The 72089-nt window shown below is 41.0% G+C and overlaps 3 protein-coding genes across 3 annotated transcripts; 2 read left to right on the top strand and 1 right to left on the bottom strand.

Moving 5' to 3' along the window:
• Positions 1-4353: 4353 nt before the first annotated feature.
• znf346 (zinc finger protein 346) lies at positions 4354-17364 on the bottom strand. Its single transcript, XM_071536552.1, has 7 exons — positions 17295-17364; positions 14038-14141; positions 12948-13043; positions 11052-11199; positions 10163-10405; positions 9749-9848; positions 4354-8638 (listed from the first exon to the last, which is right to left on the bottom strand). The coding sequence occupies exons 1-7, from the start codon at positions 17350-17352 to the stop codon at positions 8392-8394; spliced, it is 996 nt and encodes a 331-aa protein (XP_071392653.1). The 5' UTR covers positions 17353-17364; the 3' UTR covers positions 4354-8391.
• Positions 17365-20267: 2903 nt separating this feature from the next.
• Positions 20268-41734, top strand: uimc1 (ubiquitin interaction motif containing 1). Its single transcript, XM_071536554.1, has 22 exons — positions 20268-20646; positions 22763-22876; positions 24043-24124; positions 24942-25060; positions 25487-25673; positions 26632-26798; positions 27341-28216; positions 29037-29100; positions 29284-29390; positions 30349-30470; positions 31307-31634; positions 32528-32632; positions 33693-33748; positions 33940-34130; positions 34361-34428; positions 35364-35475; positions 35852-36175; positions 37161-37242; positions 37352-37463; positions 37759-37807; positions 38799-38838; positions 41506-41734. The coding sequence occupies exons 2-22, from the start codon at positions 22772-22774 to the stop codon at positions 41732-41734; spliced, it is 3525 nt and encodes a 1174-aa protein (XP_071392655.1). The 5' UTR covers positions 20268-20646; positions 22763-22771.
• A 4909-nt stretch (positions 41735-46643) lies between these two features.
• On the top strand, positions 46644-71844 carry LOC139658423 (hexokinase-2-like; the record flags this gene model as incomplete). The annotated part of the gene is made up of 9 exons (XM_071536553.1): positions 46644-46747; positions 49588-49716; positions 60768-60930; positions 62273-62421; positions 62904-63023; positions 65155-65250; positions 65512-65611; positions 68671-68854; positions 71689-71844. Coding segments are annotated over exons 2-9 (1085 nt in total), but the record flags the coding sequence as incomplete, so codon positions are not given.
• Positions 71845-72089: the final 245 nt, after the last annotated feature.

Raw genomic sequence — 72089 nt, 5'->3', positions numbered from 1 at the left:
GTCCTTGAGGGGGTTCCAGGGGGTCCCCAGAAAACTGATGAATTGTTAAGATTTACCATTATTTCATTTACGAGAAGTTAACGCAATTAGAGAATGTAGAAGAATGACTGTTTTGATCATAGTTTCTCTGTCATCTCTCTGCCTACAATACAGATAGTCATGGGATTCTGAACAAAATCATAAGAATACAAATATTCTCCTTAAATCCTTAAGCTTAAAACAGTCGTCTCTTGCTGCTCTTTGGGGCCACCGATGAGCGAAGATGCCCAGTGCAGAGGTAAGAAAAATCAGCTTGACCTGTAATACAAGCTTGTCTGTAATTAAACTGCCAAAATGAAAGATGAGATGATGTCCATAGTCGTCCATCGCTGCTGCCTGCATCGATTTGTGAAATTGGGGCCGAAATATCTTCCAGTTCAAAACAGTTTCTAAAGCTGTTTTAATATGAATTTTTTACCCTGCTATAATAAAAAAAATATATATATATCAGATTGTGAGGATATTGCACATCACCGTCCATGAAATACCGCAACACTTTCTCATGGCAGTTTGTGAAATAGTCAGGAAAATTTAATCTATTGATTTGTGTACATGGACACGATTTTGCAATTTTTTTTTGTGAAATGAACACGACCTAAAAAACTTGCCTCCACCACGACCTGAATTACGTTCCTCCACCACGAATTTGAAGTTTTGGCAAATAAAAATACTTGTGTTACGGTTATGGTTAGGCAACTAAAACAACTTGGTTAAGGTTAGAGAAATGGTTTGGTCATGGTTAAATAAGAAAAATGATCATTATAAAACAATCGTTATGTGGCTTCCAGTTGAAATGTACTTTGAACACGCTGGGAATTGAACCCCGGTCGTCAAAGACAAACGTATTCACCCATCCTCCACCCCGACCACAACACCCTGACTGGCCACCGTTTTATTTCACTGTCACACTACTTCCTGAGTCCCGACTGACAGAAAAAAAAAAAAAAACGTGTTGCAGGCACGAAAGATACTTCCAATTGAAATACATTCGTTTGAAAGTCGTGCCGAGTGTCACGAAAAAAATGGAAAAATCATGTCCATGTACACGAATCAATAGATTAAATTTCGTGACTATTTCACGAACTGCCGTGAGACCGGGTTGAATACCAACATCGAATTTTGGTGTTTTTGATTGCGATGACTCCAAAACCCATTCGAAACTTACTGTGCACATTTAAATACACAATGCGTATTTCTCAGTCTGAAAACAAGGTTCTTTTTCTCAAATTCACAACAAGGTTTTTGATCCGACAGCAGTGTTTATGAACCTTGGCGCCTCCGACCTCCACCCCTCCTCCTCCTCCTCCTCCTCCTCCACCTCCACCCCCCTCAAGTAAATAAATGTTATCAATGAAAGTGCTGAGACACCCGCGCTACCACACACACACACACACTAGAAGTTACGTTTATGAATGGAACTTTTACTTTGGTTCACAAACCCGCACACACACACACATTTTCGGAATACAACATGTATGTATTCATGCGCCCACCTAAATGCATATATACGTTCACACACACACACACACAGATTTTATGAAAGGAACTTCTATTTATGCCAAACGCGGCTCATTGACCTCCACAATGTCCTGAGCGGAGGCAGGAGACAGATAAAGAGCCAACAAGCTGTCTTTGTGTCCGACTCATAACTTTCCCTCCTGTCTGCTCAGTCTGCGCTCCACACACACACACACACACACACACAAAATAACGCTTTCAGTCTTCATAGAAACGAGTGTTCAAAATGAGTCCATGAGCATTAATTCTGGGGTTCAGGCTGAAAGATTTAGGGCCTCCAGGCGTCGAGGGGGCGGTGTGTAAAACTGAAACCTGCAGCCAGGAAGAGACGGTCTGCAGAGATCAGAACAGTCCGCCTGTGTTCTGTATGAATTCATCTTTGTTTTCAGCTGTGGATAAACACTCACAGCTCTTCTTATATCTATTTTCTTTAAATATGGTTTGTTCCCAAGAGAGACGCTGCTGTATACGGCACAGGGGCCAGTTGCACAGAACACCTTAAGTTTTCTCCTTAAGTATGACACTTAAGGCTTAATTTCTCCTTAGCTGAGGGACTTATTTACGGGTGTTGCACAGATTCCTTAGTTAAGGAGAAACGTTAAGGCATTTACTGCATTGAAAGAGATTTTACAGCAGGTAAAATTCTAGTTTCCATGGAGAGCATTTGTTTGCTTGCACTTGAGCTTGTGATACCCGTTATCGCCTCACAAAGTTGGCCTATAGGTAGTATAAAAATATGGCAGAAGAAAAGGAGACAAGAACACCAAATTGGTCAGAGGAGGAAAAGATTATACTTCTGGAGGAATACAATAAAAGAAAGCACATTACTAAAAATTAAATTTGATCCGCAAATAAACAAAACAATGAATGTGGGAGGAAATTGCAATGAAAATTTATTCAAGAAGAGGTCCATAAAAAATATGACAACTTCTTCATTTATCGCCATAAACTCGGCCATGTTGCGGTTAAGATAGAGTCAGAGGTACCTTAAGTTTTTTTCCTTACTTTGGATGCTAAGGTCTTTTGTGCAACGGTTTAACTAACTTTAAGGGACTCCTTAAGTATAAGACCAAGATAAGGAGAAAACCTTAAATACTTAAGTGAACATTTTAAGGAAACCTTAAGGAGAAGACTTAAGGGTGTTTTGTGCACCGATTTTATTTTAAGGAAACTTTAACTCGGACTTTAAGGAAAATCTTAACCGAAGGTGTTTTGTGCAACCGGCCCCAGGTTTTTAAGTGATTGTTCGTAATCACTGTAATTATAAGCCATTAGGTGAAAGGCTCCACCCACATTAAACTACCAATCGAAGACATTTTCATATAAATAAAAGCCTGCTTTGCTACTCTTTATTGCAAAGTGATTTAACCTATTCCCAGTTCATGAAATCTTTTCTATTATGTGTTCTAAACAGCCGGTGTCTGGTAGCTCTTTCCTTCCTGCCGCACAGGAAGTGATGCATTTTACATTTCTGGTTTGTTTGTAATAAACAGAAGAAGAAGAAAAACTGAGTAGTGTGAGCATGAGCAGTGATAGCCACCATGTGCTGAACAGACAGAGAAAAGAGAAAAACTCAAACTGCATCAACAGAAAATCCAAGCTCCGCCCACACTGTTTGATTGACAGGTGACCTGTGGGAAGTGCAGTGCAGAAACACCACAGTGAGGCTGAGGGACAAAGATGGAGACAAAAAAAACAAACAACTGATTTTGCTGAGTACCACTTTAACTAAAATAATAACCAAATTGAAATTCACTAATACCTCACCCATAAATCAGTGTCAACTTGAATAAACCTGATTCAGAGTTATGAATTTTGGGGATCTGTGCCCTTCGCTCGGTGCTGACAGGTCATATGAGGGAAAAGCCTGAGAGCCTGAACCCCCTCAACAAGCCTTTATCCTGACTTGGGACAAAAACTCTACTGCTTATCCAAAACTAACAAGGAGTAAGTGCCCCACCATGTGGACTGGCTGAACACTTTCCACCTGCAGGCAAAACCAAACTGAGGCTTCTCCTGATTCAAAAATGAGACACACTGTTTCAAACTGCTTTTACAAAAGGATCGAGAACACAGAAGTAAAACAATACATGTTGCTTTGTTGAAGATAGTTGATAAATTCAGTCCTTGATTCAGAAATTGATAATTTCACAGAGATAGAATGGTGATTGAATGGTGAATGTTTTTTTGTTTTTTTTACCATGCCAATACAATTTGGGAAAAGAATAATTAAGAAATCAGTACCTCAAGAGTGTCTGTTAAAGCAGTGGTTCTCAACCTTTTTCATATCAAGGACCCCTAATTTAGTCTGCATTAGGGCCACGGACCCCCATTTGATGAGATTTTCTCTCTTGGACCCAAACCTGAGAATATTTTTTATTGTCAGATATGATTTTGTCCAGAATTTCATGACTATCTGTATTGTAGGTAGAGAGGTAACAGAGAAACTATGATCAAAACAGTCATTCTTCTACATTCTATAATTGTTGAATGAAATGTAAATGAAATAATGAAGTTTAAGAATTCATCAATTTGCTGGGGACCCCCTGGAATGCCCTCAAGGGCCCCCTGGTGGTCCCCGGACCCCACGTCGAGAACCACTGTGTTAAAGGAGGGGAAGGCAGGTCTTTTTCACACCTGATTTTTCCAGATAATCCACATTTCACATGCCTCTAAACCCATGGAAAAAATGTTTGCTCTCATGATACAGCAAGGCACCGAGCGTCTGTTATACGTCTGTCGTAAAGTAAAGGAGAGATGGACAATCAAACAGACTCTCTTAAAACATTTCTTTACTAGATGCACATCTTCGCAGCACTTTTTTTTCCAAGTATACATAACTTGTATTGAAAATAAATCTTATCACACAACAGCTAACACACCAACAATGAGGTTTGAAAACAAAAGGCCATTTTGTCGTTTTGACACCATGTACTATACAGTATGTATAAGCCCTCTTTGTATGAATTACATCCAAAATAATTTAAATTTTACTTTAGCCAAGAGGTTAATGCAGACATTCAATACTAAAATATTCAACTGGTCATCTTGTATGAAAGAAAGCACAAATGGACCAAAAAAAAAAAAAAGTTTTGTTAATATTCTAATTTGACATCACTTTTGAAAATCCCTCAGGTAAATGTTGTTCTCTCCTATTGACAGTAATTATACAGTAGAGCTAGCATGTTTCGCTGTTAGTAAGAAAAGCTTATACGACAACATGGTGGCAGCTGCTCTGCTTCGGAAACATTCAGTACCTTCTTTATTTAACAAAGCCCACATTTAGGACAACTCAGAGGGAAAGTACCTTAAAGTCTTTCAACCTTCAATAAATGCAATAAAAAAGAGAAAAAAAAACAGAACGATACAAAAAACAAGCACAGCTTATTATATTTTCCTTTTTCAACCGACTGCTGCAGGACATCCACTGCTGTTGAAATGTTAGGATGGTAATAATAATATTCATCATCATCATTATCATCATCATCATCCCCCTTCTCACTCCCAGACCTGCAGGGGTTTTTCATGACCTTGTAGTGTAAGTTCCTATTTTGGTGAAAAATGGGTCATGTGACATAGTAGAGGTGTTTTGTGATTGGGATAGCTTATCTTAAGTTAAGATGCGAACCAGCCGTTATCTGAGCATGATCAATGACGCACTATTTTCAACCAGGGTGGGAAATTAGTGGCTGGAGAATAGTGGAATCCATCAGTCACCCTCACCTAGTTTCCTTCAACCCAACTTCAGTTTCTGGACTCTAGTCTTGGCGGATCAGACGGCTCTCATGATTTTCACATCCCTGTCAGAGCATAGTGAACTTTAACGGTTTAACACTGTATTTAAAGCCATTTTGAAAACATGGAATTTCGCCCAGCCTCACGACCTGGACAAGTTCTTAACTGATGCACGAGGTTGTATTTTGACCATTTTAGACAGTTCTCAGATTTGTTATGAATCAAAAAAGCCACCATCTGAAAAAAGTGACAACTACTACAAAATGCTTACATGGATTGACACTGATTGACAGCATAAAATGTAAACATATTATGGTCTTTATTCTTTTAAAGGGAAACTAAACACAGACGACTTTCAAGTTGGACTGACATCTACTGATCTTGGTTACCTGTTTTGTCATGGATCAGCCAATACCAACCAAGATCAGTCAATAGCAGACTGCAATTGCAATAGCATGCTTTTAACCAGTAGATGTCAGTCCAACCTGAGAAGTAGTCTCTGTGTTTGGTTTACCTTTAAAGGATCGTACCCAACTTAAGTCTTCAGTGGTCACAATGATCACCCTTCAACAGAGTGGATCATCTGTCATTTACAGATATTGAATGATGAACTTCAGATAAAGATTTCCATTTTAAAAATACGATTTGTAGTGTTTTGGAAAACGACTCTCCATTTTCCTCCTTTCTTGGCCCAAAAAAAAACCCAAAATGCAAAGGCAAATAAAACGACTTCTTCCCATCCACTGCTTACGAACATATGCCAGCATGAATGAGGAATCAGAATAAGTCTCATCTAAATCTGTTGAGTATTATCATATATTACAGTGGAAAGCTTAATAAACCATACAAGGATATGCAAATAAAAACAGGAATTCTGGGCCACCTGAAAAGCAGCATCAGGTCTGGTCTCCTATGGTCTACAAATCTAAAGAATTCACCATCTGGCACTCACTGACTTCCATTTCAATTGGAAATAATCAAAACTATTCACAAACTTGCTCTCCAAGCTTCCTCTCTGCAAAATTGTTGAATGATTAATCCTAAGAGAACTTGATGCACTTGTCTCCCCATGTAGGTTTCCCTATAGATATACCACACCAAAAAACGCCTTTCCAAGACATTTGAAATAAAAACCTTAAATAAAATGTGTATTTGTATACTTTATTATCCCTGTGGGGAAATTTGTCCTCTGCATTTGACCCATCCGATACACACACTAGGAGCAGTGGGGGACCAACTCCAGTTCTTTTTGCCAGTGCCTCGGAGTATTAACCCTAACATACATGTATTTGAATAACAGGATAAAGGAGAGAAAAGTAAAAATATAAAACTGAGCATCGTCAAATTCATCTTATAATAATGGAATAAATAGTCACGCAACGATACTGAATATCTGAATTCCTATGACTTATTTTCCTTGTCTGAACAGAACTGATAAAACTGGCTACGGTCTCAGAGTAAAGTCGCACCTGCCGTTTCAATGTGATTTTTATCATCTGGATGGGCAAATATTGGGTTTTACTTCCTTTAACAATGATCCGATCCTCAAAACCCAGATTTGGAAATGGTCAGTCTTGCATCGTGATCATAATTCTACTTAGTGTGACTCTGTGACTCAATCCAGATACAGTGCCCAAGTGAAAGCAGGACAAGGTATTGCAGACAGATTTAAATAAATACATCCATGGGAGACGCATAGCAGCTATTTTCAGGCCAAGCGAGGAGCATCCCAGGGAATTCTTCACAGCGGATGCACAGCGATGTGATCTCAAAATGGCATTGAACTGACCAAAAATCAAGACGACCAGGGATGGCCGACTGAAAACACAAACCTGTTAAATTATATGGAGGCCAGTTTCATTCTGTCTCATCCAGACCAGGGCGTTAGCGGCAGTGGAATCGATTCTGATGTGTCGCCCTTCTGTGGCAAGACTAATCGATCGCGCCTCAACTGGTTCAAAAACACCGATATGTGTTCTTCTCCAACAGCTAGCTTATTTTCTCATTTTATGAAGAAAGACGACTGATCTCTCAAACTTCCACCATAGTTCAGAGAGATCTAGACAGTAGAGATGCACAGATACAACTTCATCTCAGCCGACACGATTCTGAGTACCGGTGCCGATCTGAATCGTTACATTTACTGAACAATAAAACCTCTTGATTTATGGCAAAAATGCAAAAAAGTTGCTTTGCTTCTATGTTACATGTGGCTCCTGGTATCAGATGTTAGTCTTCAATGGGGGGATTCAATACAATACCCTGACGACATTACTGGATCAATACCAGAATAAAGTAATTAGTGTCAGTATCAGTGCATCCCTGCTACAGAGAGACGTCTGACCTGTGATATTAATCCAAACTATTCAAAGGGCATTTTCAGTAAAGCACACTGACTTGTGAAAGGCAAGTTCGATCCGTGCTGAAATTTACCATAAAACAAAACTAGCTATATTAGCAATGTTTTATAAAAACAGAAGCGGGTTCCTATGTCAACTCTTATGGTAACAAGGGAGTTAGTTAGCGATGTTTTTTGCTTTCTCCCATTTTTTTTTTACTCTTATGTATGTACATTGATGTGAAGAAAACTTTTCAGTCAGTAGGTATGCGTTGGCAACAGCTGTATAAAAGCCGTAATACCCTTGAGGACATTCTTTAGAAGCAGTGATGCAGACAGTAGCCGCATCACCGCTCCATCCACAATCCACAAGGGTATTATTGCTTACAATCATTTCAGCCATCCCTAAATCCCAGCTCCAACATTTCAGGATAACAAAAGGTTACAGATATTTAAACTGTTTTACCCGGGGGGGGCCCCAAACTGATAAAATATCGTACCATGTTGGGACTCGGGCTCAACGAACCATGCTAGTTTTCTTGCATTGCGGGAAACCTTCCAGAAAACAGGCCTGCACCTCATTTTGGGTCCCAATCTATAGTTTAGATGACGCTGGTCCAGGGGAAAACCTATTCTGAGCAGATGGACTGATAGGAACTGAAGGTCTATGGAGGTTGATGGTTGGTTGAATTTGTTAAAGGGGCTAGTTGTGTCATTCCAAGTCCTGACTGAAACCACTGTAGTCCCCTCCCGGTCCAGCCTCAGGTATACTGGTACTCCTCTGAGTACTCGGTGTCCCCAGCAGCGTACTGGTTGTCTCCAGCTTCATACTGGTTGTCTCCGGCTTCGTACTGGTTTTCCCCGGCTTCGTACTGGTTTTCCCCGGCTTCGTACTGGTTTTCCCCGCCATCGTACTGGTTGTCCTCTGCAGGGTACTGGTTCTCCCCACCGAACGTGTTTTCTGCTGCATGCTGGTTCTCTGTGGTGCTCATGCCTGATTTCTTTACTCTACAAAGACAAAGTTTTTTTTCCAGATTATTTTAAGCCGTTTCTGCTTTAGTAGATGGTATAGAGTGGGAAGACACAAACATGGGAGGGGAAGTAGGGGGTGAATGGCATGCGGACTCAAACGCATACAATGTGCTCATACAAAGCATGTTTGGAGCAGTTTATCCAAACTCTGGAGCATTTATACCTTAAATTTGGTTCGTTTGAGCAGATGAGAACGACACCGTTCAAACTCTGGTGGCACAGAGCTGAAAATGAGAGTGTTTGTCCTCTTCCAAGAGAATTGTGGTGTCGTTTGTTAGGAGTGAGAGCGTAATCCGAATTAACTACAGGAAACAACCCCAAAATGCACGGGTTTATGGGTGTAAGGACGATGCTGACATGTTTCCTCATGCTTGGAAAGCCTAGCATAACAAAATGAAGTCTGGAATGATGCTCATAGTCAGCATTTCTTCATACATTCTTAACTGGTATGAACACTAGAGAAGGTAAATTACGGCAAAGAGCGCAGACAAGTCCATCATGCACATCATGTCCATCATTACAGGGACTGGAATTATATTTATGTCCATTTGCACTGGAAGAACTACGCATTCTTCCTGTTTTTTTAACATAAAGCAATCTCCCTTTGTGCTGTAAAGCAATTCAGCAGGGTTTCCTCCAAATCTGACCTGGTCACTATAGACAGTGAAGGCAACGAAACGCTGAGGGCAACGAGCCTCCGAAGGCAACGAGCCACCGAAGGCAACGAGACGCAGAAGGCAACGAGACGCAGAAGGCAACGAGACGCAGAAGGCAACAAGCCAGAGGCAACGAGACGCCGGAGGCAAAGAGACGCCGGTGGCAACGAGACGCAGAAGGCAACGAGACGCAGAAGGCAACAAGCTGGAGGCAACGAGACGCTGGTGGCAACGAGACGCTGGTGGCAACGAGACGCTGGTGGCAACGAGACGCTGGTGGCAACAAGACAACGAGTCGCGCTCCCTCTGGTGTAGCTTCTCAGTTAGAGTCATGCTCTACTCAACGAGCTACAGAGGAAAACATCCCTTGTCAATGTGTTGGAAAAAAACAAAGAAAATAAGACTGATGAAGTGTGATATTTGTACATACTGGTTCTTATGTTTGGCACCGCTGATGTGGGCCTGGTACTGCTCCACCGAGTTGAGTTCAATGTTACAGAGGGTGCATGGGTAGCCCTTTACTGTGGAAGCTGTAGACACACAGAAAAGGGGAGGAGTTAGTGTTACCAATCTAATGGTCTCTCATTCTGAATACATCCACAGAGCTATTAAAGAGAATTTGGCCCAGCTGCAATATGGCCACCCTGCTTCAGCCCCTATTGCAGAATATAAATAACAATGACAATTTATGCATCTAAAAATACCTGAATTCCTGGAAAAACATCAGAAGTCTCTCTCTCTCTCTCTCTCTCTCTCTCTCTCTAAAAATGTAAAACACATAACGCCCGCACCTGGACAAAAATGACCAATGACAGCACGGACTAGACTGGTGTTTGGGTCTGACCTGGTGCTGTGGAAGGTCCGTAAGTCTCCATCAGTTTGAGCTTAGTCATCTGTTTTTTATGCTTCTTGCCCACATAGTGCTGCTGGGCCATGAGCGGGTTGTTGAAGGAGGCCTGGCAGATGGAGCAGAAGCGGTCCGGGTCGTCGTTGCCGCTCGACACGGCGCCGCTCGACACGGCCACGCTCGACTCGTCTGCGGGTTTCTTCTTCAGCTGGGCTGGCGGTGCTGCTGTCTGGGAGGCTGCTGGTGAACAGGAGATACAAGCAGAGCCTCAAAATGAACACCATAGTGCAGCTATAACATCAAATCAAAAAAGGATGGCTATCGATTAGTCACCGGGAAGTTCCAGATTCGATCTCCCACAACCCAGAGTGTCCACCCATAGTATCACCAATTAGAGGTCTTCACAGGTCCAAAATGACAGACCCGAACCCTAATGGCCCCGGAAAATTCGTTCCGAGACCCGATAATTTTTAAAAATATATATATATCTACCGACCCGTTTTTGGCCGAGATATTACAGACCTGACCTGGTGCATGTCATTTCTGAAACTATAGTGTGGTAGAATGTGTTACTCATTCCTGACGAAGATCTCTGTGATATCTAAACATCGCCTTGCCATCAAAATTATTGGGAGCTATCAGTGCAGTGTGCGGATTCTACCTCTTTCTCTCTGCTAAAATCTTTTTTTGATCCACCACCAAGTTTTTTGGATGTGCGCACTTTTTTCTACTTTATTTCTGAAACTATACACAAGGTTTTCAACAGGTGTGATGGGAGCTTGAGATGTGAAATTTACTCAACACATAAAAAGGCCATCTCAGTTTTCAATTCAAGTACAAACAAAAACAAAAAAGATAACCAAGATATTATCGAGAAAGCCCTTACCTGGGGTTTGGGGGCCGACGGTTTTCAGCCTCAGGTTCTTGGCGTGAACTTTGCCCTGGTAATGAGACTCGGCCACCACAGCAGAGGAGAAGGTCATGTTACACACATGGCACACCTTGAACCGGTCTGTGTCTCCATTGTTGCAGTCCTGTTGAGAGAGACACACACACATATATATATATATATATATATATATAATGCGTATACATTTAAGGCTGCAATATGCACCTTTTTTCACATAAAAATAACAATAAATTCACAGGATATATTATACATTATAAGTCTGTCTGTCTGTGACCCTGTGTTTACATGCCTAAAATCCCCGTTTGCCTGGATTTTGGCTTTTCAAAGATGTTCAGGACGTTCTGGGTTGTGGCTATCAGGGTGAGGCTAGCGGCCACAGAGCAGGGAAGTAACAGCAACGACAACAATTGCGAAAAGCAGTAAGAAAAGACAGAATGGTAAAGCTAAACCTGCATAAGACGAGAACTGCTCAAAAACACTGAGAAACATCAGCATGTTTGTCCACTGTGGCGCCTTCTGAAGGAGATGAATGGGCTCAGAAGTGACTCAGAGCTGCTTGAAGACTGCCAGACAGGGGGGATAGTGGCCAGGTTTCTACATTTTCTAGTAGTAGCAAGCTAGTAGTGCTAGATTATCCCACAGAGTTCATGAGACAGGTCATCAAGATGAGCGACAGGTTTTGGGGTGTGAACTTGCCCAAATAAGGGGAAAGGAGGGAAGGACTTGCAATACACTTTGCTACTTCTAGGCAAAAAGTTGCATATTGTAGCTTTAACATCAGCTCCAACATGGTGGTTAGTGACTGGAAGGTTCTTTAACCCTCTAGACCCCAGTAGAATTCTAGAATGTTGCTGCAGTTCACTGGGAATTCTCACTTAAATCAGCATTTTCTTGCTCATTCCAAACAAACAGCAATATCTCAAAAATAAAGAGAAATTGACAATCACAGGTTTTTCCATTTAAAAAAAACACAACTTTCCCTTTAATTTGGTACCAAATACATGGCAAGGCGATTCAGGGCATCTCCTTACTTCAGTGTCAACATTCACAGTATGACAAGAAAACAGATCCTTCCTATCTTGGCTAACGATAAGCTTTCAAAATCCATACAAAACCTCCAGCGCTTCAGCCCACACAGTAATAAAATCAGACAATAAGCCGCCAAACAAATATGGAAAAAGTTGCCAAACTTAGCGTTATATGGATAAAAGTTGCCGCAACCCGGCCAGTCCTCCTACCGACTCCGCGGCGCACTGCCTCCCGGAAAACAGCGTCCGTCTCCAGCAGTGAGAGCCAGGTAGGTCCCGCTGGTTAGTGAAGCTGATCTTGTGTCTTGTTTTATCGAGCGAGAACAAGCGATTTCCATCAGAAGACTTCAACTCACAATGTCTTCGTAACTTTCCACTACACACGGCGGGTCAGGTTCTGTCTCACAGCACAATCTGACAGCTTCCAGAAGGTTTTAAAGCGTGACACTTAGCTGGCGAAGCCATTTTTAGATCTACCGGTGGAGGAGGACGACTAAACCCGGGGAACATCAAACATCTCAGTGTGACCAGATCAATTTTCCGGTTCCGGTTCATCGATGACAACTTGAAGTATATATAAAACAAAGCTGATAACTTGATTTTCAGTTTCTGGTACATTTTAAACGATCTAAAAATGATGGGTGCTCTAGGGCCGTGTAGAGGGTTAAACATGACACAATATGGAACAAAACTGTCACCCCAATCTAAGGTCTTTGGCAGTCTTTGGCTCCATTCATTGTTCCCTCTATCTTTACAGTTCAGTTCCTGCTGCTGGGTTGAGCTCGAATTTCAATGCACAAGTCAGGCTCCTGTACAGATTTGTTAGGGAAGATGTGTTACTCACGCTGTCAGACGACGGTGACTTGAACTTTTTGACTGCGGGCTCCATCTCATTTTGGATGCAAAGATAGCGCCGCACTTTGTTGGCATGCTTCTTGCTCTGAAAAGACAAAACCTAAATGTTACAACAGCTGTTAAATGTCGACTCTCCCCAAAGGCATGTGGCCTGCCACATACTGGCATGTGTTTCTGTGTAGTTGGCACAAAAAAATGTCAGGCACTTAACATCCCAATCCAGAATTTTACACCTTTTTGTACACCAAGGTCAGGGCAGGAGTTTCCTGCCCTGTTGTAGAATCTAGTTGGTTGGATAGAAAAATCTGCTGATGCGTTTTGGTGAATTGCTTTTTGACCATTTATGCCAGTGAACAGAAACATTAGAGTCCTGTTATGAACTACAAGATAAAATAATAATAAATGTAATAATAATAACAATAATAATAAGTTTATTTATATAGAACCTTTAAGAACAGAGTTTACAAACTGCTTTTGTCAAAATAAAAGCAGAATATTCAAAATGAATAAAAAAAAAAAAAGCAATGAAACAGGAATTAAATTAAGAGAAGAGGGCAGAGGAGGTGGAGAAGAGAAACATTCAAATCAATACTGGGACAACCGTAAGAGAAAACCAAAATAAATACTAAGATAAGAAATTAGATAAAAAGATGACATCACATAAAAGCGAGTCTATAAAAATGGGTAATAAGAAGTGATTCAACAGAAGTCACTGATTCTGCTAGCCTCAGCTCCTCAGATGTGTCCTCATTAGTGCTGCACAATTTTGCGTGTATAATCACAAATCACAAATTTAGTTTCTACAATCAATAATCATAGAAGACTGGTAAACTGGCAATACTGAAACATTGAGAGTGTCCACTGTAGTAAAAAACTGTTGACATGTTGATATTAAGTGCAGTAAAATCATTTTGTTCCTCACATTATAAGGACTAATAATCATAATTATTAATCGTGATCACAATATGTAGCAAAATGAATCATGCAGCCGTCCCCTATGTCCCTGGGCTTGGTCACTTTGTCAAAAAAAAAGCTAAATTAAATAAGGTAGTGTAACGCCATATTGTGGGCTCACTGACCTGGTAATGTGTCAACTTCTGAGACTCGGAAATGAGGACGGCACTGCAGACTTTACACTGGGAGTCAGAAAACAGGTCGCCATGCTCCTTTATCATCTTATTTACTGCAGGGGGGAAAGAGAGAAACAAGAGACTTTAAATCAGGTCACGTCTTCTGGGGAAATGGAATAACACGGGAAAGTAAAACACTATCAGTTGTTATAGTTTAAAGTTACAGGCACTTCACAAATGACTCAGGTACTGAATAATAATTCCTTGTATTTTTAAAGCTTTTTCTCTTTCACTCAAAGACCTTACAATTCCTGTAGGCGAAGATAATAAAACTCATAGTCCTGTGCATGGTGGGTTATTTTTAAATCATGAGACCGCAGTCGTATTCCTTCTATTAGTTCAAACACTATTGTTATTATTTGTATATATACCCCATATGTGGACTAACTGTACTCTAACACTCTAACTGTATGCTAACACTAACTGGACTCAATGTAAATGTATGCAAGTGTGAACAGGGACAGAGAAAGCTAGCAGTTTGTGACAGAGACTCACTAAGTTGATTTTGAGGACAAAATGTAAGTTTTGCATGATTTTTCTTTACACATAGGCTATCTGATTTTTATACCCCCCAGGGAGAGAGACATCATATGAGAACCCATTTTTAACAGTCTGCTTTTGTAGAAGATGCAAATAAATGCAAATGATCAACAGCAACATGTTACAGCTGTTCGGCCTGCTGGTTTCATGTGTGAACAGTGCATGAGACTAAACCTGGTAACGTTCAACCTAAATGCCACTGAAATCTTCAGTGACATGATAATGCATTCGCTGCTGAAATTAATCAACAGTTTTCTCACTTTCACGCGCCAAGCCAACGCTCATTTCCATGATAACAATATTAAACATCCTGTTTCTGCCATATTAAGGAGAACATGCCGAGAATTCTTGCTTGACTGTGTCGCTTTGGGAAGAAAAAAATAGGTGTTTTTTTTTTAAAACTTGAACCTTTTCAAGCCAGGGAGAAGCAACAGTAACTTAAGAAGATGGTTTTTGTTTTGTAGATGTGGTAGGAGAGTAGGCGTATCACAGACAAAAAGCTGCTTTCAAAACAGCACACCAGGGATCCGATTTCACTCGTGGAACACTTTATTTATTTATTACTCAAGCAGCTTTTATGTTCAAGTATGTTTATGATTGGCTCAAACCTGTAGGACTAAAATAATTCCTGTCCTGTTGGTTTATCTGGACTGACAGCCTCGGGTTTGTCCTACAGACACAAACCTTTGCAGCATGATGAGACGGTTGCAAAACTACTTGACAGGCAAGATGACTCCAGTCGGTTAGATGGAGACACTATAATTAAAAGGTCAAAGGTGAAATATTTAGAAAGCTACTTGTTCCACAGAGTTTGTCGTAGAGTCTTGAATCTTGGCAAATTTACGGTTATCTTTACTCTACAAACTTGGAGACTGTCGACTGTTGATTTCCTGGCTTTTTTTTTTTTTTTTTTTTTTAATGTTGCTGCATTAACACCAAACATAGTATTCATGAATTGCGGTGAAATCCCCACTATAAACTGATCCAATCTGATAAATGGATGTGGTCTTTTAGAGAACTGGACAGAACTCTGTGTCTGTGTCATCAATCCTGGCTCCAATAATCTATAAACTTGATTTACCATGGCCTGTCAACCCAAAACGATGTGACAGCAGGCAAGGATTTACTGAATTCTGGTAAAGCAAATACCTGTTGACATACTGGACTCAGACACTATTAGGCCAAGTATTTGATCAGAAGATGGAACTTTGTTGGGTTTAGTGTATGTGAGCATGGCCTATCAAGATGTCTTATAACTCAGTGGGTCTGTGTGATCACTATTAAATTTGGCACACATTATTATATTTAAGTAAGGGTCAGATTTTGTGCAACATAGGGGCACCACATACATAGCAGCACTTTTGAACACTGTAATGCAATTATGATGCAAAGCTGGATGTATATTGATAATAACGGTCAGACTTTCACTGGATGGATGAAACTTGATGTGGCAAAGCCTAATTTTTCAACACTGCTGCCTTAAAACGGTATGAACACCAGAATCACTACTCATAGCTAAACTGAATGAAATGCCATTCTAGTTTGGTTGTAGTAACACTACAGAAACTAAACAGACATCTAGCTTCATCTTTTAAAAATGACAAATAATATATTTTTACAACAAAATGTACCTATTTACCTTTTGTTGCTGTGTAAAGCAATGCCAGTCGAGCCTGTTGTGTTACTGATAAGGCAAACTGACTTGACTGACTGATGGCTGTTAAGACTTTGCCTTTCTTAAGTTATTTAGGACAGTGATTCTCAACCGTTTTCATGTCAAGGACCCCTAATTTAGTCCACATTAGGGCCCCGGATCCCCATTTGATGAGATTTTGTCTCTCAAACCCAGAATATTTTTATTGTTAGATATGATTTTGTCCAGAATCCCATGACTGTCTGTATTGTAGGTAGAGAGATAACAGAGAAACTATGATCAAAACAGTCATTCTTATACATTCTCCAATTGTGTTAACTTCTTGTAAATGAAATAATACTTAAGTTTTACAGTTCTTCAATTTGCTGGGGACCCCCTGGAATCCCCTCAAGGACCCCTGGTGGTCCCCGGACCCCCCGTTGAGAACCACTGATTTAGGAAGAGTAGCCACAACATCACTGCCATCATCTTATTGGTAAACAGTGCAGAACGGAAGTAAAATGGACCACAGCATGGCATGAACATGCATTTGTCCTAACGTTATATTCCTTCAGGACAACTACAACAAGAAAGTTGGAAGCTCTTCTACGAGCTTGAATGAATGTAAAATAATGAAAACATCAGATTTTAGACAATTTTGCCTCCAAAATAAACTGCTAGAAAGCGATTACAGTGCGTTTCGCTATACAAACTAGACCGGTTTTAGAAGTACAACCTGCATAAAACTTAACAACATGGATGGTGGCTGAATTAAAAGCAGACAAACGCCTCCTCCATCTCCAAAATGTGGCAGCAACACTGGATGCAAACAAGCTCTCAATCGACCTTGGAGCTCGAGCGGCTGCAGCTAGCATAGCAGCCCGCTCTGCAGCGCTGGCTAACGTTAGCTCGCAGAAAGCTAATGACAACACTGACAGTTGGGGCTTGACTCGCCTCGGCTGCGGGGGAGAACTAGTATTTGCTGCAAGTTTGTAACAAAGAAACGGCATATTGCTCAGAATATTATTCATACCCTCCGCCAGCCCCGAAGGTAAGTACGGAAAATCCTCCGTTGGCATCACGACGGCCATATTTCTCTTCACAACCAGCGGCGTTCAAGCGCACATGCGCAAACTGGTCGTTTTTGCAGCTTCACTTGTGCAGACCTTGGCAGTATATTATGTACAGACAGTCAGAGAGGGGGAAAAAAAACAAAGAGCTCTCACTCTGCAGATGGGATGAGGGAAAACTTGTGTGACTTGTGTGTGTACACGCAATAAAGAAATAGAAAATCAATATATTATGATCAGGGGCGGACTTAGTGATTTGGGGGCCCTAGGCAAAGGCAACCAAATGGCCCCCTGAATCCCAATTCTCTCCCATTTTAATCCATCCTTTCTATATATTACCTTCAAGCTGGGGCTGAGAAAAGTATGCATGCAAGGGCAATTTTTTGTTTTTCTGCCCCACTGGTGTACCTTTATTTTTAGTTTTTTAGTTTTTTTTTGTGTTACTTCTCTCTCAGATACTGATGTAGTAGCAAGCAAAATGAGCTTAAAGTGACAAAATCACACTAGATACGGAATAGCCCACTATAGCCTGAGTGATTGTGGGGATTTAAATAATTTATTGTAACAAAGAGAGGGGTGTACATTTCTTTTATATTGATTAAAAATAAGTTTACATTAGTTCTCTTCTTGTCTTCTGTGGGGCCCTCTGGCTGCCGGGGCCCAAGGCAGTCGACTACCTTCGCCTAATGGTAAGACCGCTCCTGGATACGATCTTTTATTTATTGCGCCCAAAATTCCAGTTTCCCAATTGAAACAAACGAATGATTAATGATGGACTTAAGCTTTCCTTTTATCTCTGGATTATTTTTCATTTCATGGGGCCGTCTCACAGGGAGAAAGCGTGAGAGATAAATGCTGCGTTCCACTGGAAGTCGGAAGTCTTTGCCCATTAACGTTAACGGCAGCTATCTGACAGCTCTAGTTACGTTAACAGGCGAGTTCATACAGCAAAGACTTCTATCTAGTAACGAAGCGGAAGTCAACTGAATTACGTTACAAATGGAAACTACAAAGTTGTTACAACGGGTTTTCATAACACAAAAACTATATATCAAGTAAAATCAAGTTTTATTATTAAGTACGGATTGATGCTGTGACATCAGTGTTTATGTCGGAAAACTCGTGCGGAAATAATTAAATAAAATAATTTTGTCCGACTGGGAACTCCGACTTGTTCCGAGTACAATGGAATGCATCAAAAGCCCACACCAAGCGGCCAAAACCAGAGCCACTGAGAGAAATTTTTGAAAATAGATTGAGAAATTTTTGAGAATTTTTTTTTTTTTTTTTTTGAACAAATTTTGAGAATATCTTGAGAAATTTCATTTTTGACCCTCCGTTGACGCAACTCTTTCTCTCAATGGCTCTGGCCAAAACCACGGGTGAATTTTGAAGCCAATAAGGAAGTGTCAGCAGGCGGAAACTCTTCTAACGTCCGCTAGAGTCCGGCTCCAAAAAGACTCCAAACCACAACTCCACGAACGCAACTTCACTCAAAATAAAGGCAATACATTTTTCGACGAGTTCATGGTTTCAGTTGCTAATTTCTCTTCTTCTAATGTGTGTCCATGTGGCTACATTTTTCAAAATAGTTGTGTCATTAACAGGTTTCCCTAGTGATTGACAGGTCGCCTGTCCAGTGATCAACAGCTCGCCGATTTGACTGCACTGGCTCCAAAAAATGTCAACATGGCGGCGATCGTGAACCCAATCTTTTGGCTTCAAAGCGGCCCTTCAGAAACCTATAGGTGACGTCACACTCACTACTCCATCATTTTTTTTTACAGTCTATGGCCCACACATGCATACGGAAGCGTAATGCATTCACTTGAGAAAAAAAAATTGCCCTGTTTTTTTCTGAATTAACAAGATAATTATCTCAGAATTCTGAGAAAAGTTTTCATGGAAAGAAAATAATTCTGCTCTGAATGAATGAGTTATCTCAAAATCCCAAGAGAAGCTCTCATTCCTACTCGAGAGCTCGATTTCATGGAAGCAAACATGTCCCGCCTGTTTAGTTTAATCCAGTTTTATTTTGCTTTTGGTTTGAAACATTGGGAGATACTTGTGTCTTTAAGCAATATAGATGGTATTGCAACCGTAGGCTACTCCATGCAGGTGAGAGCTTCTCGCAGAATTCTGAGATAATTATCTTGTTAATTCAGAAAAATAGGACAATTTTTTTTTCTCAAGTGAATGCATTACGCTTCCGTAGTTTTTTTTTTCTCGCGTTGTTCATCTTCCTCCACATAGACGATCTTTGACTCGGGTCAGTGTGCGAGCATAGAACCTCCTTGGTGCGGAGTGTTTGTGTTTTAGTCTTTACTGAAGGTGAACTTTTACGGCTGATTCAGCATGAATGTGATAAAACTCTCATTCTGATGCCCAGATATAATCTGCGTTAATGACTGATGATTACTGATCTGATTTGTTTTATGCTGCGTTCAAGTGCTCTTAAATGCCTATTTCCTGAAGTCGTGAATACACCTTGACGCGAATTCAGGTGCTTTTTAGTCCAACATTAGGAAAAGAAAAAACTGACCCTGTAACAAAAGTAGTTTTTTGGTGGATGTTTTATTTTAAAATCAACAGAGCTACTTTGTGCTGCAGCTGCAGACCGAGAAGGAGAAAATGAGCATCCAGTATTTAATGTGTCAATAAAAATGATAAATAAAATAAAAAACATAAACCAATAATCATTTAGCCTACATAGAATACCAAAAAATGACATATAATAAATAATAAGATGCAAAGATTTGACCATCAAGTTTTGACCCGGCTGAAACGGCGACATTACCAACGGTCCTTGAAGGCAGCACACAACACGCGCCTTATGTAGTAATCACGTGATCGCGGGAACAGAAACAAACATGGCGCCGCGAAAGTGAGGAAAACTGCAGTGAGTGTTTGCAAACTGAACAATGTTTGGTACTTTCTAAAACAAACAAACAGCTGCTTTATATTTATTTTAATACGCTTACAGTTATACTTACTTATATTTACCAGAACAGTTATATACAGTTCTATATGTTTTCTATAATCGAACAAATTAAACTTGGATATTGCTTCATCGGTTGATCTTGTTTCCGTACCAACCGATATAACTTGCAACAGTTGAGAAAGTATTTGATGTGAATATTTAATATCGGCTGGCTCATTAGTCTTTCAGTTAATCATCGTGTTCCGCGTCTGACTTCATCTTTTCACTTCAATATCGACGCGTTCTCCCGTGGGTGACAGATCGATATCCGATAATCACATAAATGAGAGGAAGAGTATCAGCTGCAGCTCGTCACATCAGTCGCTTCTCAGCAGGTAAAGAGAGGATTGGGGGTTTCTGCTTTGGTGTGCAAACAGTTTCTACACTTTACAACCGTTATCCCGCTCACAGAACAAACACATGGATTAAAGCAGCGGTCTTCATCCCCCGGTAACGGTAGTCCTGCTCGGTTTCAATCTAGCCAGGTAATCAGGAAGTGATTTACACCTGGGATGACATGCGAATTAAAGCCAGATAGTTTAAAAAGTGAACTAGCTGGTAGGACAGAAAACCAGCAGGGTGTCCGGGTCCTGAGGGGGGCAGTTGCATAAAGATAGCCCTAGTTTAGGGCTGGACGATATGGTTGAAATCAATATCGCTATAATCATAAGGATTTTTTTCGATATCGATATATATGACGATATGGCTCACATAAGCGAAATCACGTTAAATAATCACATTAATGTCATCATATTGAACCGAATGGTGATGTTTGGTGTGATGTCCAAACTAAACTGAAATTTTCACATAATATTCCTACCATACTTCATTTTGTCTGAGTTTCTAAATAAAATTAGCTTGTCCTCATCAGTTCAGACAGCAGAATTGTGCGTCTCGATATCCCAAAATCACCATATCATCACAATACAATCCCACTGAAAGACGATAAATGATAATATTGAGTTATCGTCCAGCCCTACCCTAGTCTTAGACTTAAATGTGACCTTAAGTCAAACTTGCTGTTGACACTTATGTTCCTACTACTTCTTGGTTGTTGTAGATCTCTGCTGGCTTGTTTCTGTCTCTGAAGACTCTCTCTCTTCTTCAGACTCTTTCCAAAAACCAAAGATTTGCCATCTTGTATGAAAACAGCTTCAGTATTTAAACTTCCCACTCTGACAGTCTGGCCGACTCGTTGCCATAACAACAAAGTTCTCAAGCCAGGGGGAAGGTGGGTAACTTTCCTACCTCAAAATAAGTCAGTCGTAATATTTAAGTAACAGACAGTCCTAATTAGACTAGTCCAACCTGAGAATCTAAGGACTTAGACTAGTCTTAAACTAGCTTTATCAAACTGGCCCTCTGGTCTTAGATTCTTAGGTTAGACTATTCTAATTAAGACTGTCTGCTGCATAAATGTTAAGACTGACTTATTTTGAGGTAAGAAAGTTCATATCATAAGAAAGACACACACACCCAAAAGATAGGTGCTGGATCGACGAAAATATCAAGTGGAACACAACAGAAGATCACACATCCAAACGTCACTTCTTAGGTAAATTCTTCATACGGGAGAATTTTTGTGTCAGGTAGGAAAGTTAGCCTCCCACCCCGCTGGCGAAGCTTGAGTGAAGAACTTTGTTGCCATAGCAACGAGCCTATTCTGTCAGAGTGGGAAGTTTAAATACTGAAGCTGTTTCATATAAGAGGGCAGATCTTTGGTTTTTGGAGAAAAGACTGAAGAAGAGAGCGAGTCTCTGGAGACAGAAACAACCTGTTGGAGATCTACAACAAACAAGAAGTAGTGGAGACACTGCAGTTTCCTAGAGAAACCATACTTATATTATCTAAGTCTAATTGGCCCTAGGGTTGCCATAGCAACAAAGTTCTTAACTCAAGCTTATCCAGTAGGGAGGGTAACTTTCCTACTTCAAAATAATTCAGTCTTAATATTTATGCAACAGACAGTTTTAAGTAGACGAGTCCAGTGGTTCTCAACGTGGGGTCCGGGGACCACCAGTGGTCCTTGAGGGGGTTCCAGGGGGTCCCCAGCAAATTGATGAATCGTTAAGCTTCAGCATTATTTAATTTATAAGAAGTTAACACAGTTAGAGAATGTAGAAGAATGACTGTATTGATCATAGTTTCACTGTTATCAAAATCATATCAAACAATAAAAATATTCTCAGATTTGGGTCCAAGAGACAAAATCTCATCAAATGGGGGTCCGTGGCCCTAATGTGGACTAAATTAGGGGTCCTTGATATGAAAAAGGTTGGGAATCACTGGACTAGTCTAACCTGAGAATCTAGTCTAAGGCTTAGACTAGTCTTTAACTAAATTTATGCTGCTGGGTTGAGAAGCATTGGATTAAAGGCTTTTGAAGGCTTTTGAAATGTCTTTGTGAAGAACTTGGCCCTGCATGTGTTTCCTGTCTCTGTCGGTCCGCAGCAGGTCAGCATGACTCCCAGAAAGCCGATGATGAAGGACGCCGACGACGTCCCGCCTAGAGACCAGCAGAGCAGGGAGGAGACGCAGGAGGAGGAAGACGCCGGAGACGACGAGGTGAAGAAACGTGACGAGAGCTGGCTGTGATCCGCACAGCTGTTAGAGCGAAGGAAACATCAAACTCTGCACACAGGGAAAGGTTGACGGAGAACAGGTTTAACATCCAGGAGCTGCAACAGTACAGACTCCCTCTCCCACTGCTGCTTACTGAGCAGTAGCCTCAGTCAGTGAGGGCAGTGCCTTGCTCCAAGGCTCCTCGGTAGATGTTAAGGGATCAGATGGCGTTTTCACTTTCCATGCACAGACATTCCCAGACAGTCTGGGATTTGGACTGGTAGTTGCTGAAGACGTTTCACCTCTTCAGACGTCTTCTACTTTTAATTTCAACTCCAGTGGATTTTGTTTTTACATTTTATTTTTTGACATTTTACTACCTGTATGACTGAAATGAATCTACACAGATATATTCCCAAATAATATGGAATATAAACAAAAAACAAGGGTATCGCCGGGTCGGCTGTCTTCAGGCTCACTTAATGCCGAGCAGGGAGTTTAGTTAAAAGCCTTTATTTCACGGGCATAAACAGAAAAACGCGTGCTTAAAAAACAGTGTGATTAATAAAGCAGATCACACCTGGCATACTTCCTTATATAGGTACAATAACAGGAAGCAATTTATAATAACACATAGCAATATGCCATTTTAAACTATTTCATCTGTGCATACAAACAAATACATTAATAACAAGACTCATCAACAGGAGAAAAACTCACATGAGTTGAGAGACATGATTACCAGACTGAGATTTACAAGAATGGAGTATAATCAATCTCCTCTTAATGATGGAATATACTGCAGGTTGTGTTCTGTGCATGTAAACATACTGTATGTCCTTTCAACCCTTTCATTCATAGTGCATTGTAATGCTAATTTGGCAGTTTTTGTTCATTTCATTGTTTTTTTTGTTTTTTTTATGTGAAATTGAAAGTTTGTGGGCCCAATGAAATCCCTTCCAAACCCTTAGGGATAATTTGAAAATAGGGTTGTTGTATTTTTTTAATTCCCCATACACAGACTTTTTGTAGATAGAAGGTTTTCGGCCGACGGCAACAATAGGAAGAAAACTAATCCCAGATGAGGAGACAAAAACAAACTTCAGTCCTGTGTGAAATCTGAGACTTGAGGACGGCATCAGCACTCAGACTGTCCTCTGTTGTTTCAGGAAGAACTCTCATCCTCACTGCCGTCTCCATCGTCCAGAGACAAACGCAGGAGAGAGAGGGACAGGAAGACCCAACCAAAAGGTACACAACCTGAGCCTGAAAGGCATCAAAATAAATACTAAATATTCACATTTCATCTTTTCAACTTTAGATGGATCATATCTGTTGGGCCGGGGTTTAAGCTTGGGAATAAGAATAAGGAAATTGTGTCTTTTCACCTTGAAATAATTAAAGTATATCTGTTGTTGTTAGAAGAGACACACAAACTTTGTGTAGCGTTACCATGACATCGACCCACTCTATACAGAAACCACTGTGATGGCGTTGTATCAATAGTTGTATCTAGGTGTGTTTTTTTTTTTTTTTTTTATGGCCCTCCATCACGGTACTTAGTATGCAGCACATTATGCTGTCATGGTGGCGTCTGTCTGTCTGTGTGTGTGTCTGTCTGTCTGTCTGTCTGTGTGTGTGTGTGTGTGTGTGTGTGTGTGTGTGTGTGTGTGTGTGTGTGTGTGGAGACATTGTTATCAGCACAATAACTCAAGAACAATGCATGATAGAAGGTTCAACCTTTAGAGCACCTTGCTGCATAAATAATGAGGAAAAACGGATTTTCTTGAAACTACTATAACTCCTTAATGCTTTACGATAGTGTTTGTATTAATCCCATCTATGTAAGTTGACATATATGTTGACATAAAAATATTTGCTAATTAATACATGAATTGGTTTAATTAATGACCTCATTAGCATAACTGGTTATGGTTGATATATCATGGTGATTATGGCGGACATTAGGCAGCTACAGATGAAATTAGAATGCAGGTCTCAGCCACTGAGACTTGAATTTTTTGATTTACATTTTCTGTCCAGCGGTGACCCTGTCTGTTGTTTTCAGAGATGACAGAGGAGGAGATGATGGACTTGGCTCTGCGTCTGAGCGAACAGGAAGCCAGCAAAGCTGCACACAGACGGCGGCAGGAGGAGGCGGCCATGATGAAAGCCATAGAGGAAAGTGTGAGTATGGAGAGGATTTGGTTTTACTTTTTGTTCTTTCAGGAAATTGTGGTCAGGGGTCCAGCTCTAAAGTTGCCATTCTCATTTCCATTTCCAGAACCGATTGCAGTTCCACAACTGTTCATATGTAAATTAAATTCATATATAATGGCACATTGTAGTATTGGCCCAAAGTTTGTTTTTTGAGGGTCAGTAAGGCAGCGGCCACACTGGTCCGCTGTCTGTCCGTCTTTGTTTGTTTTGTTTCAATTCATTTTCAATGAGAGCTGTTTGTTGTCCTCACTAATGACGCATCTGTCTCTGTCAGATTTCCATCCGTTTCTGAGTGGCCGCTGCCTAAGACCAACTTTCTTTTTAAAGCAATTTCTTGACTCGTGGACCAGCTGATGCCTCGGTACAATAGCCCCTTATTTCTTTTCTCTGTAGATGGTGAGCCAGACGCAGCCGTGCCCGGCCTCCCAGAGTCAAAGCCTGCTCTCTGACGCCGAGCCCTCCTGCTCACTCCTCTCCCGACGGAAACTCTTCTACCCGAACGGGAAGGGCCCGCCTGCCGGGGATCAGGGCGCCGGGGCGGCAGCGGCCGGCTGCACCTGGGAGGCGAACCTGAGCCAAGGTAAGTAAATGAAGAGTGGAGTGTCAATGGCTATGTATCCCACAATTCTTTGTTTTGTATGCAGAACACGTCCTCTTCAGGGGACCAGAATCTTATCTGAGATTTAGAAGAATCAGTGAGTCTGACATGTTGGAGATCTGATGTTAAAGTGTAGCAGTGACCAACAGCTACTATCAAGCTGCCTTTGAGCAAGGCACTGGACCCCCCGTTACTCCAGTGAAGCTGCTCAGTGGCCGACAGTAGAATACTGTGGTTGTATCTAATGTTGGCACAACTAACAATACCAGAATTTGGATTTCAATACCAATACTAAGTTTAATCTGTAAAGATTTGATACTACTGCAATACCATGGCAAACAAGAAAAAACACCAAGCAATGTTTTACCACACTTGAGTTGGACAAGTTTTGAGTGTGTCTGTCAACCAGTTTAGGTTCAGTTTAAGATGCAGTGGACTGTTTGACCCTGTGCCATGTTGTTAGCTGTCTGACTGCTGCAGCCCACTGTCAAGAGCCAGACTGCAGCTCTGTCTATTCCAATTCTTCTTCTTCTTCTTTTTCTTCTTCTTTTAACTATTCCAATCCACAAGCCATCCACACGTATGCCCTCTGGAGGCGACGGTGAAAAGGAATTTCAGCTTGTAGAAATGATCAGACGTTTATAAAATGTAATATTGAATTCAGTCTATCACATCTGTATTGAAGTGATATTGAAATTTAGGTTTTTGTCACAACACTGGGTTGTACTGGGCAGCTCCCAGGTCTTAGTGTGGTATATCAGCTTGGTAGTTTACTGGGTAGCGTATCTACTCTATTAATTGATATTTGAAAAATGATTACAGCCAAAATGACAGTTAGTCTAACCAACTGCTAATGCATAAATTCACATCAGCTTGGCATATCAGGCTGCATTTGTCCCATGAATTTGTCTGTAAGCTTGCTCTATTATGATGCTCCTAGACCCGAAGGGAGCAGGGGATGAAAATAATAACAGGAGGAAGAAGCGGAAAAGGAAAGAAGGAAGCCCTCTGCTGGAGATGCCCGACTTGTCCCAGACCCAGAAAATTTACTCTCAGGCTTCACCCTTCAGCTCACAGTCTTCCTCAGTGCCTTTGGACTCCCTGCAGGTCAGTCCAAGACATCTTTTTCTTTTTAATTGAAATTTTACTGGATAACCCGAAAACACGTAATTCACAAAGTCTTAAAAAGGTCTACAAGTAAAAGTAAAAAGTTGAGAATGGTATTTCATCAGACACTGTTTAAGATCGACAGGTAGGCTGTGTGTCAAAACAAAACACGAGTTAATGACTGATGCAGAATCCATTGCAAGTAGCTGGAGTGCCATTTTGTGTAATTGCAACCCTGTTCCTCAAATTTTCATTATTATCTTATTATCAGTTGTGCTGTATCGTGAATGTATTTTCCAATTTTTTTTTTTATGAATTTAAAAAATGACAATGATCCCATCATCAAAAAACAGACATGGAGGCTTGCTTATTACACTGCTGATGACAAAAATGAATTGCCTTCTCGAATATGTAATCTAATATTCCAGAGAGGTGCTTTGTTAATGTATTGTGTGTACATGTCTAATAGAGGCTATTATGTGTATGCAGCTTTGTTGATGTATGTTTGTATGTATTCATTCACTCCCGACAATGAATGGCAGGACTCCGACTCCACCCAGATTGACCATTGCCAGCTGAGTAAATCCCCCGTCTCGCCGTTGTTGTCTTCCCCATTGGCCTACAAACCCGAGGTCCACATCCCCAAACTGAGCCAGGAGCTGCTGGCGATGTGCGAAACCTCAGGATTCGTCTTGTGCTCTCAGGAGAGTTTGACCTCCAGTCAGAAGTCCCTGCCTTCTCAACCTAAGAGCCCCACATTTCCTAAAAACCCAGCGTGCTCCAAGAACCTCGCTTTGTCCAAGAGCACAACATTCCCTAAAAGTCCTGTATTCTCAGAGACTGACCGAGGGGAAGAAGGAGAGACAGAGCGACAGAGTCCAGAATATTCTAAAAGCCCAGTATTTGGCAGGAAGAGCCAGAATCTGATGCCCCCGTTAGCCTGCAAACCCAAAGTCCCTGTCTGCAAGCTGAGCCAGAAGGTGCCGCCGACCTGCGAAACCTCCGGGTTCGCCTTCTGCTCTCAGGAGAGTTCGACCTCCTCTGAGAAGTCGCCGTCTTGTCAGCCCAAGAGCCCAACATTTCCCAGAAGCCCCGGCGTTTCCAAGAACCTCGCTCCCTCCAAGAGCCCGACATTCCCCAGAAGCCCCGTGAGCTCAGAGGCGGACCAAGGAGAAGATGGAGAGACGGAGCGGAGTCATGGCTCTTCTACAAGCCCGGTATTTGGCAGGACAAGCCCAGTATTTGGGAGGACCGGTCCAGTATTTGGCAGGACTAGCCAGCATCAAATGATCCGTCTTGGTCCGCGGAAGACTGCGGACAGGGAGTCCAGCGGTGAAGGGAATTCACCAGCCGGTTCGTGGCGTGGGGCCGCCGCTTCTAATCATGGCGCCAGGAATCACCCTAAGTGCCTCAGAAAGGTAAGTTAAGGAAGCCATTCATCTGAGGAAAAAGACCATTCACAACTTTTTTGGGGGGCAGTTCAGAATTTTTTTTATTAAGGACAAATTATACTTCTGTGTTGAATAAATTACCCTTTACTTGGTTATCTGCCTCCAAACAGAATGACTGTTGTGTTTGGTAATTGGCCGCTTCACACCCACCATTCACCGCTAGTAAGCTGTCATAAGGAAGCATCATTCTGTTCCTCAACATATCCAAAATACTTTATTTGAGCCCAAAGGGTGAAGTTGTCTGTCCTGTCTGATTGGGGCACAGTGTCAGCCAGAGGTTCAGTATCTTGTTCCAGGATACTTCAGTGCGTACGGCCACACAGGGGAGCGAACCCCTGCCTTCCGGTTGATGGATGATGTTGCTAAGCAAGAAGCCATCATCTGGAACAAAAACGTGTCTCTTCCTTCAGTATGAGATGTTGGGCCTCCAGTGATCCAGTCTGGAAAGACTGATCACACTAGGAATGAGCTCTCTAAGTTTTGATTGAAAAATTCAGAGTGCCAAGCTGATCCGTTACTTTAAATTCTTTTATTGTGCTGCGTAAACTCTGGTTCCAAAAACACAACATGTCCACACCCGGAAACCCCCCTTCCTGGGTTTCAAACGGTCAAGTCAAAATCTTTTTCTTTTTTCCCCAGATATGATCCATGTCCATATCATTTTTTTGTCTGAGGAAGATCAGTGTTGTCTGAAACGGCAGCTAAGTGTTTTATCAGCTCTCTACATTCAGTCATAGCTTTGTTATTTCCCACTCAACCCTCTGTTCTGTTTCCTTTTGATTTGCAGGGAAATGGGGTTGATCACGATCAAGATGACGAGTTTGACAAGATCACGATGCCATCCAAGTCGGGTATAATGATTTTCTTCTGCTTTTATCAAACTTCATGTACAAATAGGCAATTCAGCGTTACATAATGGGCTGAGCTAGGTTTCTACATAGTTGCTCATCCAAGTGGCAGCAGAGATAGTTGCATCAGATCCTGTGTGTTGGTAATTCGCCGCCTTCTTTGCTGATGGTCTTTCCTGCCTTTAGGCCATGAAGAGGAGTCGAATAAAATTTCCAAAGACCAGAACTCAGCCAGGACAGAGCTGACCAGTGACATCACATTACACTGGTCGGACGAGGATGAAGAAGAAACGGTAAAATAAAAGATAAAAGTCAAGTCTGTTCTTAATTGAGCAATATCTAATTAATGAAAAGACTTAAAAGTTGTGTGGTAACTACAAATCTCCACATTTTAGCTGTGAATTTAATGATCCATGATCCTCTTTGTATGTAAAGGAGTTTTGATGATTTTACCTGATGAGAGCTGGGTTCCTCATCCATTATTTTGCAGTGAGATGTATTTATATATAGCTAAATCTTTTAATGATGGTGGGACAACACACACCCTGGCAACCAAATAATAACTTGATAATAAAGCAGATTGTTGTCAAAGCAGTACTTTTATGTGTATAGGTAATATGCTCTGAACTATTTTGCTAACGGTTCTGTTGCTAGCGTTAACTAGCAAGCCTGCTAACACATTTCATTTTCTCTCACTTCTTATACACACTGAAAAATAATGATAATAATAATAAACTTTATTTATGTAGCATCTTTCTTAACAAGGTTACAAGGTGCTTTACAATAAAATAATTAGAAAAAATAAAATAAAAACAGTACAATTGGATACAGAAAAGGAATAAAACAAAGGTAAGAGCAAGCAGTACAGTTGTAATCAGGGAAAGGAACTAAACCATACATATACAGAAACCAGAGAAGCCATACACAACATGATATTTAAAGGACATTTTGTTTAAATATGCTGTAAGAAGATTAAAAGAATGTACTAAGTGAACAGAAAAAGTTATTAGGATACATTAAGATGTTATAAAAATATGTTTTAAAAGAGATTTAAAAAAGAAACTGTATTGGAAAAAGAAATAACGTCAAAAAATCGGTTTCCAAATGTATTACACATCACGTTGCAGTCACTGTTTTCAGCCGAAAAATGGTAATATTGTTTTTTGTCAGTATCATGCTGCCTTCACCATCCCTCCATCCCTCCCTCTCTCCATCCCTCTCTCTCTCCCTCCCTCCCTCCCTCCGTTGCAGTCGGTGGGCTCACCCAGCCCCGTCTTCCCAGAGGAGAGAGCTCTTCCTCAGCCCGACAACCACAGTGCCTCCCCGGACCACCTGGCTGCAGCCTCTCCAGGGACGCCCGGCCCCAGCTGCAGGTAGGACCACCAGGAGAGAGACATATCAGATATCGGGCTGATACCAGGGCAGCTCTAATTGGGCTCTAATTGAGTTTTTTGTGTATGTTTTATGTATTTTATGTTTTCTTTCATGTGCTTGAAATAAAAGCTGTGAGCTCCTGCTTTGAAGGTTACTGGTTTGAATCCCCAGACTGGCTGGGACAATCTGGGTGGGGAAAGTGAATAAGAGAATGTCTGACGATTTCAACTCGGTAGAAAAAGTTTGATGTTGATTTATAACACAGTGAGCATCAATTTTCTTCTTTCAGTTTTTGATGGTTAGATGGTACAAAGCCTGTAGGTCTGAGAGAGCTGAACCTTCTGCTGCAGACAACATTTCTATCTTTGGGGAACAAATATCCAGAGTTGTAACTTCGGCAACCAGCAACAACGGAGGCAGGGAGATTTTGGCTAGTTTGGCAAGTAGCTGGCTGGCTATTGTCTGACAGACCATGGGACTCCTGATTAACTATGCATACTGTCGACCAATCAGAGCATTCATTAAAACCTGGGTGTAGGTGACATCACTTACACAAGGAAGTAGATTGGAATTCTAAATCTGATTTTCAAAGGGCGTTTCCAGTCAAATTTCCACAATGCTGACAGTTAGAATAATTTGGGTAACTTTAGATTAACAGGTCCTTTGTTAAAGTATTATCAAGTATTGAGTGCTGATCTTGTTGTTGGACAGCACTTAAAGTTTGATACTGATTACTGATACTGATCACTGTAGGGCCTTCTGGTCCGGTTGGCTGTCTCACTCACTGCGACACCCTGCTGCCCCTAAAAGCTCTGTGGTACCTGTGTGTTCCCAGCCCAAAGCCCCGGAGACGCAGTCCAGTCTTCGGTGCCAAGGAAGCCCAGAGTCCCGCCACGTTCACCCGGGAGAGGCGCGGCTTGAGCAAACCTGTTTCGCTTGAACCTCCTTCTTCCTCCTCCTCCTCCTCCTCCTCCTCGTCCAGATCCACCTGCCAGCAGCAGCAGCAGCAGCAGAGACCAGAGACCGGCACCGCAGAGCCTGGAGCCGGGCCGGACAGCAGGACCCCCGTCCCGTCAGGAGAGCCTGCAGGAGGGGCGACGGTGCACTACTACTGGGGGGTTCCCTTCTGTCCGCGGGGCCTGGACCCAGACGCCTACACACAGGTGAGGATTGTTTTGTTTTAATAAATAAGAATAAAATACTTTCAGAGTTACAAAGTATGGTACACACAGTTATGGAAGCCCATTTCCGCCAGTGTGATGAAAAAAACGGTCCTGTAAGTCATTATAATGAGAAACTTTCTCAAAATAATGCCTTAGTATCTCAAAATAATGACTTAGTATCTCAAAATAATGAGAAACTTTCTCAGAATAATGACTTAGTATCTCAAAATAATGAGAAACTTTCTCAAAATAATGACTTAGTATCTCAAAATAATGAGAAACTTTTCACTTATCAAAATAATTAGTATCTTAGTATCTTTGAGATATTAACTCATTATTTTGAGATACTAAGTAATTATTTTGAGAACGTTTCTCATTATTTTGAGAAAGTTTCTCATTATAATGACTTACAGGATCTTCTTTTTTTTTTTCATCACACTGGCGGAAATGGGCTTCCATACACAGTAAAGTAGTAACTACATTAGGTACGTTCTGAATGTGTGTGCCTCTTGAAAAAGCAGTGGCCTACTTGTGTGTGTGTCCCTTCCTGTCTCTCTCCATCCCTCTTTCATCCCCCCTTTAAACCTCTCCTTTCTCCTAACTTCTTCCCTGTCCCTTCACATCTCTATCTCTATCTCTCTCTCTCTCTCTCTCTCTCTCTCTCTCTCTCTCTCTCTCTCTCTTCCTCTCCTTCCTTCGGCAAACACACTAATAAATAAGTCAATAAGATAACAACAATAATGATTTCCTGTCTCATTTCTCGGTTGTGTGTCTGTCTGTGTCCGTCCGTCCACCTGGTCTTCCTTCCTTCCTTCCTTCCTTCCTTCCTTCCTTCCTTCCTTCCTTCCTTCCTTCCTTCCTTCCTTCCTTCCTGATGGTGTCCCTGCTGACAGGTGATCCTGGCCCAGATGGAGGTGTATGAGAAGAGTCTGAAGCAGGCTCAGAGGCGCCTGCTGAGGAAGGCAGAGTGGGGGGAAGCCATCCTGCCGCAGCCAGAGGTAGTTACATGGTTTTCACATAGATTTTGAAGCCTTAAGTGGTTTGTTTATGTGTTTTTTGTATAAGAATTGGAGCTATATCAGATTGGATTTTGACTCTGAAGGATCCAATACTGATCCAAACTGCAGCCTGACCAATATGATACATACTATTTAGTACTTAATTTGCCAGTGTAAACTTTAAAGTGCTAGCTGGTCATTTCCTCATCATTCACTCCAATTTCGTTTTGAAAGAAAAATAGGGATGATGACAAGCTCTAATTAATGTGTTTTGCATAAGCTTTTCCATATGTTATTATAAGGAATACTTTTAATAGATTTACAGTTTATGATAACTGTGGATATGAAAAAATGAAACCGTGTTTCCATGTGGGTATGTCCATGTATGTGTATGTCACTGATAATTCAAACACTGTGTATTTTTATACAAACGTCTCACTGAAGAGAAGTGTGATTATCAGAAGAGGACTTGGCCCTGGTGTCACCTGGATTCTTCTGTTTTATCTAGCAGCACTAAACAGATGCCAGGTGGAATCACTGTGTGTGGCTTGTTGTTTCTAAACCACTATTGAAATTAAGTGATCATTTTCAAACCATTTTTAAACATAGTAATAGTCTTATGCTGTATTCACATTGTGGTGACATGTAGTCGATGACGATGGGATGTTCATTGTTTTCAGTAGGAGAATGGTGTCTGCTGCGCCTGTAGGTGGACCCTACTGCCAGTTGAATTTTCCCACATTTTGACTTCCACAGGACTGAAAACAAAGCAGATAGTGAAAAATCTTGCAAAAATGTATGTACACATATATGTTTGTGCACCTGCTCATCTTGTCTCCTCTGCCAATGAAGATAAAGTTCCTTCCAACTGTCCATTTTGTCCTGAAAAAGACACTGAAACTGAAAGAAACTAGCATGTGAAAAGAGGTTCCCAGTGGACTGAAAACCTAAAAAGAAAAACACAGCTATTGCACTTGATGTTTGGGGACAAAATCAGTCTGTGAACACGAAACGATTCAAATTGTATGTGTTTTAACAAATATGCTTCATTTGTCCACAGAAATCCCCCTCGCCTGAATCCCCTGCCGAGTCGCCTCAACTGCATATTCCTCGAAGGTAAAACCGAGTTAAATACTGAATGCTTCACACATGTCCTTACACCATGTGTGTCATTAGGTCTGTGCACCAGTGTCACCAAGTCAAAGTCCTGTACATGTATTGAATTTGGGAATTAAACTGATTGTGATTCTGGATTAGCAGTGCATGTGATGAACTGATGAGGACTGTTGACTCCAATACATGTGCAGGCGTGGCCTCAGATTGAGGAATAATAAAAGACCTGGTGAGGAACTGTCCACCCCTCCACCCGAGGCAGAGGAGGAAGAGGACAAGAAGGAAGGTGAGGAAGACCAGGAAAGAGAGAAGAGGAGGAACAAAGAAGAAGAGGAGGGAGGAGAAGAAGAAGATGTGGATATAGGCGACTGTGAAGTTTGTCCAGGTATCGAAGCCACGCCATTATCTTTCGATGGATAGTATTAAAAGATGTTTAGGAATATGTTATATTACTAAACATCCGCACTAATACTATTGACACTTAGGTCTTCTTTGCCACTTTTTTAGTTGAAGGAATGAAAACCTGCAGACTGTTGAACCTTGATGACACCTGACTGCAGACCACTCATCTAAATTCATGACGGTTAAGTGTGTTTCTCCTCTTTGTAACAACAGAGACCCAACTTAGCAACGATGACGACAGCACACAGGAGCTGATAGTGGACACCAACGCTGGAGCAGAGGTGTGTGTGTGTGTGTGTGTGTGTGTGTTTCATTTTGACTGCACTCCACTTCTGAACTACTGTTTCCCACCGGTCATGTCATTCCTGGGGAATCATGGTATTTTGAGAGGTTGTACTCCAGACAGGGAAATTTGATAAATTCTCTGGGAAGTCCTGCAATATTAGAGAATTTTACAAATAGGTCACTTTCCAGGAAAATACCTGAATGTGATCTACAACTTGTTTCTCGTCTGCATTGCATTAGATGGTGGTTTTCATTTGTTTTTCTGCAATGGAAACCAGCCTGGTTACCCCTTGAGAAGTTTACTCAGGCGAAGAAAACATTCACAAATTAGAGAGGGAAGCACATTTTTTTAGGTTGTGGAAGTGTTGAAACTTAGTTATGGAAAGTCATGGTAGTCATCCATCACTGCATACACACAGATGAGCACAGCCATCGCTAACTCACCTACTCACTCTTCATTCTTTATTCTTTCTTATTACAAAGTCATTAATTCTTACCGTTTCACAGCCTGTTGACAGCAGAGATAGATTTTAAAAGTTGACACGGCAAACAGACGGACAGATGTTTTGATTTGCTCCAGTCGATAATCTAAAAATACATAGTTCAGATGGGAATCTACAAGCAGGAGACAAATGTAGTGTATATCTTACTAGCCTGTTTTTCCTGCTTAGTCCTGCCTGCTCATTTTTCTCACATGCATTTTAAGATAAGATTAATTAACTTAACTTAATTGATACCCAAGGGGAACTTGGGTCATTGCAGCAGCAAGGAATAGGATACAAAATGAAAAACTAAATAAAAAATGTCACTCTACTATCATATTTTCTTCATTTTTTGGATAGCATTTTTCCTGCTTGGATTTCAGCCTGACTTAAGAGAAGAATGAGAAAGTAAAATGTGACCTCCTCACCTTCCTCGTGCTTGTCCACAGCCTGAACCTAAAAGCCCGACGCTGCCTGAGATCCAGATCCTCCTCCCAGACCGGCCTCCAGACCGGGAGCAGCAGCAAGAGCAGGAGGAGGAGGAAGAGATGGAGGTGGATGGTACGGCTGCATACTTAGAAATAAAACGCAATATTGACTCCTGCAATTTTGCAATTTTTCACCTTTACTGATTCCTCCGGCTTGGTGTTGCAGTAAAAGGAAGCTGAAAATGGAATCAAATGTGCATCAAATATGTGTTTAAATGGCTTCCTAAACCAGATTTTGAATCCTTCTCCATACAAATAAAGTTGTGTCTCAGCGTAAATCTTTGGTTAAATTCAAAACCAAGCAAATCCTAAACATTACAATTTTTCCAAGTGCTGAAAAGTAACTGTTGCAGAAAAAGTGATGTCCACATGTATCACAGTTAATATCACTTTCACAGTATTCAGCTAGGAAACAAGAAATCAAAGTGATCGTTTGTCACTGTTTGCAGGCTCAGCGGACGGGGAGACAGAGAGGAACATCCCGGTTAGCAACACTAACGGAGGACAAGATGTGAGGATGGAGGAAGAGGAGGAGGAGCAGGAGGAAGAGAGGAGGGATCCAGAGGTGGAGGAGATAAAGGACCGAGCGCTGCCGGTGTCGATGTCTCCTGAACCTGAAGGAGCCGCCGCCCCTCGGAGCCCCAAACTCAGCGTGGACTGTCCCATCTGCCAGGGCTCCTTCCCCCTGACGGAGATCGAGATGCACGCAGCCTACTGTGATGGAGAGGTGGAGGTGGTGGAGGAGGTGAGGCCCGGGGCCGACTGCTTCCCAGGTGAGAGAGGCTTCTTATTTTCTTATCCTACTCTTATTCTACTCCATAAGAAGAAGTGGAGTTAGTTAATTATCTGTCAGCTGCACCAAGCCTATAGTGACCAGAGTGAGTGACCTTGTGGGATTTGAGCCAGAGAAACGTCCAACATTTCCCGACTGGGGGGACAAAAACCTCAATAAACTTTTCTGCTCTTTCTTTGAGGTTGCGACTGGCTGCCCCAATGAAAACTGCCATCAACACGTGATGCCTAACAACAATAATAATAATAATAATAATGATAACTTTATTTGTATAGCACTTTTCTAAAAGCAAAGTTTACAAAGTGCTTTACATACAATAAAACCCCCAAAAAACAATGATGCAGAATTTACCACAATCAAATAAATAAAAACAGTTGAATAATAAACATGAATAAATAAAAAAATAACAAAAAAAGGAATAAAAGGTAATACAGGGGATAAATGGATACAACTAGAAAACGAACAGACATGCAACTAAACACAGATGTAAACAAATCAAATCATAATTAACTTGTTTCCTGAGTTGAGTCTGAACTAGAACCTTTATGTCTTTATTTTTTGTCAGTAGAGATTCCCAACTTCACTTTAAGTTGTTGTACAATTTTATTTATACAACTTTTAATTTTTCATCAATATTTTCCATGTTCCAGTCACTTCAAAATGGATTTGCAATCTAAATGTAAACTGTAGCTTCTGAATGAATGCTGGATGTATTTACTGTGAGCGGTTCTGGGCGAATGTTTTGAAGGAAAAAACCAAGATGAAATGAATGAATGAATGAATGAAATGTTTTTGAATGACAAAATCAGGTAGTGTGTGATCCCTCGTCTCGGGTGTTGAACAGCTTCTGAACGGGACAGCGTCTGATAGTCCGATCTCTGCTTGTCTGTGTTGTTGTTGTTGTTTTTTTTTTTCCCTCCCTATCACAGCATTTAAAACGCCCTTTTCTCTCTGTTCATGTCCAGTGACACTGAGACCTCGGAGGAAGAGAACCAGAAAGGGAGAACTAACTGCTGAAGAACCCGCTGATCCCTCAAACCTTGGCAAGTAAGTAGGTATGACCGATTACATCCAGCTCTCTAAAAGCGCTGTGTTTTTTGGGGTTTTTTTTTTTTTTTTTGTCCGGACTCGTTTTGATCGGTCTCGTCTGCCGCAGGGCCAATCAGAAACGAGAGAAATGTTACGTCTGCCACAGAGCCGTTCCTGTGAGAGACTTCGGCAGACACACAGAGGACTGCATCCAGCGCCAAGCCTCGAGGACCGCACTGGTACGCCTCCCATGACACCCAATAACGTGCATCACTGTAGTTTTACTCTAAGATGTTGAAAACATTAGGACATCTATTCATGCAAAAACAACAGCTGGCACGATAGAGAAAATTATTTGCAAACTACAAACCAAAACAACTGATAATATAATCAGGTGGATACCTTCTCATAGGGGAAAACATCAGACAAAAACTAGTTTTAAGACTGACTGATTGATGTGATGTGATCAGTGTGTTATTATTTGAGGAAATAGAAAAACATCAACTCTATTTTTATATATATCTGACCTTCCAGAAGGGAAACCTGCTGTCAGCACTGGAGCAAACAGAGAGCAGGGATTCAGGTGAGTCTTGATTTTTTTTTTTTTTTTTTTTTTCTGTTTCTGTTGTTTGTGTTTGAGCGGAGATTTTCTTATAAGCTCCTTTTTTTTGTCATTTTATTTAATCTTTTTTTGTTTTGTTTTTTGCTTCTATGTTTTATCACTGTGCAGCTAAACTAAGTGTTTATGTCTGTGCTGTATTTACTGAAGTGTATTACTCAGTGTTTTCTTTGGATTCCTATCACCAAGGTCTATAAATAAAGCAGTTGAGTTTTGGATTGGATCAATATAAGGGGCCGGTATTGGCCTTTTATTGAATATCGGATATCAGTCAGAGAACAGTGTCCACCGCTAATAAGATGGAGCTTCGTCTCTGACTGCAGCTACAGAAAAACCTACAATTAAATTTTATTTTCTTTGCACATTTTATTTATTCAGTTAATTGTTCATTTAATTGTTTTGTGTAAATTAATTCTTCATTAAAAGGCAGTAATGTATCCCAGTGCTTCTTTTACCATTGAATACCTGTGGTGGGTCAGTCTGCCTTAAAGAGCCGCTGACACTAAAAGGATTTCATCAGTCTGGATTTCAGTGTAGAGTTTTAGTGTCCCATGATGCTCTGAAAGCTGTTTCAGAGGCTTTTCCACCCTGACAAGAACACAAATAACTACATCTACTAAAAAAGTAGATGGCATGTTTTTATTATCGATGTTTCGGTCCTTCAGCCTTCCTCAAGACGTTCAAAACGTGCAAAGCAGAGGATTTTATTCCTTCCACCACAGAAGAGAATGTAGTGATGTGTGTGCTGTTTCTATCTTGATCTGTTCTATCTGTTTCTATCTCTATGTATCTATCAAATGTAAAGATGCTGAATATTACCTATTGGCAGCTTTAGTACAAAAATCTTGGTATGAACATCGGCTTTCAAAAACCAAAATGGGTCGAACCCGAGTTGAGTTACTGACAGATTGGTGTGTATGTGTGTGTGTGTGTGTGTGTGTGTGTGTGTTTCCAGAGGCCGGCCCGTCTGGCTCCGCCTTCAGCAGCAGACCGGGGTAAGACACAAGATGGTTAACGCTCATCCTGTATAACACTGTTACCTATCCTCAGCTGGTGATATGATTCAATACACAACACAGGATTCTCTGTTATCTGGTGAGAGTCGAACCCCTGACCCTGGCAGTCATGATCCACCATGAGTTAAATGTGAAATGAATTGGTCTATATGATGGAAATGTTTAGGCTGTGATACTCACTTCTTCAGTATGAGCAATTACTTCAAATAAGGTGGAAAGTGATTTTCCACTGTGACACAAAGGTGTGATGTTAATTTAGCAACTTTGCTACCCAGATGCAGTTAGTTCGATCTGATTAATTCACGCATTCATGTTGTCATGGTCTAATTTTCAGCATCACAGTGTATATTCTGAACTTTTTGTATCACAATATACTGACACAATATATTATACATTAGGGCTGGGCGATAATTCAACATTATCGTTTATCGTCTTTCAGTGGAATCATATCGTGATGATATGAAGATATTTTAATATCGTGACACATTTCTGCTGTCTAAATTGATGATGACAAGCAAATTTTACTTAAAAACTCTCATAAAATGAGGTATGGTAGGAATATTATTTGAATATTTCTGTTTTGTTTGACATCACACCTAACATTACCATTCGGTTCAATGAGATGAACATTAATTTGATTATTTAATGTGATTTTGCATACATGAACCACATCGTGATATATTGATATCGAGAAAAATCCTTATGATTATCATCATATTGATTTCAACCATATCGCCCAGGCCTATTATACATCAGGTAATTTCATCTAAGTAGTCAGCTTGAGGTAAGACTCATGCCACTTAAAGCACACATCACAAAACACAAAAGGTCCAACTAGTTGCCATAGTGATTCCTGTGGTTACCAGGGAGCGAGTTGGCAATCTTTCTCCCCTTCTGTTTTTCCCACAGTGCAGCCGAGGGCATCATGAGGCAAATTCAGGTCAGGCAGGCAGTCAGTCAGTCAGGTGACGCTTCATGAGATGGCCTCTAGAGGGCGTCTCTGACTAAGAGATGGCTTCTCGCCTATGGGCTAAATGCCACATTGAATCCCACATTGAGCCACACGCATACACTATTACTATGTACACTACTTTGTAGTGCTGGGCGATATGGACAAAATCACATATCACAATATTTTTGACCAAATACCTCGATATCGATATTGCGACAATATTGTAGGGATGACTATTGGTGCTTTCACAAAATATTTACACAATGAGATTTTTGATAAATAATCATCATGTGGATATAATGACTAAGTGGGTAAAGGCAAGTAATAGAACAGCTAGAACAGTCTGGTAAGTTCAGAAAATGACATCACTTTACTGTAATGCAGCCTTTAAAACCAGGAAAAGACACTTATGCCATATCACGATTTTATGATATTCAAAATCTAAGACGATATCTAGTCTCATATCACGATATCGATATAATATCGATATATTGCCCAACCCTACTACTTTGTAGAAAGCCAACTAAAGAAAAGCCATAATACCCAAAAGTATGTTCTTCACTATGAATGATAACGATGTAATATGTGCAAAGTACAGACAATAATAACAATAATAATATTCGTAATAATTCCTCTTGGGTGTTATTGCTTTATTGTTACATGCCTACTCCATACAGTGGAAAACTGTTGGACAGTGGACTTTTATCTAAATCTGTTTATTCAAGTCAACTTATTGAATTTTTGTCTTTTCACGTAACCTTCTAACTGGACGCCAAGAACCATAAACTGACTTGAAAAAAAAAACAAAAAAAAGTCTGATCCATAAAAATCTCCTGCATTTTTTTCACATTCAGTTCAAACTTTATTGTCCCGTAAAGGAAACTTGGTGTGAAGACAACAGAAACACATAATAAAATAACACAATAAAAAACAAGAACACAATAAAACACATAAAAACACATAAGCTAAAAACACAGTGAAACACTTAACAAATCACCTCATGAACAGACAAACATCAGTTGATAACACCAGAGGGAACCAATAGATACAAGACAGTTAAAAAGTTACACATCAGTGGAAAAATACAGACTTTTACACAGGCTCAGGACTCATCATTTCATAAAGAAGTGTAATTCCAGTGGGGACAAATGATTCATGCTTTTTTGTGATCAATTGTTTGTTTATTGATTTATGACATAAAATAAAACAGGGATCAACAGAACACTTCTATTTGGTAAACCTTAGCACAGTCGGACACATTATTCAAGGTGATATTATGCGATATTCAAGATATACACAACCAGTCAAAAGTTTGGACACGCATTTTTCTTTATTTTTACTATTTTCCACATTTTAGAATAACAGTAAAGACATAAACTATGAAATAACACAAATGGAATTATGCAGCGACCAAAAAAGTGTTAAACAAATCAAAACTATCTTATATTTTAGATTCTTTAAAGTAGCCGCCCTTTGCCTTGATGGAAAGGCAAAGGCTTTGGAAAGAAATTCATACATAGGATCAACTTCACTATTTATATTTGTCTGAGAAACACATTTCAAGCGTTTAAGCAGAAGCCTTCAGATCAAAATGCCTTTAAGAGAATGAGAAACATGGTTCATTCAGTCAGGTGGGTCCAAACTTTTGACTGGTAGGGAACGTTCTGTGGACTGATGATGTCGTGTGTTTTCAGAGTCGTGATCGACCTGCGGGACCAGGAGGAGGAGGAGGAGGAGGAGGAGGAGGAAGAGGAGGAGGAGGGGGAGGGGGGGGGGACTGAAGCCTCCTCGGCCTTCAGGATCAGCGACTCGCCCATCAGAGCCTTCACTTCCATCTCCGAAGCCACCGACTGCCTTGTAGACTTTAAAAACCAGCACCGGGCCAAGAAGCCCAGCCAAAGACGGAGGCTGAGGAGGGAGTGAACAGTTGAACAGGAAATTCAGAAGATTTAATGGTATTTGCTGAAAATACTGGAAACTGGAGCCTTAACTTATGACTTTTTGATCAGCAACGACTCATTCATATACTGTAGCTTTACACACAGATCTTTATTCTCCATGTTGCCGATGTTGGATTTTTGAAAAATGTCCATGCAAGTAAAGCAATGCAAACTGAAAAGGTTATACTAGTATTGCTTTGTCTCCAAACCACTCAGAATGCAGATGAAACCTTGTGATCCAAGCTCATGAACAGCGTCAACTCCTTTTTTCCTACCACTAAGTAATATTTTTCTTTTCTTTTTGTATGTTTTGTCTTTTTTTGTTGTTGTTGTTGTTGTTTTGGACTACCTCTTCACTTGCAGAAACAAGATTGCTTTCAGTTGCTGTTGGTTTGGTTGAATGTAGAATGTGACAGAAGGATTCGGCTGCAGTATTAGCAAACAAGAGTCTCGCCTTCTGTCACATTTTCCTGGCCGGTCAACTTGGAATACGACTTAAAATTTATGTTATAATTTTCTAATTTAGCAATCACACACCTTATATCCCATGAATGTATCAACAGGAGACCAAATGCAGGACTTAACACGTTTAATTTGATCATGAAAAATCACATCTTTGAGTTAATGCAGCTGGGTGTCACACTGCAGACGTAATCATTTCTAATTCCCCTCACGGAAAGACATCACATGTAATAAACCTGCTGTTATAAGAGCTGATCACTCAAACACAGTATAAGCTGTTGGAGTTGTCCTGCATGCTTTCAGTAAAATGTTAAATCACTATTTGCCAGCAGATGTCGCTCCAGCTGAAGAGTCATCAGGTCACTTGTCTTTGTCGAGTGTCTCAAAGTTTTAAAAGCCGATCTGAGATCAGTTTTTGACTTTAAAGGGAAAACTTCAGGATTTTGAGAACGTTTCATTTTTTCAGCATACAGCAGATTCTCTCATCCTGAGCGTCTTAACAGGGAGTGAAACAGTAGAATAAGCTTCAATTCCCAGATCAACATTATTATGGGCAAGCAGCAGTAAGGAGGTGAAGAGTGAGAGCCGCAGCGCCCTGACAGCATTCCTGTGAGAGAGGAGATAGAAAAAAAAAAATGAAAATAATAGCTGGTGACAGTGGTAGAAGATATTTTTAGAAGCCTGTCCTGAACTCGCTGTAAAGTCGCTCTGGATGAGAGGAAAAGCCAAATAGCTAGAATGCAAAAATGTCAATGTTAGAGACAAACGAAGCCTCCAATTAATACGTTCTGTTTCTGTTCGGCACCTGCCAAATGCTAACATTTGTTAGCAATGCTAATGCAAGTTAATGGGAATTGAAACCATTTCCCTCAAAATCCCATCCAAATGCTTTTCAACGCATTGGAGACAAAGTTCAAGTTTGTTCCATTGTAAGTGAACGGAGCTGAGATGAACTTTAGACTTCGGATGTTTTGATGGAAAAATGTTTGTTAAATATTTTCGATCAGTAAACAGTGAAACAGGTTTGCACTTGTGCTTGCAGCATCTCGACGATACTGTCACCGTCTTGTAAAATCCTTATTTCTGATTTTTCCCCATCTTGTTCTCTGCCCAGCGAACATTTAACTTCATTTTGTTTTACGACCCTCTGACCAAGCAAACCTTTCGGAAAAAGCACTGTAAAATGTTTCAAATGTGAAAATGCAGTGCAGTCAGGTGTTTTTTTTCTCAGTTCCTGCAAAGTTGACATTGATAGAAATACAATACATATATATTTTTTTTTTTCCCAGTATGCAGACAATATAGGCCTTGAACACTGTACAGGCACTTTAGATTTAAGTGATAGTGGTTTGACTCAATGTCACAAAACGGAAGTAAACACACTGTAATGCACTGAAATGTTGGTTCATTAATGGAGGAGATACAAGCTGTATGTGTGTGTGTGTGTGTGTGTGGGGGGGGGGGGGGGTTGGAGGGATCTGCATTGTATAACTTTATTTGTACATTAAACGTTCCAGTGTATGTTTACATTGTATTGAGAGTGTGTATTGTGTTGCTGCAACAATGAGAACAAATGGACTTCGGTCGTAGCTTGTTTTGTCCTTGAGAAAATATGAACTGTGTGTCGTGAGAACATACAGAACATACGTGATTTGTTTTATGCATCGATAGATATGTGGAACTGCGTGAAAAGAAAAACTTTAAACTCCTCTGAAACGGCTCCCCGAGGCTCAAGACTGAGGTTTCCATTTCCTGTGAGACTTTGAAGCAATCGAGCGGCCTTCAGCGCCGAGCGGCTGTTATTTTGTAAGACCGTGACACAACGTCCAGTTGCACCAGTTGATATTCATCAGTCAGTATTTCAAAAACACTGTTTTGTAATCAAATTTGTCAAGATGACTCCTAATCTGAGTCAGTCAGGCATTTCAAATGTTGGATATATCTCCTTTGGGAATGAAACTCTTCAAGTCTTAAAGAGCCAAAAAATAATAACATAATTGATATGATAATTATATAATACCCTTAATGATCCTCTTTACTGTGATTATTGGGATTTTGGTAATGCTGGCAGTACTTTGCCCTAGAAGCTAATATTCGATGTACCCATGCTCTTGTACAAATGATCACAGTAAAGAAAACTCTCATGCAAACTATAGGCACTGATTTTGAACTGAACTACAATAATTGTTTTTTTTTCCAACATGTCCAATGACTTTCAAATGTCAAATAATGTCATGTCATGATTTACGACAGACAATAAAAGAAGTCGACTGACATATTTTTCTATTCAAAATGTGATCCGTCTCATCATTTACCGATGCACTGGATCTGGTGTATCTGTCCCGCGTGCCATTTTGGGATCAGCGGGATCCGAAGAGCCTGGAAAATGTGTGGACAGATTGCAAAAAAACAGTTTGGAAAATTATGGAGCGATATTGTCCTGATATAACGACACATTTTCTATGGTTTTTAACCCCCTGTCGTCTCGCATGTTTTGATATTTATTGCTGTGAAGAATAGTGAATCTTTGGGTCGATCTAAGCACAGTTAGCAGGGGCTACAGGTGAAAATATGGATTGAGGGGGTGATCGGTGTTATTCACTATTGTGAGTGCAATGCGTGTGATGGCTCTGTCTCAGACATGAATGACAGAGCCATCACACGCCAGAGGTGGGGGACTCGAGTCACATGACTTCATGAGTCGCAAATTTGAGGACTTGAGACTTGCTTGACTAACATTGATAAAAGACTCGACTTGACTTTGACTTGGTATTCATGACTTGAGACTTGACTGAGACTTGAGACAGATGACTCGAAAGGACTTGACTTTTTTTATTAAATATTTGCATTTTTCTAGATATTGGTATTGAGAAGTTACTACTACCTGGTTGAAGGGGAGCCAGGGCAGGAGGCTTAACATTGTGATGTAAATTTTTTGTTTCGTACTTCTGTTTTCACTTTAGAGCCCTTTAGAGCTAATAGGGCTATATTATAATTTGAGAGCCCCACTCTCCATTGTTGTTCATTTAGGAGGCTTGTTATTGATTGCCACAAAACTTCAAATATCAGTAAGATTTATATTTTTATATTTTCATGACCACTGTCTTTTAACTGATTTAAATCTGGAAACTGGGGTAGATCATCAGAATTTCGTATGACTTGACTTATAGCAGGGACTCCACTTGACTTGATTCTTGAGTCTCACCACAGTAACTTGGGACTTGCTTGAGACTTGAAGGTTAAGACTTGAGACCTGCTTGTGACTTGCACATGTGTGACTTACTCCCACCTCTGTCACACGCATTGCACTCACAATAGTGAATGACACCGATCACCCCCTCAATCCATAATCCACACTACTGCCGTCAGGCCGTAGATACAGGACTCTGAAGTTTTGTCCCTTCCGCCATAGCTATACTGAACAAACTGCCTCGCTGACCTTGTGCAGAGCCAGACTTATCTGTGAATGTGATATATGTATATGTGCTGGGATACAGGGCGGATGAATGGTGTGTGTTTATGTATCTGAAGGGTGTGTATATATGTTTCTGTGCAAGTACTGGCTGTGAAAACAAATTTCCTGCGGGACAATAAAGACTATATCTATCTATATCTACATGACTATAGGTGTAAATCATATACCCAAAATCTTCAAACAGACATGGCGGCTACATGACAGGGGTCCAGCTGAGCCACCTGGACAGACCAGAGGTTCCCCCTTTCAGAGAGAATCACGCCCCTGTGCCCCTTTCAGAGTCTGCGCACGCCACTGTAGGCTATAAGACTTTGTATTTTTATTCAAAACTATTCCACATTTCAGTTTTTTCTGCTTAAACAAATCTCCTTTTGTTCATTTGATGTATGGATCTCAGTTCTGGCTCCAAGCTCTCGATTAACTTTAAACCACAGTAATAAATTCCACCCAGTGTAAGAAGAAAGTTCTCTGTGTTCTGGGTGAAACGTCCCTGAAGATCTCTCCTCGGGTTATAACCTCGACCGTTTCCTGGTACATCAGTCTTGTTTTCTGATGCTTGGTGTAATTTCCTGGGCATAACTTGAGAGATTTATTGGACTTGACAGTTTAAGGAGCGCGCGGCAGCTCTTCCTTCGTTGCGCACAGACAGACACCTGCTGCCGCAAACCCGGCGAGCAAGAGAGCGCGCCTTGGGTTTCCTTTTGACTGTAACATGATCATAACACAGTGTCTGGTTTGTTTTTTTGGTGTGTTTCAGCTTTTGGTGCGTGAGTGTTGGTTTGTTGCGTTAAACAGGCCGTTTTGGTTTGTGTCGCCGCGCGTAATGCGTAAAGGTCAGCTCGAGCCTATCCGAAATGTATCCTGTTCCCGGGGCTGTCATGACAGAAAGCAAACAGACTGCAGGATCATTTTGTAACAGCGACATCAACCCTCCCTCCGCCGTCTTCAGAAGTGGGTGTAAACACTGTCCCAAACAGCGCGTGTACCTTCTTTTTATTTTAAGGAAGTTGACTCCAGTCAGTCAGACTGTCGCAGCGCAGGACGCAAAGAGAACTAAAGGTGAGTTACACTACTTTTGATGTTTGTTTGTTTTTGTTTTACAAGTCTGTCCATGATTCTGCCGTGATAACATGATTTTACCTGTCGGAGTGTAATAGTCGTAGTAGTTTGTTCACGGCACTGAACTGCAGGTAGGGGCGGGGGCTCCCAAACCTTTTCACCCACAGAAGGATAAAAGCATTAGACCATGAATCCCTGCTTGATGGGATTTTTCTCCCAAGGAACCCAGTCTGAGAAAATGTATGCATCTCTTATTAGTATAGCAATGAATACATAGCACTAATGTATAGGGAGTGAAATAATAGCACAAGTAAAGTATTACCTACTAGTCACTCCCAGCTCATTTTGCTGGAGACCCTTCAATTCAAGGCCCACAGAGGGTCCTCGGACCCCAGCTTTGGGACCTTCTGCTGTAGATCCATGATGATTCTTTTACATGGATGAGTGACAGAAAGTCTGTATGTTAACTTGTTGGTGTTTAAACACCTCAGGCTCTTCTGTCAGATCGTGACCTGACTGGTGTGGCTCGTTTTCAGTCTCCAGATCACTATTAGATTAACTGTGAATGTTCTGTCAAAGCACCTTAAGGACTTTGAAAAGTCCCAAACCTCTGCTGCTGTTAATCTGTTAGAGGCACAAATTCCCTAATACCTAGTCTCTGCTTTGTGATTGGTGATGCTTGTGGATAAACTTTATCCTCCAACTGATCCTCCTTACATCTTTATCATTAAAACACTATTCTGCTCTGTGTTGTGAATGCCTATAATTTACCATTTGACATGTTTGGGACATCGACTTCTCATGCCTTTTGCCGAAAATGTTGTGTTTTAGTTCATGAAGTTGTTTTAAACGTGTCTTCCATTCAGAGATGGGAACAAACCTGTTAAAAGCACTTCTCAGTTTAGGTCCGGTGCAGACTTTCACTCACCAGAATTTCAGTGAGGTCAAACCTAAAAGTTGGGTAAAGAAAATGAAAAACAACAGCCAACTAACCCAGTGTTGCAAAAAAATGTTGAGTTCCATCTGTTTCCAGTCACAGTCAGGTGTGAATGTGATGTGAGGCCGGGCGTGGCTGAAACAACAGAGCGTGCGTACTCAGCCGAGGTGAAAAAAAAACCCTGTATGTTTCAGGTTTCATTCATGCTAACAGGGACTGTAGTAATTGTCTCTGCCTTATCTCTGTCTGCATGATAAGTGGCTGTCCTGCTGAGCTTATTCAGAAGTTAATTACTTAGGAGAGAGAAAGCAGAGAGTCTCTACCAGATAAATGAGTGTAAATGATGCAGTTTAAGTTTTACAAACCAGTAGAAGCACCAGGATTCCAGTCTTGCCAGAGAAATATGTGGATGGGCCATTTTTTTCTGACTGCTTTACTGAAGGTTTTAAACATGATCAGTATGGTGGCATATATGGCAGATATTATAGCCAAGCAAAGCTATTTAATATAGGCATTGTAAGAAGACGATCCAGAGTGTGCTGACAATATACTTTGACCAATAAGTGCGAATTGCAACTGCTTCAAAACCCACCAGAGTCCACCTTAACAAATAGAGAACTGTATTAGAGGAACCCCACGGACTTTGACATTATATTAAAAGGGGGCAGGATCCAGAATCTTGTATTTGGCCTCGAAAAATGACATCACGCTTGCCCAGTCTGTCTTCGGACCTGCTCTGTTCTTTAGGCCAATGAGAAAAAATAAGCAGGCAGCTAGGTATCATAAGGTTCTATCTGACCTTTCTGTCAAAACTGAGTTAGTCACATGAACCTATTCTATGAGTGCCTGTTGACATATGCGTGGTGTTATTTTTTTTAAATAATGAAAATAATAATTTTTGAGTCTGTAATTTCTAAAACAAAAGGACCCATCTCCATTTAACTCAATGGATGCTGAAAACTTTGAAGCTCAATATCTCACAACTATCCTAAAGGCAGATAATACCTTATAATTCTAATTTCTCAGAGGCAGAGCTGCTCTGGAGGCAGAAATGATCTCATTGGTTGAGTCAAACCTCAGTGGGCTCAGTTGAGAATCACTGATCTAGATTATCTAGATCAGGTCTATTCCTGCTTCCATGTAGCTGTCATTCACTTTAGCATGTTAGATTTTCTTGTGGTGTGACTCTGCCTCGCCACTTCCTGTCTCACCGCGGCTCGCGGTGCCAAAGACCTGACAGAGTTGTTCCGGTTCCTGCTGGTCGCTGATAGAAGTCGATAGAAGACTCACTGCCCCAATGACTTACTTTACTTTCAGGGCGGAAGAGAGACTGGCATGCAGCCTGGTCCAGTACATAAGAAACATTTGTGCCTTAAGAAAACCTACACACTTATATTCACAGCTAACACACACCGATGATAGACATTATTATGACACCAGACATGCCTTTATGGGACGCTTCACGTTACCTTCACCTAAAACCAATGCTTTAAAGAAGACTGTAATGTATAGGGCTATGTCAAACTGGAACAAGCTGCCACTACATTTAACCCAGAATACTAGTAAGATCAGTTTTAAAAAGAAATTAAGAACAGCAATCATTCAGAAAGAAATCAGTTTAGGCTACATATGATATTCTGTATGTGAAGGGTGATTATATTTGTGGTGCTAATTTAGATAATGCTTCACTGTGCACTAGTAGTATTGGGCAGTTATATATATACTGATAAATACCTAGTTTACTTATTCTATTATTTGCTTTAACCATTTACTGTTGAGGTGATATTATGAATGTGAGATAACTATTTTTTTTTTCTCTTGTTTTATTTTGTTTTGTTGATATTGTGGATTGTCCATTATGTGATGTTTGAATGTCTCGTCTTGTCTTTTGTGTCGACCCCAGGAAGAATAGTTGATGAGCAGCATGGAGGCCAAGGCTGAGAATAGCACTCCAAGACCCAAGGTGGCCAGACTGAGCGGAGATGGTGCGGAGCCGGACCAGGACATCGTCCCTCCAGACACGCTCAGTAAGGTACACAGGCCAGGGGGAGCGAGCAGGACGCTAGTGTCAGTTCACAAGCCACAGTCACTATTTGATCAGATAGAATGAGACTTTATTCTGTGTCCATTTTCAGTCTTTTTAAGGTTCTCAGCTGACACCTAAAGTAAGTGAAAGGAAACCCACTCACCATCCAAAATGTTTCCTATGTGAGATATCAGTCCCCAGGGCCAAATGGTCAAGTCATGATTCCGGCCAAACTGACTGAAAGGCTTGTGACTGGTGGTCACTTTACCCGTGTGACCAAAAACAAAAGTTCAGATGGAGAAGCAGAGCATTCTGTGGAAAAACAGAGCAATGAGCAAAATGGAAAGTGAAAATGTTGTTTCAGTTCCTAAAAGTGGATCGATTTCGTCATCTGGAGACACTTTGCTTTGAAACCAGATGACAAACAAGAACAGACTCTGTGTTTGCCTTTTGGTTGTAGCTGCACCCCAAAGTAATAAAGTCGTAATAATTTATTTGAATTTCGTAAATAAAGACACAATAAGAGTAAGAGTGTAAGAGAGAAAACAAGGCTTTCTAGCTGCTGCTACAACACTGCTTAAAGGTAAAATATATGATAAGGCGCAAAAGTGCAATAAAATATTTTTGTTTTCTGAAACTGACACAAATAATCGTGATTTATAATGGTGATCACAATATTTAGCAAAATAATCTGGATTATTATACTTTCCATACTGTAATAGTTGCGTACGATAAGAAACATGAGTCAGTTTACACTTCTGAAGCTTATAGGTGTTCACTCGTTGCCCTGAATGAGGTTTGAAGAGAAAAACTGTATTTTTATTGTGAGATTAACAAGACAAACATTAGACAACTTGAAATTGTGATGAATAATTTTTGCTAATGATCATAGTAACAGAATTTGGCCCAGATCAATACAGGATCCTCAGTAAAGTCCGTGTCAGGGTGGGAAATTAGCTGCTTCTTCAACTACTTTAAGGCAAGTTTCAGTGCAATGCAACGCAACGCAACTATTGAACTGAACTGAAACAAAACTAACTCTAATTCTATCAAATTAAACTAAATCACATAACTAAACTTCAGTGCCCAAATGACCTTTTGACATCAGACATCAAGAGAGGAGGACAGCAGGGAGATTTCATCAGGACTTATGAATCATTGATAAGTGTCGATGCAGACTGTGGGAGTTCACAGTGAAGTCTTGCAGTCATGCTCCATGATTTCAAGAAGTCAGCTGCTTTGAGATTCTGAAATGAGGAAATCCCCAAGTTATATTTGTCTGATTCATCGGTTCACATGTAGTTCACAGAGTGTCAGAGGGCGATTCAACGGCAATAACTTTAATGATTATTTGTAGAGAGAGAGAGAGTTTACAAAGTGCTTCACAATCAATGGAAAGCATTCCCCCTTTTTTTGCAGAAATGGTTAAATCTCCCTTGCTGAAGACATCAGCAGCTTCAAGCTAAAGGCTAGAGCAGTGGGGTCGGGGGACCACCAGGGGTCCTTGAGGGCATCCCAGGGGGTCTCCAGCAAATTGATGAATCGTTAAACTTCATTATTTCATTTACAAGAACAATTATAGAATGTAGGAGACGGACTATTTTGACCGCAGTTTCTCTGTTATCTCTCTCCCTACAATACAAATAGTAATGGGATTCTGGACAAAATCATATCTCACAATAAAAATATTCTCAGATTTGGGTCCGAGGGACAAAATCTCATCAAATGGGGGGTCCGTGGCCCTAATGTGGACTAAATTAGGGGTCCTTCATATGAAAAAGGTTGAGAACCACTGGGCTAGAGGAACAGGTTTATAATCACAGTATTAAACTGGGAAGACCTACGCAGAGAAGATGGAGGAGTAACCCTCAACAGCTGTGATGCTGATGTGATTTCTCAGTAGGTCTGACTCACTGCTGTGTTATAAGACTAAATCAGGCAACAGTCTCATGAAATTCTGTGAAATGAGCACAAACCCTGAAATCTGGATTACGTGCTGGACGTGACATTCTGTGAGATTTAAAGAGACGAGGCTCAGATGAGGGAGTGTGATGTGTGATCTCATCCAGTTTCACACCGGATCAGACTTCCCCTCCCTTGTTTCATTTTGTCTCATTCAGATTCAGATTCAGATTTTATTTCCTCTAGACCACACATCGTGGTATGGAGTACAAACATAAAACAAAACAGCAGTACAGTGGTAAACAACCAGAATAGATCTTTAGCAAAAATTAAGTAATTTAAAGAGAGGCAGAACATTACTCAAAAAGGCACCCAGTTTACATACTATCCTTGGTTTATCTGTCTGCAAAAATAATATAAGTTTAAACATAGACGGATGGTTTACAAAGTATTTTGGCAGGTACTTCTTTCTATTCTCAACAATTCTTGTGTTTTTACATTCAAACAAAATGTGATATTCATCCCCCAGACAGTTGTCATTACATAAATTACCAAACCTTTTATTCCTTTCCAGACCTTTGTATCTTCCTGTTATTTTGGGAATTCTGCTATTAGAAATTCGGAAATTACAAATAGCCTGGCCATACCTCCTGTTTTCACAAAGCAGACACTTCATCCAGTCAGTTAGTCCAAATCTGCCCAGATGCAAACATGTTTCCAGTGTTTTTAAGGTTGGCTTTAGGCTGAAGTAGTAAGTGTTTACCTGGAGGCTTTAGGTTTACCTGGAGGCTTTAGGTCTACCTGGAGGTCAGGTGGTACGAACACAGCGACCTTAAAGCGACACGGCACCCGTTCTATTAACAAAGCTTCTCTTACAGTCACACAGACAGCTGAACAGGAGTGTCTGAATCTCATGACGTTTCCGTGCTTTGCTCAGTTTACCAAGAGCTAACAGTTAGCTTCCCTGCAGCAACTCAATAAGCTAACATCACTCTACATCACGTCTAATATTCCTCAAAATGACTCTAATCTTCTCAAAGGCATACAAACTGGCTTTGTAATTAGCATAATCCAAGAGAAAACTGTGGCTGTTATGTGATCAAATATATTATAACTACTTTCCAGTCAAAGAAAAGGAGAAAATAGCCTTGTAAATAACATAATAAAAAAACAAACTATATATTTTCAATGAAAGTAGAACAGTGCAAGGCAGATTCTGTCAGTGTTGTTGAACCACTATAAAATAACTAATATTAGTGACGTATCCCTTTAATAATCTAAAATCATGTCAAACAGCTGATATGTCCCTTTAATAATCTGCTTTGTAAAATGATCCACTTTGTATAACAACATAAAATAATGTAAAATGTGTGACATAAACCTTTAATAATCCAGTGTAGAATAATGTAAAATAGGTGATATAAGTCTTTAGTAATCCACTTTAAAATAATGTAAAATATTCCTTTACTAATCCACTGTAGAATAATGTAAAATAGGTGATATAAGCCTTTAGTAATCCACTTTAAAATAATGTAAAATATTCCTTTACTAATCCACTGTAGAATAATGTAAATTGCACAACATCTCCCTTCATGCAGAGCGTCACAGTCATGATCGAGGAATGAAGTCGGCCGCTCCGCATGATGTATAGGCAGGAACCAGCATGTAGGGACGAGAGAGAGAGAGAGAGAGAGAGAGAGAGAGAGAGAGAGAGAGAGAGAGAGAGAGAGAGAGAGGTAGAGAGAGAGAGAGAGGTAGAGAGAGAGAGGTAGAGTGAGGTAGAGACAAGGCCTGAGCAGACACGCCTCTGGAAAATTACTGCAACCCACAAAAGAGAGGAGAGAGGAAGGAGAGAGTTTATAGTGATTATAAACTAAAAAAAAAAAAAAATGCCTCGAGCTGAGGAGACGAAACACCGTAAAACAGGCAGGAACGCACCGATCCTCATGCTGGTGTTGGATATTACAATTAAATTTAATTCTGTGCGCTCCAAAACAAATGCTGCCGAAAGCGAGTCACTTGTGATTGGTGATTGGAGTCTCTTGTGATTGGTTCGGGATTAGCCCCACACCGGGAATACCGTTATTCTGTATTTTGTAAAATAAATGGCTAAAGGCTAAAGGCTAAAGACCCAGCTCTAAAGGCTAAAGACCCAGCTCTTTAGCGAATACCTCCTTTCATAAAAAAAAAAAAAAATTTTGATGCACTCTATGCATTACCTCATAGCACTGCCTTGTAGCACTCCCTCGTAGCACCTATGTCCTGTTGGACCAGAACTTAGCTTGTTGCACTGTCTCGTAGCACCTTTGTCCTGTTGGACCAGAACTTAGCTCTATAGCACTTACTCTCGTTGTTCTCTCCTATCTAGAAACTTGCTTGTGTTGTATGCAAATCTCATGTGTAAGTCGCTTTGGATAAAAGCGTCTGCCAAATGTGAAATTGTAATTGTAATTGTAAATGCACATATTCAGAGCTTCCATGTTCAAGTTAGGCTGCAAAATGATAAATGGACATACTAACAACATACTGATCACTAAATCTGATCACTAATATGACAGATTAGGATGAATAGGATGATTTATTTGTCCTTACCTAGTGACAGCAATGTGTCCAGTACAATCCAATGGGAGCCTAAAGAAGGGCAATATGCCAGAATCTGACCTGCACTCACATTAACTCTCTGGGTGTTGAGCAGTGTTATAAATCGCTGATTAAAAAGTGTTACCGTTTACAAATGCCGTTAACGTGAGTTTGGAGAGGAATTTTAAGTTTCACTTTCATTGTGGTGACGCTGACTTCACTACAACTACAAAACCTCACAGTCGGCACTATGCATTCGCCAAAAACCGCCAAATCCGTCGGTCTGCCAGATAGTGAAGCCGATTCGTTGCTCCAGAGTCCCAACGGCGGCGAGCTTCACACCGCTCCGGCCGCGGCTTGACACTGTGCATGGTGATCTTATGGTGCGCTGACATAACGTTGGCGGAGTCCCGTTAGATGATTGACAAGAGATCTCTTTCTTTCAAACATACACAACACAAAAACCTCCCAAATGTTAAAAAGCCAATGTAACGTCTTCCTGGGTTTATTTATTTCACGCTCTGAACGAACAGTAGTTTTCTATTATTCAGTTCGGTCAGTTCATGAACGGCCCCGACCCTGCTACCTAGTTGCCTCATAATAAACAAAAATCACACTCAAGCATCTATTGATTCTACAAGGAAGTTGTCAGGCTATGAATTAGTCTACTTGTCATTTATTTCATGCATTTTTCCCATGAGAACTTCTTTGTACAGCGGCAAAATAACAACACACACACCGCCAGGCAAACCCATTTTTTTGGGGGATAAAAAATTTGGGCAGAGACTATGAATCCAGAGTGCGGAGGACTGTTGAAACTTGTCTGAGGTATTTCAACCCAAGCTCAGACACTTACAGAGCATCTGCTGAGAAAACCAACCAGACCGACCGGGATGATATTTACCGATACACAGGATCTGATGCAACTGTCGGTGGTGTTATCCAGCAACGGTTGCATGCATGTAGAAACCTGGATCTACGGTTCAGAAACTCCCGGTGTCCCTGAACGCCCCCCTGCAACACTCCCTTCCCAAACACATTTCACAACCCACTGCAAAGCCCTCAAAACAAAACATCTACACAACACTTACAGGGCGCGGCCACAGCAGGCGTGTTTGTAGCGGTGGAGCGTTTTACTCCTTTAGTTCATTCATTTGGGCAGATGAGGACAACGGCGTTCAAACTCGAATAACGGCATCGTGACGCTGGGAAATGCAAGTCTCGGTCCTCCAACAAGAGACCTGAGGTGCAGTTTGTTAGGAGAGAGAATATAATCCAACCCAGCAATAGGAAATGAACCCAAAACACAAGGGATTATGGGTATAAGGAGACAGATATTGGCATCATGATTGGAAAGCCTAGCAGAACAAAATGAAGTCAGGACTGATGCTCATATTCAACTATTTCTTCATGTGTTCTTAAAGGTCCCATATTCTCCACTTCCCAGTGTTTTATTTAATGTCTTGAGGTCCATTCAAAGCTGTGTGTGTGGTGTCATGTACCAAAAACACTCTCAATACATTTTTACACGTTCATTTTCCAGCATCTCTCTGAGCCTTACCAAAAACAGGCTGTTTTCTGTCGCTGTGTCTTTAAGGCTCATTAATATTAACGACCCCTCTGTTCTGATTGGCTAACCGTTTCAAGAGTGAAACGTGAGACGCCGCGGCCCGGCAGCTACAGGTAGGGAAAACTCTCCGGTTAATAAACAATGACAACCGCTCAACCGCTTTGAAAAAAACACTTTGTTAGTCTATTATTTCTTACAAAAATGATAATGAGCGAACCTTTGTGACGCCACAAAGTTACGGAAGTCCAAACGGCTCGTTTAGAGGCTCGCTTTTCTAATATGGATTGTGTGGATTTAGTTGGCGACCGTGCGTTTTGATACTTTCACCATGTTTAGATAGACCATCCAACTCCTTTATCATCACAGGCAAGGGGAATCCTGTTTTACACCATATGGGACCTTTAACAGGTACGAGGAAGAGACAGACATCATGTTGAGATAAAGTTACAGGAACTGGAATCAGATTTGTTTTTACTCTCTAACCTGACAGGATGACAGGTCACCAAAACTGACCAATGAACGAGCTACTTGTGAGTCATGTGACTTTTGTTTACAAGCCCTGGTTCACTTATAAGCGTGAACCAAAACAAACCAAATACAAAAATGCTACAAAGTAAACATTTCCTCTTTGTTTAGGACCAATGAATCTGAGTCAGAGCCTCACACTGCACTGACACTGCTCCTGTATTTTTACTGAATAGGTTGGGCAGAGTTTACAGTGTTTTTCCAGAAAGGAAGAGGAAAAGAAAAGCGGTGCAGTGTTTTCATTGTGGCTTCGATCTCCAGAGGATCGTAATGTTGAAGTGCAGACAAAAGACGGCAGGAAAACTCCTCTGATACGAGCTTTTGACCGTTCATCTGGTTTAAGAGGAGAAGAAGAATCAGTCTCTTCTCCATTTAGCGACACAAACACACACACACACACACACACACACATATATATATAAAATCTGTAAGCGCTTACTCAAAACACACCTTTTTAGCCTTGCTTTCACCTAACAATAATAATAATAATAATAATAATAACTTTATTTGTATAGCACTTTTCTAAAAACAATGTTTACAATGTGCTTTACACACAATAAAACCCAAAAGCAGTGATGTGAAACTACCACAATGAATGATAGAAACATAAAAATAAATTAAAAAAGTATATATAATAGAAAATAGGAATAAAAGGTAATATATGAGGTAAACAGGTACAACTAAAAACACACAAACAGAGATACAATTAAAAACAGATCGAACTTTACATAAAAGTGTGCACCGAAAAAAAAGATTATAAAAAATAATAATAAAAGGTAATACAAGAGATAAACAGGTACAACTAAAAAAAAGGGACAGTTATTACTAAATATTTCTTTCTTTCTTTCTTTCTTTCTTTCTTTCTTTCTTTCTTTCTTTCTTTCCTCCCTTCCTTCCTTCCTTCTTTCTTTCTTTCTTCTGGGGCCTTTTACTTTTTCTCTTTTGTTTAGATTTCAGTCTCTTTATCTCCTCTTTTATTATCTTCTTGTGTGTTTGTCTGTTTGTTTTTAATCTTTGATCTTTATCTACTTCTCTTTTACTTGTAAAGCGCATTGCATTCGTGTGAAAACCTTTCAGAAGCCACTGGATAATGTCAAAATGCGTTGTCATCAAGCTAAAAAAAAAAAAAGGCTGTTTCTCTTCGTTCCTGAAAAGTTATAGAGATAGAAGGTTTCCCCCCGACGGCAACAGTATGCAATATGCTGTCAATATTACATTGTGTATTTGTTTTGCATTATTTCATTCAGAGCTGTGGGAGCCGTCTCCTCTTCCTCTGACAGCAGCAGCAGCTGTTCGTTTGTGAAAAGAGGGAAATCACTCACACACTGCTCTCTCCATTTAACAACCGAAGAGAAGAGTGTACACTTATTTCTGCCTCCGTTTGCTAGCATGTGAGTTTGAAAACCAGACTATAGTGAAGAAAAGGCAGGAAAGACTGGAGAGAGAGAGAGAGAGAGAGAGAGAGAGAGGGACGACACGCGACAAAGGTCTGGACTCGAACCTGAGAGTCACAGTTACATGGGAAGCTTCCTTAAACCAGTGGTTCTCAAACTTTTTCACGCCAAGGACCCCTAAACTGACACAAATTAGACCACGGACCCCCATTTGATAAGATTTTTGCTTTTAGATGTTTTATTACAGAAAGTGTATGAAACCCATGACCAAAATAGTCATACATTCTGTCATTGTGTTACTTATGGATGGAATTATAGTGAAAATAAATGATTCCCCTTTTTGCTGGGGACCCCCTGGAACCCCCTCAAGGACCCCTGGGGGTCCCCGGACCCCACTTTGAGAACCACTGCCTTAAACCACTGAGGCACCCGTGTACACCAGGGGCCAGTTGCATAAAGATAGACCTGGTCTTAGCCTTAAATGTGACTTTAAGTCAAACTTGGTATAGACACTTACAGTATATTTACCTGTTCCTACTACTTCTCGGTTGTTGTAGATCTATAATGTTGTCTCTAAAGACTCTCTCTCTTCTTCAGACTCTTCCCAAAAAACAGCTTCAGTATTTAAACCTCCCACTGACAGTTAGGCAGACTCGTTGCCATAACAACAAAATTCTTAACTCAAGATTAGCCAGGGGGAAGGTGGCTAACTTTCCTACCTCAAAGTAGCCTAAGTCAGTCGTAATATTTAAGTAACAGACGGTCTTAATTAGCCTAGTCCAACCTGAGAATCTAAGACCAGTCTAAGGTTTACAGTAGACTAGTCTTAAACTAGCTTTATGCAACTGGCTCCAGGTCTGAGTGTTTTTTTGGGTGCTGAAGTGCTGAACTGATTTATTTGGGATTAGAACCCAGGATCTCTGCTGTGGCAAACCTCTGCTTCCTGATGCAGGAATCACACTCATAGAATTTGTTTAGCTTTGTCCCACGATGGCACAGTGAAGTTTTTTCAGGTCTGTAGGAGAAATCACCGCGCTCACCTTCGCTTTGTTTGGTGCGTAAGAACCAATCAAATGTCTGGTTAAGTGGTTAAGTCTTTAACTCCAGAATTCAGAAATGAACAATGAACTGTGTTTACAGGCCCGGCTGCTGGCTGTCGTCCGGTTGAGGTTTTATTCGGGTTCAGCTGTTTACATGAAGCTTTGAGAACCTGCGACTGAGTCTCACGAGTATAAACCAGTTAACAGAATATTCCTGTCCACAGATAAAATGCTCCAACAAGAAACAAAAAAAGAAGAAAGAAACTATGAAAAGATTTGGCCACCAGCTCCCTCCTCCCTCCCTTCAGAAATGATAATCCCAATAGTAATAGTAATAGTGAGTGCTCGCTGCCATGTTTGTTGTTGACATCACAGCGTACCCATAATGCTGTGTGAGTCTGAGTTTGTGCAGATGGCGAAAACTAAAAGTGAAAGTGAGTAAGATGTTTCAATGCCAAGTAAACCAGGAGTAAACCAGGCTGCTTAACTGGGTTTCTCATAATCAGAGTCTGAGCTTAACCAGGTTCTTCTAACCCAGTTCTAATAATAATAATAATAATAATAATGATAATGATAATAATCTTTATTTATATAGCATTTTTTGTAAGTGCTTTACAGTCAAAATAAAAGAAAGTCCAAATACCACAATAACAGCTAAAAGAGAGAAAATAGAATAACAAAAGATGGACAATAAAAGGCAAAAACAGCACAAAAAAAAGAGTCAGTAAGGATCCTAAACAGAGTTAAAAACCAGGAGAAATAAAATGGAGACATAAAAGCAGGACAGACTATAAAAAGGCCTTCTTAAACACACAGGTTTTGAGAAGGGATTTAAAATATGACGCTGTGTTTGTAAGTTATGACGTTTAAACCAGGTCAGGTGACTTCAGAAACCGGGTTACAGTAAGAAGGGAAATCTCCTGCATGGAAACAGCTGCCATCCTTCTCTCTTCCTCCCTAGAAATCACTCTGATACACATTCTGCACACAGGATACTCTCCTGTTTTAACGGGTTTCCCTTCACACAACCTGTTATTTACCACATGCTGTATTATTATCCACAATACGATATTCCATTTACAGTGGGTTTGACACCATGGTGGTTTGTGGGAAACGCTGACAGCACTGCCATCTTGTGGATAACTGATGTTACATCTGTTCTAACAGTTTGGTTTTCCTTCCTGATCACATTTCTTCATATGGGCAGCAGAGGTGTGACTGAGTCAGCTTCACTTGAGTCCCAAGTCAGTCTCTCTTGAGGCACAAGGCTCAAGTCCAGTCTCAAGTCTAAATGTAGAACAGCAAATCAAGTCAGAACAAATCAAGAGTCCAGTATCAATTTAATATCTTAAAGAAAACTAAATATCTAGGACTTTTCAATGCAATATGGTTTTAATAGGATAAAAACTTGGTAAGAGCATCATGAGTTTGATTTCTATAATCAGTTTCAACTTCAATAAATTCAATCATTCCATACAAATTCAGAAAACAGAATTTAAATTCAGTCGTCTGCTGGAACAAATCTCATCACTTTCAATCTGAGTCATTTACACAAACACAAGATCTCAAGTCAAGACTTTTGAAACCTTTTCAAGTCATCAGAGTACAAGTCAGAGTCAAGTCTCAAGTCTTCTCTTCATGCATCAAGTCAAGTCTCAAGCAATTAAAACTGTGACTCGAGTCCAAGTCATGTGACTCAATATCTGTCTATATCGTATATTGTGGTCTAAAGATGATTAGTAGGTAGGACATGCCATTAACACATCTCTCTCCCTCTCTCTCTCTCTCCCTCTCTCTCTCTGTCTTTATCTCTCTCTCCCTCTCTCTCTCCCCCTCTCCCCCCCTCTCTCTCCCTCTCTCTGTCTCTCTCTCTCTATCTCTCTCTCTCCCCCCTCCCCCCTCTCTCTCCCTCTCTGCCTCTCTCTCTCTCCTCCTTCTTCTGCCTCTCTCTCTCTCTCTCTCTCCTCTCTCTCTTCCTCTCTCTCTCTATCTCTCACTCCCCCCCCCCCTCTCTCTCTCCCTCTCCCTCTCTCTCTCTCTCTCCAGGTGGAGGAGTGTCTGCAGCCTTTCCGTCTGTCAGTGGAGCAGCTGCAGGACGTTTCTTCCAGGTTGAGGAAGGATTTCATTCGAGGTTTGGGGAAACACACTCACCACCGCGCGCCCGTCAAGATGCTGCCCACCTTCGTCCGGGCCACGCCGGACGGGACAGGTAACGCCGGTTATATGTTACTGTTTCATTTTGTTTCGTTCAATCAGCTTTTCACAACTGCTTGCACACATTTCCTGAAATGATAAGCCGGTTTTCCCAAAAACTGTAAACACAAAACCAAAAACACTGTTCTGGCCAAAACCTCACACCAAATGAAACTCAGAATCACTTTATCTTATTTATAAATGAAACTTTGCCTTCAAACGGCACTCAGAAGCCACCAAATACATCGACACTACTGAATACCCGTCACACACTGGTGTGAGAAATAAAAACAGTACTATAAAAATGAATCAGTAACCACATGCTACTGTCATCTACACCAATTATTATATTATAGAAGTGTGCAAGTAAAACAATACACAGTATCCAAAAAGAAAAAAAAATGTACTGTATTTTCTGAATTTAGTGTAAACTGAATTTACTGCACTGTATCAGCAAACAAGTTGGGGGAACAAGTAAAGATAAAATTCAAGTAAAAATGTAACTAAAAATAATTCCAAAGTAAAGGTGAAGGATGGAAAAGGTGATTGGTGTTTGATCAGTTATGCTTGTTACTGTTTGCACCTTGAGGACTGTGTTCACTGGCTTCAGTTGGAATGACTTGGAATGAGAGTTTTGCACATTGAATGACAGTCTTTTCTATATGAAAACATGGGCTTACCTGTGCTTTATGAACAGATTTGTATGTGGGGTTTTGCAAAAAGGTAAAAAAAAAAAAAAAAATCTGCAATTTGTGTGAAAACAGGCGAATAGTGCTTATGGGTAGGACTGGGCGATAATTCAATATTATCTTTTATCATCTTTCAGTGGAATCATATCGTGATGATATGAAGATATTTTGATATCATGACACACATTTCTGCTGTCTGAATTGATGATGACAAGCAAATTTTACTTAAAAACTCTGATAAAATGAGGTATGGTAGGAATATTATTTGAATATTTCTGTTTTGTTTGACAGCACACCTAACATTACCATTCGGTTCAATGAGATGAACATTAATTTGATTATTTAATGTGATTTTGCATACATGAACCATATCGTGATATATATTGATATTGAGAAAAATCCTTATGATTATCATGGTATTGATTTCAGCCATATCGCCCAGCCCTACTTATGGGTCTTTCTTTTGGTTTCATAGAAGCAGTGTCAGTGTGTAAGTAACCCGTTTTTAATGAGGTTAATCCAACTTTTGTACACAGTGATTTAAACTTAAATCAACAATCTGCACTTCCCACAGATCACCTGTCAGTCAAACAGTGTGACTTTCTTTCTCCTTGTTTTTTTTTCCCTTGATGCAGTCTGACTTTCTGCTTGTGGTTATTCCTCACACAGAGAAAGGAGACTACCTGGCTCTGGATCTGGGCGGCACCAACTTCCGGGTGCTGCACGTCCGGGTGGTGGAGGAGCAGCAGAAAGTCCTGAAGATGGACAGCCAGATCTGCGCCATCCCCCAGGAAATTATGCTGGGCCCGGGAGAGCAGGTGTGTGTGTGTGTGTGTGTGTGTGTGTGTGTGTGTGTGTGTGTGTGTGTGTGTGTGTGTGTGTGTAAACGTACAGTGTGAATATCTAAAATCAAATCTAGCATTGCTTTGTCTGTTTTACAGTTAAAGAAAGTCACCGATAGATGATTATATAAGCAAGGGCATGAATTAGACTGCAAAGACCTACAATATGGACTTAATGCATTGCATAGGATTATCATGTGGGCTTTAACTAAATAGCTAGGGTCAATGCAAATAATAAAAGACACAGATAAGATGAATACAGGAGTGGAAAGAGTACTAAAACATCCTACTCAAGTAGAAGTATTGTTACTTTTCTGATATTTTACTTAAGTACCTAAAAGTAAAAGTTCCGGTGTAAAAATCTACTGAAGTAAAAGTAAAAAGTAGCTAATTTAAAATGTTCTCAGGTTTGGTAAACATATCTATCTATCTATCTATCTATCTCTCTCTCTCTCCAGTTGTTCGATCATATTGCAGCCTGTCTGTCTGAGTTCCTGGACTCTCAGAACCTGAAGGGGAAAACGCTTCCTCTGGGCTTCACCTTCTCCTTCCCCTGCGAGCAGAAAGACATCGACAAGGTCACACACACACACACACACACACACACACACACACACACACACACACACCAGACAATGGATTCATTTAGAGAAGGCTGTGCTTGTGTCTTTGTGCCTCAGAGGACAGAAACAGGGAAATTCAAGTCTTCAAAAAGTTCAGCTTGTGTGTAGTTTAGTTTTGTCTAGTAATTTAGTTTAGTCAGTTTGTTTGTTTTGTCTAGTGCAGATGGTGTGTAGGTGAGGCACAATTAAAATGTTTCATTCCCAAATGAGATAACCACCGTTCTTAAGGAAGTGGCGGCTGCTCTTTTGAGTGACGCCCCAAAATTAAAACAAATGAAGGCTAGTCGGTAACCTTAAGTCCGGAGTTACAAAACAACAAGATAAAACTTTTACAGACTCACAGACTTTTTCTCATAATAGATGTCGAGCATTTTGGAATAGAAATCTTATTCAAGGTGTCAAATGTGACTCACCGCGCCTTCGCTGTGTTTGTCCTTGTTGTGGGTGTGTAGGTACAAAAAACCAATAGGCTTAAGAAAGCCTACGACTCAAACAAAATCATCATATTCTTCTTGAAATATTTATTGTATAAAGTGCAAGGTGAAATCGTTTCCTCCCACTCTAGGCCTTCATCAGTGCAGTGAATAGAAATCTCCCCTTTCTCCCCATATACTGTATAAGCCAGTATTTCTTTCTGGTGCCAGTCAGAGCCACAGCAGTCCACATAATATCAGTATTGTATAGTGAGTGGAGTCACTAGCTGTGCATGGTCCCCTACAGTTCACTGGGTAGAGCGTGGCACTAACACTGCCGGAGTCAGGGGTTTGGTGCTTTTGGAAAGCATCTACCAAACAGCATACATTAGGTCACCGGTTCTCAACGTGGGGTCCGGGGACCCCCAGGGGTCCTTGAGGGAGTTCCATGTCACATTCACACTAATACTCTCCGTCCACATGAGCGTTTTAGAAATAATCTCCGTCCATACTAACACGCCAGAAAACGCATATCACATGACCGTTCACATAAACTGGGCATGTGCGTGCCGGTGTAAACAGGAAGCAGATTGTCTACTCTGCGGTTGGTTGCTTAGTTGCAGAAAATACTACGGAGGAAGAACAGCAATGGAGAAAAGTACAACCAGAGATTTAACTGCACAACAGCTGCTAGCATAGACAGCAAGGTTAGCAATGCCTGTAATTCGTTATCCATGTTGAATTAACCACTGGTAGTCAAGGCTGATGTCGTTTGTTTTCTTCCGGAAAAGGGTCATGTGATAGGGGCGTGACGAATCAGGGAAGGACACATTGTGACTGATAAGACCCAATCAGGAAGCGAACGTGGGCGTCTGCGTCATCGTTTTCAAAAGCTCCGTCCTAAAACGCAATCCTGGAGTTTTCGAACTAAAACGGGGGTCAGCAGCGTTTTCAAAAGTCTCCGTTTTAGGGCTCCGAAAACGCCGGAGTAGTGTGGAGGCTAGGCGCAGACGTAGCAAAAGTTATACGTTTTAAAACTAAAACATATTAGTGTGGATGTGGCACCAGGGGGTCCACAGCAAATCGATGAATTGTTAAACTTCACCATTATTTCATTTACAAGAAGTTAACACAATTAGAGAATTTAGAAGAATGACTGTTTTGATCATAGTTTCTCTGTTATCTCTCCACATACAATACAGAGAGTCATGGAGTTCTGGACAAAATCATATCTGACAATAACAATATTCTCAGATTTGTGTTCAATAGACAAAATTTTTATCAAATGGGGGCCCAAATGTGTAATAAATTAGGGGTCCTTGAACAAGGTTGAGAATCACTGCATTAGGTTACGCGTTATGTCGCTACACACTCATTTTTTTTTTTTTTTTAGATTAGTTTTTGGGCATTTTTGCCTTTATTCAACAGTAGACATAATGGAGATAAACAGGAAAGACTGAGAGAGAGAGAGACATGTGACAAAGGTCCTGGGTGGGATTTGAACCCAGGATGTTGCGTTTTCACGATACACACGCCTCAAACCACTGAGCTACCAGGTGGGGAGACACCACTGCACTCTTTCTTTCTAGAGATCGAAGAACCATCTGACCATGACGTCATTTTCATATAAAAATTTCCTCTGCACCCCCCCCCCCCCCTTCCACCTTCTACAGAGCATCCTGATTCGCTGGACCAAAGGCTTCAACTGCTCAGGAGTGGAGGGGGAAGATGTGGTGCGGCTACTCAGAGAGGCCATCCACAGGAGAGGGGTGAGTGTGTGCCGTGGGTTTAAGGGTCATACAGTATAGACAGTGACATTTAGAAGATTTTAAAGCAATATTCCACTTAGTTTTAACATGGGTGTTATTTAAGTTTAGTTTATTCAAATAAAAATTTTCAAAATGTTTATGTAGGTATGTAGGTAATTATTTGGTCTAAAGATGATTAGTAGGTAGGACATGCCATTAACACATCTCTCTCTCTCTCTCTCTCTCTCTCTCTCTCTCTCTCTCCCTCTCTCTCCATCCCAGGACTATGATATAGGCTCGGTTGCCATGGTGAACGACACAGTGGGGACGATGATGAGCTGTGGCTACAGGGACCAGAGCTGTGAGATTGGCATGATCATCGGTAAACGGAAGCACCCAACTCTGCACTGACACACACACACACACACACACAGCTCAATACAGTGCGATATGGTCATACGATATGATAGCATAGCATTTGATACAATTGGATACAATACAATATACGATACGATATGTTATGATACGCTGTGATATGATACGATACGATGCGAAACATTATGATATGATCTATGATACAATACTCTCTGATACAATACGATGCAATGCGATGTGATACGCTGTGATACGATACAAAGCAAAACAAAACAAAACAAAAAACAAAATATAGGCTACAATACGATACAATGCCACTTTATTCAAATATGTGACACCTCTTTGTTCAAAAGTAATTTGATTACTCATATATGAAGCAACATGATACTATAATGCTAAGATATGATAAGACATAATATAATACAATACAATGCCATATGTTACAATGTGATATGATACGATATAAGATATCATACCATACCATTATGATTCATAGTGAGAGGAGTAATCTGACTTTACTTGTTGTGTTTACTTGCTTGTTCACTTTATTGTGTAATTTCCAAATGTTTCCAATTAAAAGAATCTAGTTTGACCTCTGTCCTCTTAAGAACGGACATTTTAAATTAGCTACTTTTTACTTTTACTTCAGTAGATTTCTAGAGCGGTACTTTTACTTCTACTTAAGTAAATACAGTAAATCAATACTTCTATTTGAGTAGGACATTCTAGTACTGGTTGTTCCAGCCAAGCAGTCTGATTCATCAAAGATGCATTCCAACCATGTTGATAATTCCCATAAAGTCCGTCTAGCTGTGCTTTATTGTTTACTGTAACTCCTGTGGTAACCAAGGAGTTAGTTTAACAGTGTTTGTTCCTCTGTAAGTATACTGGTCCAGACAGTACACATGCGTTGGTAACCGTTGTACAAAGCCCATAATACTCTCAAGAGCGTTCTTGACTGTGATCACTGTGGTATCTGGTACCTTCTTAATCATAATCCTGGGAAAGAAGAACTCTCTCTCTCGGGTGTTACTGCACCTAGCAGTACCATGGATGCATACATAAGAGAAATAATGTGTTTGTCCCAGTATATAGGAGAGAAGGCTCTTGACAGCATTCATACAACATGACCGTATTATATATAATTAGGGTCATGCTGTGGCAGTGAATTGTGTCCTAGCTCGGCTATAATTAGTTTGGTTTGAGAACTCACTGGAATATGAAACAAATGATCTCCCTCTGGAAATGATTACGCCAGTCCTCTGTGTGTGTGTGTGTGTGTGTGTGTGTGTGTCAGACAGAGAGAGAGAGAGATAGAGAGTGGTGGAGAAAGAGCAAGAGAGGTTGCTATGTTCTTATTTCTGTGTGTCTGTGTGTGAACGTGCATGCGTGTGTGTGTGTGTGCTCCCATACACGTTAATATCTAATCACGTGTTGCCATAACTCCAAGTCCCATAAAACACTGGGGCAGAGCCTAATTCATGCCATGTGCAATCTGTGCACTTCCTGAAGTTCGTCATTCATTATCTGTAAAACACTGGGGGTCCAGTCTGTGTGACTTCTATTTTTGTCTGACTTCAAAAAAAATTAAAAGCGCCATAATTTGGTCAAAACTTCAATCAGCTGGTGTGTTTTCACCCTGCACACACATTTATGATTAATCCAACAAGTAATCCCTCATTTTAAATATCTCTGCTCTGATTACTGTGGGGTTTGAGTAACAATCAAATTTACCTTTTTTATTTTTTATTTTTTAAATCTGATTACTGTAATCTCATTACATATAATCCATTACTGTTGGATGTTCAGGTACTTGAAATCAAATTGTTGTGATCCTGCAGCATGCAATCTGCTGCTCTTCTCTTCAGGTACTTATGATATAGAATTCAATTCAATTCAATTGAAATGAGCTTCATTGCCATTAAATGCTTAAGTCTCTGTTGCCAAAGCAACATATAATCAATAAATGTTTTCTCTATGGAGCTGACAACAGAGAAAACCTGAGGGCTGTTTGTCTTTTTTTTTTTCAAATGTTTAAACCCTTTGAACTGTTTCTTGGATCGCAGTTTACGTAATTATCCGTTAAGTGTTCACCAGCCTATCGGAGAAGGTGGAGATGGAGCTCGTCTCTTCTCTTTTCTTTTTTTTTCTTTTTTCTTTTTTTTATTTATCCTTTATTTAACCAGGAAGGTCCCATTGAGATACAATATCTCTTCTGCCAGGGAGTCCTGGTCAAGATGGGCAGCAAAGTGAAATAAAAAAAAAAAAGGTTACACCACAAAAACATACCAAAAACACAACAAACAGGCACAAAACATACAGGGATCAGGGGCTAAAAAGAATCATGGAAAATAATGGCACATGTTAAAAGCAATTACATTGTTCTGTAAGAACTGATTTTAAAATATTTTTAAACATGTCAAGAGAGGGTAAAGATTTCAAGTTAAGTATGCCTTGCAGCTCATTCCAAGTTTGTGTAAGTTATGAAGTTATGAAAGGAAAAGGCAGATTTACCCAGCTCTGTTCGGGTGGTAGGGACCTGAGGAGATTTTTTTCTGATTATCTAGTGTATGTACAGTGGTACTTTACCCAGTAAAGCTTTTGCAATAAAAATTAACATATGGGTTTTTCTCCTTAGACATAGAGAGAAGTCCATTGAACCATTTCATATAAGTTACAATGACGTATACGGACACTTGCATCAGTTACAAACCGCAAAGCAGCATGATAGACTACATCTTTCGATAGACTACATCGTTCTTAAAATGGACGAGAGCCACTATTGAGAGTCTTATGAATAGCAACCTACCAGTTTAAAAAGACAGAAAGAGAACTATAGTCTGGCCTGGCATCATGTTAGCGCAGCGATTGGCTTGAACTGTCGAGATCCATGTTTCTGTGTTTGTGTGTTTCCGCCCGCCCTTTTTTTTTTTCCAAAGCACCACGCCTCCATTTTGCTTTCAAATCAGAGAGCGATGCGTCCACATACGAATTTCATCCCTTTTTTTGTCCGGTCGTCCGCTAATCCTTGTATCGTATCGTATAATCTGTTCCTCTGCCCTTCAGGAACGGGAACCAACGCCTGCTACATGGAGGAGATTAAGAACGTGAAGCGCGTGGAGGGGGAAGACGGGCGGATGTGCATCAACACGGAGTGGGGCGGCTTCGGGGACGACGGCTCGCTGAGGGACGTCCAGACGGAGTTTGACCTGACGGTGGACAGGAACTCCCTCAACCCCGGGGTCCACACGTAGGTCTCTCTGTACAGCACATGTTAGAGGAACTAGAATTTATAACCTCCTCCCCTCCTCTCCTCTCCTTGTCTCCTCTCCTTGTCTCCTCTCCTCTCCTCCTCTCCTTGTCTCCTCTCCTCTCCTCCTCTCCTTGTCTCCTCTCTCCCCTCCTCCTCTCCTCTCCTTGTCTCCTCTCTCCCCTCCTCCTCTCCTCTCCTTGTCTCCTCTCCTCTCCTCCTCTACTCTCCTTGTCTCCTCTCCTCTCTCCTCTCCTCTCCTCCTCTACTCTCCTTGTCTCCTCTCCTCTCCTCTCTCCTCTCCTCTCCTCCTCTCCTCTCCTTGTCTCCTCTCCTCTCTTCTCCTCTCCTCTCCTTGTCTCCTCTCTCCCTCCTCCTCTCCTCTCCTTGTCTCCTCTCCTCTCTTCTCCTCCCCTTGTCTCCTCTCTCCCCTCCTCCTCTCTTCTCCTTGTCTCCTCTCCTCTCCTCCTCTCCTCTCCTTGTCTCCTCTCCTCTCTTCTCCTCTCCTCTCCTTGTCTCCTCTCTCCCCGCCTCCTCTCCTCTCCTTGTCTCCTCTCCTCTCCTCCTCTACTCTCCTTGTCTCCTCTCCTCTCTCCTCTCCTCTCCTTGTCTCCTCTCCTCTCTTCTCCTCTCCTCTCCTTGTCTCCTCTCTTCCCTCCTCTTCTCCTCTCCTTGTCTCCTCTCCTCTCCTCTCCTCCTCTCCTTGTCTCCTCTCCTCTCCTCTCCTTGTCTCCTCTCTCCCCTCCTCCTCTCCTCTCCTTGTCTCCTCTCCTCCTCTACTCTCCTTGTCTCCTCTCTCCCCTCCTACTCTCCTCTCCTTGTCTCCTCTCCTTGTCTCCTCTCCTCTCTTCTCCTCTCCTCCTCTCCTCTCCTTGTCTCCTCTCCTCCTCTCCTCTCCTCTCCTCTCCTCTCCCCTGTCCTCTCCTCTCCCCTCCTCGTCTCCTCTCCCTCTCCCCTCCTTTCCTCGTCTCCTCTCCTCTCCCCTCCTCTCCTCTCCTCGTCTCCTCTCCTCTCCTCTCCTCTCCTCTCCTCTCCTCTCCTCTCCTTGTCTCCTCTCCTCTCCTCTCCTCTCCCCTGTCCTCTCCTCTCCTCTCCTTGTCTCCTCTCCTCTCTCCTCTCCTCTCCTCTCCTCTCTTCTCTCTCCTCCCCTCTCCTCTCCTCCTCTCCTCTCCTCTCCTCTTCTCCCCTCTCCTCCTCTCCTCCTCTCCTCTCCTCTCCTCCTCTCCTCTCCTCTTTTCTCCTCTCCTTCATGGTGGGACACACAAACACACAAACCGCTCTCCAATTATAGTAGTGGGATACAGCAGGGTTTTGGAAGACTCGTTGGTCAACTTACCTGTTAGGTGTTAAAAATTTCTCAAAATATGAAATAACTGAACTAGCAGGGACTATTTTCCCTGTTTCCAGGAAGTGAAGGTGGTGGCCAATGGGAGACAAGGCCAAGAGGAATACATGTATAATAAAATAAAATACAAACATACACATCATCATACATAAAAACATACATGCATACACATGCACACATGCAGAGACATAGACAATTTAAAGTGTGTATAAATTCAGGTAAAACAGGAACAGACATTGGCTCTAAAAACCCAACATTAGTGTGTTAAGTCAAGAGACCTTGTTAAAAACAGCAGTAAAAATAAATGTTTTAAGTCTACGTTTAAAAGAACTGGTAACACTTTACAATAAGGTTCACTAAGTTTCTTGCTAACACTTTCCACTTTTAAAAATCTTTAAAACTTTCTCAAAATATGATAGAAAAATAACTGAACTAGCAGGGACTATTTTCCCTGTTTCCAGGTAACTAATGTGTCTGGTAATCATTTACTAATGGTGTTCATGTTAACTAAGGTATTAATTTATACATTATTTAATAGTCATCTTTATAAACGATTAAATAATGTATAAATTAATACCTTAGTTCCTCTCCTCCTCTCCTTGTCTCCTCTCCTCTCTTCTCCTCTCCTCCTCTCCTCTCCATGTCTCCTCTCCTCTCCTCTCCTTTCCTCTCCCCTGTCCTCTCCTCTCCCCTCCTCGTCTCCTCTCCTCTCCTCTCCTCTCCTCTCCCCTGTCCTCTCCCTCCTCTCCTCTCCTCTCCTCTCCTCTCCTCTCCTCTCCTCTCCTCTCCTCTCCTCTCCCCTCCTCTCCTCTCCTCTCCCCTGTCCTCTCCTCTCCTCTCCGTGTCTCCTCTCCTCTCCTCTCCTCTCCTCTCCTCTCCTCTCCTCTCCCCTGTCCTCTCCTCTCCTCTCCTTTCTTCTCTCCTCTCCTCTCCTCTCTTCTCTCTCCTCCCCTCTCCTCTCCTTGTCTCCTCTCCTCCTCTCCTCTCTCCTCTAATGGTGTTAACATGAACACCACTAGTAAATTACACATTATTTAACCGTTAATTAAGGGTTAGTTAATGTTTATTAAGCATTAACTAACCCTTAACTTAGTGACCCTTATTGTAAAGTGTTACCAAAGAACTAAGTGTCGGGGCGCCTCTGATGTCACTTGGCGGTTTACAGCTAAAAATCACTCCGCGGCGGATGAATACGTTAGGTTGCTCACCTCAGAGTGACTTGTACTTGCAGCTAAAAATTGTACAGAGGCTTTGCAGTCGCATTCATCATAAATCTCCCAGAAACCGCATCTGGCGCCATCATGGAGGAACACTGGAAAATTGGATGAGCGCAAAATAATGACTAAACACATAATAACCATGTAAGAAAAAGCTGTGGTGTGGCTGCTTGTAGATCCATCCAGTAGAGTTCTCAGTGAGGAGTGAACAGTCTGATAAGGATATCGGGGATATTGTGGTTCTCTGTCCCCGCCTGTTGATCCCCCCGCAGGTTCGAGAAGATGATCAGTGGGATGTACCTGGGCGAGGTGGTGCGGCTGGTGCTGGTGAAGCTGACGGAGGACAAGCTGCTGTTTGACGGACAGGTGTCGGACGCCCTGCTGACCCCCGACAGATTCGAGACGAGGTTCATCTCCGAGATCGAGGAGTGAGTGTCTGATCTGAGATTTTGACTTTTACCGTTCCAACACCAAGCACCGAAGTTATTTTTTTTGTCGTTGTTGTGGGGTTTTTTTTGTCTGGGAAAACAGATCAGGAGCATGTAAAAAAAAAAATAAGATGGATTTTTTTAAATTTAACCACTCAAACAAAATCAAATTTTAACAATGTCTTCAATAAACATCTTTGATCATATATAGGTACAGAAATAGAGGAAGATTTGAATTATGATAA

Source organism: Centroberyx affinis, unplaced genomic scaffold (assembly GCF_046629955.1).
Source record: "Centroberyx affinis isolate AG114_WGS23_722 - 3 ecotype Tasmania unplaced genomic scaffold, CSIRO-AGI_Caff_v1 ptg002894l_1, whole genome shotgun sequence".
Taxonomy (NCBI): Eukaryota; Metazoa; Chordata; class Actinopteri; order Beryciformes; family Berycidae; genus Centroberyx; species Centroberyx affinis.
The sequence above is the reverse complement of the archived record's forward strand: the minus strand, read 5'-3'. Positions and strand labels throughout refer to the sequence as shown.

Bases quoted from the DNA above. Each gene is read 5' to 3' on its own strand.
- znf346 (XM_071536552.1), bottom strand. From the start codon at position 17,352: ATGGCCGTCGTGATGCCAACGGAGGATTTTCCGTACTTACCTTCGGGG. The intron at 13,044-14,037 runs GTCAGTGAGCCC...TTGTCTTTTCAG, and splicing joins AGAAGTTGACACATTACCAG to AGCAAGAAGCATGCCAACAA. The intron at 8,639-9,748 runs GTATGTACAAAT...TTGTCTTTGTAG, and splicing joins GGTGCCAAACATAAGAACCA to AGTAAAGAAATCAGGCATGA.
- uimc1 (XM_071536554.1), top strand. From the start codon at position 22,772: ATGACTCCCAGAAAGCCGATGATGAAGGACGCCGACGACGTCCCGCCT. The intron at 33,749-33,939 runs GTAAAACCGAGT...ATACATGTGCAG, and splicing joins CAACTGCATATTCCTCGAAG to GCGTGGCCTCAGATTGAGGA. The intron at 37,464-37,758 runs GTACGCCTCCCA...CTGACCTTCCAG, and splicing joins AAGCCTCGAGGACCGCACTG to AAGGGAAACCTGCTGTCAGC.